The sequence below is a fragment of the Mesoplodon mirus genome, assembly GCF_964341445.2.
Source record: "Mesoplodon mirus genome assembly, chromosome: 4".
Lineage (NCBI taxonomy): Eukaryota > Metazoa > Chordata > Mammalia > Artiodactyla > Ziphiidae > Mesoplodon > Mesoplodon mirus.
In genome coordinates this window covers 77682978-77754122 of record NC_138979.1, presented here as the reverse complement: position 1 = coordinate 77754122, position 71145 = coordinate 77682978, and the positions used below count along the sequence as shown (strand labels likewise).

General features: G+C 47.2%; 1 protein-coding gene and 1 long non-coding RNA gene across 5 annotated transcripts in view; both read left to right on the top strand.

The window, feature by feature from the left end:
* Positions 1-6971, top strand: part of NR2F2 (nuclear receptor subfamily 2 group F member 2) — a 12672-nt gene extending 5701 nt beyond the window's left edge. The window contains exons 1-3 of one of the 4 annotated variants that reach the window (XM_082617895.1): positions 1-661; positions 2240-2767; positions 5504-6971. The exon at positions 1-661 is cut by the window's left edge and continues 479 nt beyond it. In XM_082617895.1, the coding sequence (XP_082474021.1) occupies positions 220-661; positions 2240-2767; positions 5504-5778 (1245 nt within the window). In that variant the 5' untranslated portion in view covers positions 1-219 and the 3' untranslated portion in view covers positions 5779-6971. Of the gene's footprint in view, positions 736-1945; positions 2080-2239; positions 2768-5503 lie in introns of those variants that run through there. The other 3 variants (XM_082617897.1, XM_082617898.1, XM_082617896.1) reach the window with 3 other exon arrangements.
* A 15612-nt stretch (positions 6972-22583) lies between these two features.
* On the top strand, positions 22584-62353 carry LOC309803560. Its single transcript, XR_014293967.1, has 3 exons — positions 22584-22757; positions 58638-58784; positions 62187-62353. It is a non-coding gene; the product is annotated as an uncharacterized lncRNA (long non-coding RNA).
* Positions 62354-71145: the final 8792 nt, after the last annotated feature.

Here is a 71145-nt window from a genome sequence, read left to right as displayed (position 1 = left end):
AACAAACACACCGGGCCAGACAAGCAATCGACAAAACTTTGCAAAGCAGAAACAAAAAAGGAAAAACTAACCAACCTCAACCAACCAGACCCCGAGCCACCCGGGGCGCCCTCTCGCACCCTTGCACACACAAAAGGCGGCGCGCCGGAGCCCGAGACCCGGGAGCCGCCGCCGCCAGCAGCCAGGGGAGCAGGAAGTCCGGACGCGGCCCCCATAGATATGGCAATGGTAGTCAGCACGTGGCGCGACCCCCAGGACGAGGTGCCCGGCTCTCAGGGCAGCCAGGCCTCGCAGGCGCCGCCCGTGCCCGGCCCGCCGCCCGGCGCCCCGCACACGCCACAGACGCCTGGCCAAGGGGGCCCGGCCAGCACGCCGGCCCAGACGGCGGCCGGCGGCCAGGGCGGCCCTGGCGGTCCGGCCGGCGACAAGCAGCAGCAGCAGCAGCACATCGAGTGCGTGGTGTGCGGGGACAAGTCGAGCGGCAAGCACTACGGCCAGTTCACGTGCGAGGGCTGCAAGAGCTTCTTCAAGCGCAGCGTGCGGAGGAACCTGAGCTACACGTGCCGCGCCAACCGGAACTGTCCCATCGACCAGCACCACCGCAACCAGTGCCAGTACTGCCGCCTCAAAAAGTGCCTCAAAGTGGGCATGAGACGGGAAGGTATCGGCCTCTCATTTCTACCCCCCTCGCCTGGGGTCCCGGGGCCCTGGGTGCGTTTGGCTAGCCTGCTCTGGGTAAGGACACGGAAGCCCCAAGCTCTTCTCTTCGTATTGCAGCTGAAAGGGGTTTTATACTAGAAGCAAGTTCTGCATTGGAACCCAGATCCCCAAATCCGCATGCTTTGGCCGACTGATTTCCTCTTCTACTCTCTCTTCGGGCTCTTTTAATTTTCTTTGCACTGACTGCCAGTTCATTCGAGTTCGCCTTTCTGCAAGTGATGGGGTGTTGTTTGTTGTTGTTGTTGTTTTAAAGCCTGGTTTACTTCTCTCTCTTCCCTCTCAGTTTTTTTCTCTCTCCTAGTTTTTCCTGCATGTTCAACACATGTCCCTCCTCCCCACCCCTCTCCCCAGCCCCCACCCACTCAAAAAAAAAAAACAAAGAAAAAGAACCCCCAACAACCTGAGATTGTACTTTTGTACAGGAGGTTCAAATTACAAATGGCAATTTTACGCACTTCGCCGTATTAACGCTGCCGCCCGGGCAGCACTCATGTGACCCTCCGTGGATTAACATTCGGCTGGAAAAAAAAAAAAAAAAACCCTTGTTTTCTTTTTTCCTTTCACTTTTGAAAGGAGGAGAGCGCGATAGGGAGTAGGGGAAGGGTGGGCGAGGGGCCCTGGGCGGCTGCTTTCGCTCTGCGCGAGTTGGGTCTTTGTGATATGAAATTCGCCGAGCGCCGCAAGCCATGCTCGGCCAATGGCGCGCTCGGCGCCGGGCGCGGGCTCCGGGTTGGGGCGAGCGAACGCTGCGGCTTCTTTGTGTTTCTGCGAGAGCGACTCTCCCCGTCCGGCGTCAGATAACAGCTCGTGCCCGAGCCTGGCCGGCTTTCCCCGGCCCTCCCCGGGCTGCGCCGGCCGCCCGCTCCCCGCCTCTCCCCGGCTTCCTCTCGCCTCGGCCGGCCTGTCTCTCCGCCCTCTCCCTCCGTCTCTCTTCCTCCGAGCACACCGATTAGGCTGCCGCCAGACCTCGGCTCTCAGCTTGTCTGTCACCGGGGGTGGCCCGCGGAACTGGGGTTGCGGCGTTGGGGGAAAGCGGTTCCGGGGTGGCCACAGGCCGTCCGGGGTGCAGCTTGGTGTCTTTTGCAAAAGCGTCTCACCCTCCCCCCAGCCTCGCCCCTCCCGCTCCCTCTCCTCCAATCAATAAAAAATATCAGCCGTTTAGCAGTAAGGAAGAAAGATACCCCCAGAATGCTCCATCCCTCCCATCGTGCCGGGGAGCGCGAGGCAAAGCGGCCAATTCTGGGTCCTCGGCCGCCCAGCCCGGAGTGGGCCTCCGAGGCCAGTGTGCCGCCCTGGCCGCCAGAGCTTGCCTGGGTGGTGATTTGAGAGGAGTGCAGCCGGGCTCCCGGCGACTCCCAGGTCTGTGGCCCTAGCGCGCTGGTGAGAGGGGCAGGCCTGCCTGTTCCTGCGCCCCGCGGGGTCTGGGTCAGGTGGGGGTCGGGCTGGGGCAGACCCTGCCGGGGGAGCAGGGGAACGAAGCTGGTCATTAACTGCGGAGTGTCTCCTTTCCTCCCTGCAGCGGTGCAGAGGGGCAGGATGCCGCCCACCCAGCCGACCCACGGGCAGTTTGCGCTGACCAACGGGGACCCCCTCAACTGCCACTCGTACCTGTCCGGATATATTTCTCTGCTGCTGCGCGCCGAACCCTACCCAACGTCGCGCTTCGGCAGCCAGTGCATGCAGCCCAACAACATCATGGGCATCGAGAACATTTGCGAACTGGCCGCGCGGATGCTCTTCAGCGCCGTCGAGTGGGCCCGGAACATCCCCTTCTTCCCTGACCTGCAGATCACCGACCAGGTGGCCCTGCTTCGCCTCACCTGGAGCGAGCTGTTCGTGCTGAACGCGGCACAGTGCTCCATGCCCCTCCACGTCGCCCCGCTACTGGCCGCCGCCGGCCTACACGCCTCGCCCATGTCCGCCGACCGGGTGGTCGCCTTTATGGACCACATACGGATCTTCCAAGAGCAAGTGGAGAAGCTCAAAGCGCTGCACGTCGACTCCGCTGAGTACAGCTGCCTCAAGGCCATAGTCCTGTTCACCTCAGGTAGGAAGGAGCCCTGCCCTCTCATGCCCAAGCGCTCCTAGCTCAGAGTTAGGGTCTAAACTCTTCGGAGCCCCCAGAACTAGCCCAGCCTCCCCCTTAAAAAGCCAAACTGTCTGTGCAACTTGGAATGGGAACTTTGCATAGCTGTTGGGGCCCCACCAGGCTTGTCCTGGGGAGAGGGGAGAGGAGAGGAAGGCTGGGTTGCAAGAAGCATGCTTCAGACACAGACTCTCAAAATAGGCCATGGGGAAGCCTCTCAGGCCTGTTCCCCTCCCACCAGACTAGGATGCATGCTTCTGTTCCTTCTCTTAGCTCAGGCCCTCTGGGCCAGCTGAGCCTGTGGAATCTCTTCTACCCCATGGCTTTCTCTGTCACCCTGGCTGAGCCTCTAGAAGATGCCTCTAGGCACTGGAGCAGTCCTGGTATCATCCCTGCAGGGGAAAGTTTGCCCCTGCAGGGGAAAAGTTTGCCTGCTAATTCAGTAGGAGTTGGAGCTCCAGGCACATCCAACCTGAGGGCAGCAATTTTCAAAATCATATTTTTATTAAAACAATGCAGACTGCCAGGAGAGGGGAAAGAGCTGTCAGAAAGGGGCAAGAGGAAGAAAGGGGCCATCATAACTCTTCAGAATGCCTGTAGGGGGTTGAAGACTCTGGCCTCTCGCTTCCCCTGCCCAGACAAACAGTTAAGGCAATTTTCAAACAACCCAAAGTGTATGCCAACTTGGGCTGGGTATGAGTATTGCTGGAGATATAAAACCATCATTGACTGCATTATGAAATCTAATTAGTTTGCAGGTAGTTTAACCTGTGTGAGTAATAGACCTAATATTAATTAACTCTTGAGGCCAAATGATTGTTGAAGGTGTCTGGCTTACCACTTTGGGCTACACCTGAGCCTTTTGGCTGCCTCCAGGCTGAGTTCAGCAGAGCCCAGGTGGGTGGAAATCACCCCTTCCACATTCCTGTTCTAAGTTGTCAGCTGATCCCTTTGTCACGGCTGAGAGGGGAAGGGGTTCCCAGTTCAGGATAACAAACATCTGGACTTGGGTAGGGCTTGGAACCTAGTCACCCACTGCAGGTTTTGCAGGTTGTAATCAGGACACGAGGAGAGCTGTGGAATTCCTGTGCAGACAAAAAGATCCACAGTCTCTTCCTTACTGTTCCAAGGAATTCTGGGGGCCCAAGTCATTAGCTGAATCTATTGCAGGTTCTGAATCCTTAACCTACTGTCTTTTACATATTGCTGCTCTTCACATAAAATCCACCGCCTCCACTGCCACCCCAAATTCTGCCTTTGAAAGTCCTTAGGTAATCAATTAAAGGACAGTGTCTGGGCAAGGAAGAGCTGTATGCAGAGGCTTGGATCTGGATTATTTTTCTCGGGGGACCTGTCATAACTAGAACATTCGCCTGATGCAGAGGTATAGGCAGGATCTTCCCCTAGCCTATAGCCACCTTCACCCCTTCCCAAAATCCTAACCCAGCCCAAGTTCCCAGACCATCTGGGTGGTGGTTCATTTCTTGATATCCTTGTTAGCTCTTCGACTTACCCTTGGTCTTCCAAGGAAAGAAATGCCTGATACTGTCGTAACAGTTTAATTTATTACTATTTGCAAAATGTAGAGGCCTGTGTGGAGAATGCAAATCACCTCACAAAGAGATAAAGGTTCCTGTTATCTGATTCTGAGGCAGTCCTCTGTAAGAAGGAGTCCTATGCAAACAGATCTTTTAATTCCTGATCACAGACACCAATGCATTCTGTATACATGCAAAGTCCTAGATCCACACATGAGGAGATTGTGTGTTCTGCTTCTTGGGGTGGACGTGGTGGCAGCTCTTTTTGAATATCTGCTTTAAGAATTCACAGTATGCGTGTGTTAGCCCTCGTCTTGCCTGGGGAGCCCCCAAAGGTCAGGTCACAACCTGCACCGCCTTCACTGAGAAGCCTCTCATTTCAAAGGCACTTATTGTATTTTCACGTATCCGAAAAAGAAAAGTGTTTTCCTGAAGATAACGGGGAGGGGTCTCTTCTTGGAGGGACCTGGGTTTAAAAAAAAAAAATAAGGGGGGTGGTGGTAGGAGAAAAAGGGAGAGAGAAGAAAAGGAGGGAAAAGAAACAGCTCAAATGAACAGAGAGATCACAGTTTGCATGGCTGCCCTTCAATAGGCTAAACTGACAAGATCAGTTTTAAAGGGCCACTTAAATCAGTTTCAAAGACTGGAGAAAAATGAGTCGCCCTCTTTGGGGAGAATCTGAGGCTGGGTCGTGGGCGCCATTACCCGGGGTTGGGCCAGGTTGTCGCCCCCCCCCCCGCAACTATATAATTATAAGCCAAACTATTCTTTACAGAGGAGGAGGGGGCGGAGCATTGGCAGTTTTGGTTTCATCTGTTTGTCTGTCTGTTTACAGACCTGGGCCAGATTTACCCAATGCACTTTGCTTAGGCCTCCCAGTGACCAAGCCTGAGGACTCGGACAGGGAAAGCCTGCAACGCATTGAGCTGTGTTTTATTTTTAAGCAAATACCCCAGGACCATCTCTTGCGGTCCCCGCCCCCCCAAACCCCCCACCCCACCCCAGTTTTCAGTATGTAGGCATTTGCTCCAACTCCGGTTGGGGCAGTTTGACAGAGCACTGTACACACACCTCATGTGACCCATTTCAGACCTCTTAATCTGATGACTGAATTCTTCGTCTTCTTCTTTTTTTTTTTTTTTTTTAAACTTTCTTCCAGATGCCTGTGGTCTCTCTGATGTAGCCCATGTGGAAAGCTTGCAGGAAAAGTCCCAGTGTGCTTTGGAAGAATACGTTAGGAGCCAGTACCCCAACCAACCAACGCGATTCGGAAAGCTTTTGCTTCGCCTCCCTTCCCTCCGCACGGTCTCCTCCTCAGTCATAGAGCAATTGTTTTTCGTCCGTTTGGTAGGTAAAACCCCCATCGAAACCCTCATCCGGGATATGTTACTGTCCGGCAGCAGTTTTAACTGGCCGTATATGGCAATTCAATAAATAAATAAATCAAGATAAGAAGGGGGAGTGAAACAGAGAGAAAGAAAAGGCAAAAGACTGGTTTGTTTGCTTAAATTCCTTCTATTAAGAAAGGATATAAAAGGATGTTACAAGTTTGCTAAAAGAAGAGAGGGGAAGAATTTAATGGACTGTGAATTTCCAAAAAAAAAAGACTGTCAAATGAACTTTTACAGAATGCATTAAAAAAAACTCCTGTGTTGGTCAGAACAACTTGCTACTTATCATTTTTGTATAAAAAGGAAATTAGTCTTTTTCTTTTTTTGGTAAATTTTGGAAAAATATTGCTAAAAGTGCATTTAAGGAGATTGGGAGAAAATTAGCAGAATGGAGAAAGTAAGTCTTTTTTTTTCCAAATTATTAATTGTCCTGTGTCTATGTACCTCTAGCTGTTCTTTTTTGTACTTTTCTGGTTCCAAACCAGTTTATTCTGTGGTTCTATAATAAGTTTTGATATAATCTTGGCTTCTTAAAAACTGTGTATCCTTAAAATATATGTTCTGCAAGAATTAAAACTCAGTCCATGAAAATATCATAGGAAGACATAAAACTTTAAAAGGCAACTCAAAGATGATGGAAACGCACTTACAAGTGGTGACCAAAAATTTTAGGTGAAGTTGAGCGCTCTAATTTGAGAACTGGAGGAACCACATACAACACTTAACTTCCCCTACCCTGCCCACCCCCCCCAAAAAAAGATACCATGACAAACCTAGCTTTTTAAAAATATTTTAAGAAAGAGAATGAACTGTGGAATTTATTGGCAGCCAAGGAATGTGTCCAAGACACATGCTGAGGTTTTGAATAAAAAGTGAACTTTTGTAATTTGAATTGGGTCCCGCTTACTTCTTGAATTGTTATGAAAATCCTATATCTGTTTGTATATTTGCAAACCCTTTGTATTATAATTGTTGATATTTTCCCTTTTTAAAAAATACCATTGAAATCAGCATGACAAAATAACACTGTTGGCACTTATAGGTAACGTGATTGATTCAGTATCTTAGAGTTTACAGTTTGTGTTTTAAAAAAACTGAAGGTTTTTTTTTTAAGTGCAACATTTCTGTATACTGTAAAAGTTATAATAACTGAACTGTTTGGTCGAGTCTTTGTGTGTTATATTCCAAGGAAAATTGAAAGTATTCAGAAATTAAAATATTATTTGATATCTGAAACCTGTTTGGCTGTCCCCACTCACTGTCTTTCCTTCGAGAAGCCCCTGTGAGCTCTCACTGAGCTGGGCCGGGGGCTCTATTTGTTTACTCCCCTCAGCCAGTTTGTTCAAAGGTAGACTAGTGTATTTGCCTGTTTAATTTGGGTGTGTGTGTGGGGGGGAGCTGAAGTTAATGGTTTATCTATGGTTTAGGAAGTGCCATACTGATATAGTAAACCACCCCCATTCACCTAATCCTTCTTTTAATTAAAAATGGATTTTCCAGGAAAAAAAAAAGGCCCTTATATTTGTCACACTTAAGTGCCTGCTTAGGGAAGGTATTGTGAGAAGTATTAGAAATCTTGAGATCAGTATCTATTTTATGATCAGGAAAAAATACTGTTTTGTACATTTCTGACAGTTACGCAGAAGACGGTTCAAGCAAGCTATCACAGCCTTGTAAATAGAAGGCAGTTGTTTGCAATGAGTTTTTCCTTAAGTAGGTGTGATTTTTAAAAATATTCTGTGGTTCTCATCTAGTGTGGTTGTTGAGAGGATTTCAAATTCAGTGATATAGCTTAGAGCGGCTGAAGGGTTTATTTTTAATGTATATATGATAACTTGCAGTTGGCCTTCCTCCCCCCTCCCCCCGTACCGTTCATTCTGTGAGAGCATGACCACAGGTCAAGGGAATCTTTTCCATTGGAGTTCTGTACATAAAAACACGTCGACATTTTGACATTTCAGATTGTGTAGATGCAGTCTGTACTGCTCTTGGGATCCTTTGTCCTTAAAAGCTAAATTAAGAAAAGGAAGAGAAAGAAAGAAAAAGAGAAAGAAGGAAACTTTACAGGGTGTGCGGATTTGGAAGTATCTTGTTTTGGAGTCTTTTCCTCTTTCTCTTTTCCTGGTTCGGAGGAAGCTCGGTGTGTGGGAGCTTTTGCAATTTTTGTTCCTATTGAGGCTTTGCAGCAGCCCCACCACTATCCCGTGCCGTGGTTTGATTTTAAAAGGGGGTGGTGGGTAAGGGGATGTGAAAGAAAAGGGATCATTTTGTAAAGTGTATTAAACTTTGATACTCAGTTCCAGTCAATACATGTAGACCAGAAAAATCTGTCTGATTTGTGCATTTGAGCGGAGCTCTCCATCTGACCCTCAGCTTCTTTCTGTAGATATATACATACATAAATATAAGTATGTTCTTATGGCAGAACATCGCTGACCTCTAGATCGAGGTTTTGTAGGTTGTTTTTTTTTCTCCTCTTGCAAGTGCTATCCATGTGAGTGTGTGAAGTTTCTCTAATAAGTAAAACACAGGCCCTTTTCCTTGTTTGTTTTGTGTTAGTTTATTGTAAACAGCCATTTGTTGTAAATTATTATTGGCATTAAATTATAATTTATGATTTTCAAAGCAAAAGACAGTCCCTGTTTTATTATGCTTTAAGCATGTGTTCTAGACGTTGGAAATCTCTCTCTCACTCTCTCTAAGTTTCAGCAGTGAGCTTGGGGTCTGCGAGGCAGAAAAACAGGACCCAAAATTTTTCAAACGGTTAAAACAAAACCCCTTGTATATGTTTAGAGTGGCCGGAGGAGGATCTGTTTAGAGTCTTGAGTTTGGTTTAAGTTTATTGCATTTAAAGAAAGTTTTTCTTTTCACGCTGAGTTAGAACAAAAGATCTTTGCTGCGACTGAATTGGACAAAAGACGAGGGCTGGGACCCAGCGAGTGCGTTCTGTGTGAAATTGACGAGATCTTTAAAAAAAGCTGCTAAACATGGCGACTCTTTCCCTTTAAGTGTCTCTTTTTCCTTGCTGTTTTTTTTTTTTTTTTCTCCATCTGATCTGAGCTCGCTTTATTTCTTTTCCCAACCCCTCTCCCCCTCCTCCCGTTGGTGCTCGGGGGAGTGAGAGAACCCAGTTAGAGGCGAGATGCAACAATAGTCTGAGGAGAGAGAGAGAGAGAGAGAGGGAGAGGGTCGGTCCCTGCTTCTCGACACTTTCAAACAAACCTGGGGGAAGACTAAGCTGGGGTGGGGGGACGGTGAATTCTAGCCTGTTCGCTCGGCTCGCGGTCGTCCTGCCTCGGCCTTTCACCAAGAGTTCTCTCTGGGCCGCCAGGGACTGGGGCTCAAAGTTAGCGGGCGACGTCCGGGGCTGGTTCCGCGGAGACCGCTGGGTTAGCATCCGGCCGGCTGCGGGGACGGGAGCCTGGAGTTGGCAGCAGCTGCTGAGAAGTGCCTGCCCCCCCAGCCCCCGCCCCCCACTTACGTGCGGCGGAATTCCGCCCGCGCCCCCGGAAAGTCCGGGGTGCCGGACGCGCAGAGCTGCACTCCTGGGATGTGCATTAAGCGGCGACGGGCGGGGGGCGGTCAGGGGGAGCTCGAGCGTGTGAAACTCTGCCTCGAAGCTCGCTTTTGACTTGGTCCTATGAGCTGAGCCAACATGGCGTCTCCCATTGCACCGCGAGCGCCGGGCTGCCAGGCACGGCAGGGCCGGGTAATAGAAAACACATTGGTTACCAAAAAGAAAAAAAAAGGGGGGGGGCGGCTAAAGGCCATTCCATCTGCAGGCAGAAAACCCTCTTTTAAACTCTCTGGCGAGTGAGTGCGGTCCTCGATTATTCTGTAATTAAAGCAGCAGAATTACTAGGGAACATATTGGTGACACAGTATCCCCTTCTCTCTTCGCCCCCTCCCCCTTATAATCCGGAGAGTTTATTTCAGGCCTCCCCTCCCAACAAGAGCCAAATGAGAAAAAGTCTGTATCCTCAACCGTGATCTTAAATGTTTGAATGGTATAGGGGGAGGGGGAGAGGCCAGTATTAATAGACCTCGGTCAGTTCTCGCGCTCATTAATGCAGGGGCAGCGCCGGGGGGTTGTGCCGGGGCCTCCTCCGAGCTGGGGGGTGGGGACCGGGCTGCGATCCCCGCCGGACGTGGGCACAACTTGCTGTTTGCATGGCAAACTTAGAGGAAAGCTGGCTTTCTGGGCGGAGGGCTGACTTGGGGGTGCTCAGGGGCCGAGGGCGGGTTCCGGGCGGGCGGTCGCAGGCGCTAGAAATGTGTGAGCCGGCGTGGACGGCGCCCCTGACAGGAGCACTTCACAGCGGGGGATCCCCTTTATCTAATAGGTTTGAGAGGAGGCGAGGTCGGCCGTGGGACAGACCTGGCCGCCCAGAGAGGGTCTTCTGAGAGCCTCTGGAGAGGCAGTGGCTTGGCCCGGGCTGAGCCTTCAGCCGACGGGGGAATCGCCCCTTACGTCTAACTACAACTCCAGCCCAGGCCTGGAGACCCTTACCCTCAGCCGCCTGGGAGGGGAGTGAGGTACTCTGAATTCTGGGCCGCGTCAAGATTTATTGAAGTTAGGTTTAAAAAACGTGCTTCAGATGATTTTTCCCATTTTCTCAGATTTCAAAGGCTCCCTGCAGTGCGGCTGCCTAATTAATGGTGAAATTCAACTAAATCTAATTATGCAGTAATTTTAAAGCAGTTAGTGCTGGGCGTTGGTTTGTAATAGGACCCCAGTTTTTTAAAGTTTGCTTACTCTGTTGGTTTAGGGGAAAGCTATCTTTTGTAAGGCAAAGAAAGACGTGGAAATAGTTTTACTGCGTGAACTGCAGGGCTGAGAACTGCCCCCACCCCCTCCATTTCCATCCCCACTTCTATCTCCTTTCCCTTCTCTCTCTCTCTCCTTTTTTTTTCCTCTCTCAAACTCACGCTCAAAAACTGAGCGAGGTGCTAACCCAGCCAGGGGACCCAGTTTCATAGCCAAAGGGGAAAGAGAATTTTTCATAAGGAGACACAAAGGGACTTGGTATCTGCCCTCTTGGACGCATCTGTAAATGCCCGAAAACAGGGAAGGGACTCTCATCTCTTCTAATAGAGAACAGATTTCCTCTCCTTAACATCCATTGTCATTAAGGAGAAAAGCTGACTCTTGGAGTTATAAATCTTATCGTTCTTCTGATAACACACTTGTAATAAGTTAGCGTCTTATTCAAAGTGAATTGTAAAACTGCCTCATTTAATATGGCATCTGTGTCTTAAAACTTTTCATCCCCCCCCCCCTTGCGTCTTGAAGGCTTGGCATTTGAGCAAGCGCCTAGGTGCCTAGTGGGCCTCTGGGGTAGGACCAAGGGAGAGAGGTGTAAGAGATGGGCTACGCGGATTTAGCCTGTGGATCTTAGTCTGGGGTGAGAGACCCCTGAGGCAGAGAGGACCTGGCGAGGGGGGTGCTCTGTCCCCCTTTCCCATCCCCCGGAGCAGCCCCCTCTAAATGACGTTCCTTGAAAGAAACATGCTTGTGATTAGCTAAGCAAACACATCTGCTTTCGGAGTTGGGCCTTCGTTAATTAGCTGAACAAAAGGCCGTTTTGCTTTTTACCTTTTGCTGGGGGAGAGGGTGTTATTTCAGGAGTGTCGCGGGCCCTCCTCTTTTCAATTGCAGCCACGACGTTAATTTTATTGGGATTACTGATGGGAAATGAGGTGGCGCAGGCTTCCGAGAGGAAAAGCTTGATCATTACCCCCTTTGGAACTATATTTTTCCACCCAACCTCCTGCTCGCGAGGAGGGGGTGGGGGGCGAACTACGCAGCAAGTTCGGAGCAATTGGAATCAGGTTCGCCGTCCGCTGATATCGGGTGACAGAGCGTGTGTTGAAGCTGAACTCTATAATTTGCGCCTCTGTTTCTTTATTAGGCCTGGACAACGAACTAATGAGCTTTGGCCCAGCACAGTGTCACTTGTATTTATTTTCTTATGGCAACTTTGAGATAGCGGAAGTGTTCCTTACCAGGAGCCAGAGAGGGCCCGGAGTCCTGACTCAGGCTGTCCCCGGCCGGGGTTGGTGGCTGCGTCCCTGGGGAGCGAGGGTGCAGCGAGGGCCTGCGCAGAACTGACGGAGCCCGGGGACTGGGCCTTTAGGTGAGGCCCTGGGGCGCTCAGGAAGGGGTTAGGCCCTTTGTAGGCCCAGACATTCCCTCAGGCCCAGCTCCCTGAGGTTGAGGTCGAGGGGCGCGGGGCTAGCCTAGGGCAGGTCCCCAGGCAGGATGATGGTCGGAGGTGCAAAGGTGGCTTGGCTCCCTCCTGGCGCCGGGCGGAGGAGGGATCCACAAGCAGAGCGTGTCGGGCCAAAGAACCCTTGGAGCGAGCGGGACTATCCCACCCCGAGGCCAAAGCGTCTGTCTGCTTTGTGTTGAGGGAGGCCTGGCTCAGCTCTCTGGTTAACTGGCTTGGGGGGGTGGGTGGGGGAGAGGATGCTTTAAAGGAGCTCGCGGGGTCCTGAAGCGCGGGGGCTTCCCTTCCCTCTCTCCCTAGTTTGCTCCAAAGAGTCTCAGTTGGAAAGGCCTGAAATAAAGTAAAGGAGGAGCTGGGGGGTGGGGACCGAAAAGGGTCAGCGGAGGCAGCACGAATATCCCTTGTGCTGTGGCAGAGAATACGAGCCCCCCACGCGGAAGGGGGGGTGGGGTGCAGGGAAAGGGGAAGCCCAGGGAACTGCGAGGCGAGCCAGGACTTCTCCGCAGCAGTCGGAGACTTCCCGCGGCTCCCGCCTTGCTCCCCGCCAGGCAGCCCTGGCTAATAACGCCCGGGCTCTGTGCCCCCGCCTGCCCCATCTCTCCTAGCTCCATCCCTCTGCCTTACTAGCCCCCTCCCCACCTCTTCCTTCCTTCCTGCAAATGGGTGTTAACGTAGGTCTTTATGTTCTGTCTATAACTAGGATGTAATCACGCGCCCCATGCCTCTCTCTAAAAGCATTTAATAAATGTCTATTAAAGCGCTACAAATGTAAGATGAATTTAGTGGCGCGGCTGCCTCCCTGAATCCGAACGGTAATGATGGATTTATCAACGGGGATTTGCCTTCAGCCCAGCAAGGGAGGGTTTACTCAGCAAATATGTCGTTGAGCACCCACCCAAATACAACCATTTGACCCCCTGCAGGCGTTACCCACCTCACCCCTTCCGACCCCTGCCTGGTGGGCCAGGGTTGCCCGGGGCCAGAGATGGCCCGAGGACCAGAGGGGCACCGCCCCTCTCCTGGCCTCTCGCCCCCTCCTCTGCCTCCTCTCAGCCTTCGGGTCTCATCTTTTGGCGAGCGGGGGACCTGGCTTGCAGGTTTGGACATGGGCAGTGGGTGATAGCAATATTAGAGCACACGACAAAGCGTGGGCTGTCTTGGTGTGGCCGACTCACATCAGTGGGCGCCTTCGTGCTCCTCTTGGTTTTTAGGGGGTAGCAATTGTTCCTGAGAGTGGGCTCTTGAGCACTCAGGCTTTGACCAAATCTTAGGTCGTGGGATCCTCACTGGGCCCCCAGCCCATCCCTGGGCAGCATTCTAGGCGAGACGGCTCGAGGACAGAGGCCTCGGCCCCCAGGCCCTCCGAGGGCCCCAAGTGTGTCCAGAGTGGGTGCCTCTAGTGCCCACATTCTCCAGGCTCCCCGGACCCGGCCAAACCAAACTAGAGGCGGCTATTTTCCAAGGTTAGGATGTAGCCCCCAAGGCAGAGGACAAAACTTCCAAGTCTCTTCCCCTAAACAGATCTGGCCTCTCTCCCACCTGCCCTGGCAGGGCCCACCGGCCATTTTAAAGTTTCTGTGGCAGTGGATTTTATAGAATTTGGTTTGGACTGTGATTATTAATGCACACAAACCCCAGTGGCCACCACCTCTTTCTTTTTGTCTTTTATCTTTCTTTGCGAGGGGGAGGAAAGTGCTGGCCTGTTCCATCAAGCCCAGTTCGCATTTGCTTTGGCCTCTGATTTCTTTCTTCTTTGGAAATTTCATTGAGATGTCTCTGTACTTCGCTTGTCAGTTATCTTTGTTCCTTTTAAATAAAGGGCTTTTAAATGGACTTATTGCTCCCAGCGTGGGTTCCTCTCTCTAAATGTTAGAAAATTGTGCCATCTACCCGCTATGCTGAGTACTGTCACACTCGGAGACCTCGGGGACCTCCGGGCCGGCTTCAATGCAGCGGTGTCAGGGGCCGCGGGCGGCAGGAGGAGGGGTGGCTCACGTGGATTTTTTACAGATCTCCGCCTGCAGTCGGCCCGCGTGGCCACGGCAGGGCACGGCCAGCAACGCGCGCAGCCGCCGGCTTGATGGCGGCCGCGAACTTGGCGGCTGCGGCTGATCCCGCACCGCATCACAGGCGTGGCTGGGACGCTTCCTTTCTCAGAGATGCCCCGGGCCGCGAAGCGGAGCGCCGGGGCTGCTTTTAGACCCGAACAGCCGCTGGGGGTCGGGGATAACAGTGGACAATGGGGGCGGGGAGGCTACCAGGGAGGGACCGAGGGGGGGACTTGGCCACGCCGCTTTGGAGCGCTCCTACCCGCCTCCAGCCCCGCTGTCTCCCTCGGGGAAGCCGGGCCGAGGCCTGCGGAGAGTCACAGCCGCCAACTGGCTTCCCAGCCTGGGTGAGCGAGAGGAGGGCTCGGGCCAGGCAGTTCGGTTGCAACTTTCAGCTCCGTCTTCTGGAAGGCCACAACTTGCTTTGCTTTAGGGGAGTGTAGTTTAGTTGGACCAAGTTGGAACAAATCAGAGGTCTGACGTGGGGTCTCCTCACCCCGACCCCTTCCCTGCAAAACATCCCACCCGCAACCGCAGGTTCTTTTTGAATGAGTTAGAATGGATTAACAGTTACGATTTTATTATGTGGCTACCCCTCTCAGATGCCTTTTTTTTTAAAAAAAAAAAAACCATTAAAAGTATTAGCTAAGATCTTCAACTGTCATTTGGGTATTTATGCTTGTGTGTGTGTGTGGGGGGGAATCTCCGATACGGTTTATGACTTTTATTACATGTTTCACACTGTTCGAGAAATGGAGTTTTAAACAACATACAATTAAATCTATATTGCTCTTTGGAGAAGGGCCAAGGAACTCGACAGTCAATTAGTTTAGATCTTTTGATACTTGTTGCTAAAATCAAAGTGTGAAACTACAACCCCAACGTAGAGCTGCTTCCCCATTTTTCCTAAGGTCGTGGAGCTACCACATAAGAAATGGCAGTGGCTTTTTTCCACCCTGGGTTGTTTTTCCTGATAATTCTGCACAGATTAGTCTTTTAAAAAATCAGACTATTTTCTATGTTTTTCCCCCATTTCTCTCTCTTACTGCATTTTCTCATCTCATGCCTTTATCAGCCCGATTTAGTTTTTAAAAATACATTTACTTTTAATTTGTATTATTTGAAAATGAATTTTCCATTCACCCTCTCTCTCATCCCTCCTCTCCTTGCCTGACAGTAAGAAGGGAAGCCAGGTTGTTTAATAACCACAGTAATACAGTGGTTTCCAGACAAAGGCAAAATTAAATTCTTTATAACCACAACAGGACGAGAATCAGGGATTCATTCTCCACCCCCACCCCACCCCAGCTTTCTCTCATCTCTGTCTCTTTCAATAAGCAGTTTAGGAAATAATCTGCATTGAACAGAAACTGCTTCCTCCTTGGAAATGTCACCGTTCCCACCTCCCTGACTCTCTCTGGGCCAATCCCCTTGACTGCCTGGTGGCAGTCTGCCTGTCCTTGGCCCGAGCAGGGGCTGGTGGGGGTGGGGGCGCCTATGGAGACAGAGCGTCACGAGAAAGCGGTGGGGTCCAGCTTGCCTGTACCGGGCCACTGAGGCAGGGCTGCTAGCAAGTTCCAAAGAGGGGCCTGCTAATTTCTTAGAGAATTCTTACTTTCCCTCAGCATCTTCTCCCTATAGACAACAGGTTTTCAAAATGAGGGGGAGGGGTCTGAGGTCTCATATCTGTCCCCCCATTTTCTTCTCCATTTTCCAGGCTGGGTTGCCCTTTCACCAGCTTCATCACTGATTTTAATACCCTGTGGCTTTGGGACTGAACAGGCCAGTCATTGAACTGTCATCTTCACCAGGTTAGAACATCCAGAACCTCCTCTTCTCCAAAAGAAAGGCTCTGAACCGAGTGAAGTGATTGGGCGGAATGTCATTAGCCTCTCTCCAGAAGCCTTCCTTTTCTTCCCAGGGAATGAGGACTCCCGGGTAGGGAGGAACTTTGCCTCCACCAGTGCTGTGGCCTTGCAGGGTCTGGGCCTCGAGTTTCCGCCCCGTCTTGTGCCCATCCCTATGCTGTGGCCCTAATTGTAAGGAAGGTCTGGGAAACATTTTCTCTGCTAATTTTATATTTCCCCTTTCCCCCTTGCAACATTAAACATAATTTTGCGCTGTCACTGTCACTAAGATTGTGGTTTGTTGATGTCTCTACTTGGAAACATGACCCCTTTGCCTCCAACAGGGAGTCCTCCCTGTGCAGCTTCTGGGAGGCCCCTTCTCCATCCGGGACTTCAGGGTTTCTGGAAAACCCTGAGAGAGAGAGAGAGAGAGAGAGAGAGAGAGAGAGAACTGCAACAAAGGCCAGAAGGGTCCCTACCAGAACCCCACAATTATTTCAAATCACCTTACCCTATGACAGCAGGGGCCAATGTGTTTTTGATGTGCGTTTGGTTGTTGGCTTGTTTGTTTAATAAAATCTGTGTGTGTGTGTGTGTGTGTGTGTGTGTTTTAATGTCTCAGTGTCTGTGATGTGTAACCATAGCCACTCCACTTTAAAAATGTCCCTTCAAATTTCTTTTTTGCTTGTTTGTTTTTGTGTCTGTCCTCTTCAACCTCTCTCTGTTCTTTATCCGCCCCCACCCCCGGCCACCACATATATTTTCTTTGCCTAAGCAATAATCCCCTGGCCCAGTGACCACGTTCCTGGAGATAAAATCCATTTATCCCTTGTGTTGCCTCACCAACGCCCAGTTATCCGGGGCATTTGGTGACAGACTGGAGCAAGAGAGATGAAGATATTTTTTTTATTTTGCAGGCCCTGCTCCTTTCTTTAATGTGCCAGCCTGGAGGGGCTTGGGAGTTAAGCAAATGCACTCAGCGTCTATGGGTTTGCTCTCTGTGCCTGGTTGTGGTTCTGGTTGCTTCTCATCTGTTTTCCTTTTCTTTGGAAGAGCTGCTAGCTACTCTGCACTCTCCACAACAGTGTTTCAGAGCACCAAGGCTGGTGAGTTTCAGGGCGATTATCTCATTTCGCTGGTGCAGAGTGAAGCGGCTTGCAGCCCCTGGGTCAGGCATTCAGCGGAGGGCCCATGTCACAGACCCAACCCGAAGGTTAATTTTTCCTCATTAGCATGTCCATAGTTTGCTTCTAGCCCAGGATCTCTGTTCCTTGCTGTGTCACCTCCCTGCTCCCCTCTCAAAGTCTCTGGTATATTCTGGTATATTCTCTCTCCTGGACCCTTCTTCACAACCTTACATTCTGCCAGGTTCCTACTGGGTTTATAGACTTTAATCACTGAAAACCCATTTCATCAATTTTCAGTTTGTCTATTTTTATTCTAGAGCCTGTTTCCTCCATCCACCTCTCTCTCTCTCTCTCTCTCTCTCCCCTCCATGCACTTCATTTACAAAATATTCTGCTTTATTTGAATTAGTTCACTTCTCCTATTTTACGTTCTCTCCCCCCCCCCTTATCCTTTCATTCACTGCTAGTAAAAGCAAAAGATACAAAATGGCAAAGTTCAGCTGCATGTGCGTTGGGGGAGCCAACCATCCCAGCCACCTAAAGTGAAGCTGGAGGTTTGTAATGACAGAAGAAACAACAAAGAAAAGAGAATTGCATTTGCAGCTTAAGTGGGGCGAGTGTGTTTGTGTGTCTATATCTGTGTGTGTTTTTAAGATTTTTTTAAACTGCTTTTGTGCTGACTTGACAGAGGCGTTTTCCGAAGCTAGTCACAGTATAGGAACTTTGAGTTAACCTCTTACTTATATCAAATGAATCTTTTCATTTAGAGACCAATAAATCTCAATCTCTAGCCACGTTGTGTAGACCCAGCCTGAGCTCAATGATACAAGACTGAGGCTTATAATAAAGACCAGATAAAGTTTGCCAAAGTTATTTTTCCCCTCCATCCTTTTTTAACTAATCTAAAAAATTCCCCCATCTAACAAATAAAAGTTCGAGGAAGTAGCAGCTTTTCCTCAGTTTGCAGGAGCTTGGGGATTTCTTTACCTTTTCACAGCAAGCCTGTTGACTGAAGTGGTTTTCCAAGCTCAGATGCTGAAATGATTTATAGTTTTTCAACGTCATTATTTTGGTGTGTTGTTTAGGTGGGGCTGAGACAATCTAATAATCAGTGTAAGGCTGGGGGGAGGGGATTGTCTGTGACCAAGACGAGAGTTAACACCAGAAACATGAAAGCCAGTCTGGTCTCCAGGGATGGAATTTGGGAAAGAGCCTGCACACGTCTGCTCCTGGGCTATAAAGAAATACATTGTTAACAACAACAAAACAGACAATGCCCTGAGCTCTGCCTTGATTCAGAGCTGAGCTACTTTCAAGATTTTTTAGCAACACTGTTCATTTTGATGGGGTTTCCGGGCCATTTGAAATTCAACCTTTAGCCAGCCTGCTCATGGGGTATGGTTACAGAATTCATTTTCTGATTTACTACCCCTCCTCCTATATTTTCTTTATTTCCTGATGGCCTCCCATGAGGCTAATTTTTTTCCTTTCTTTTATATTTTCCAGTTTTGTTCTCCCCACAAACGACTCAGTGTTTTTCCTGTTTCTACTGATCACTCATTTGCTTCCTTTCTTTCCTTCCTCAAGAGACAGAGGAAAATAAAAAGCATGGGAGGGGGATTTCCAAATCGTTCCTCTCTAAGTGTTATTAATTACTGTTACAAGGCAGGCGATTCTTAACTAATAACAAAGTTGTAAATTACCCCTGACTTTCAAATATTTCTCATTTGTCAGCTCTGATTGATTTGATTAATATTCCGTTCTTTGAAATAATTTTAGCGGCACTTACAATCAGCTCTACTCATGAAGCACTGAGCAGATCATCACCCCTGCACAGGACCCTGTCCCTCTGGTTTTACTTTTCAAGTGAAGTGTTGATTTTCATCCTGAGGTCCATGATTCTGCCTGCAAAGCAGTGCTGGAAAGGCTCACGGGTAGTTAAACTGCAGAAATTGAGTGGATGGGGTACCTGCGTATGTTCAGTGATTTATATGTAATTTTGAAAACATTTTTGGGGAAATTAATTGTATTGAAAGAACCAAAAAACTTCATTTCCAAGGTCTCCTAAACATTTTTTTCCCTCCAGATTCAAGACTGAAGGAATGGATTTTTAAAGGATGCCTAAACCCGGGACATTCACCCAAGCTAAGACCTATTTCCCCTTATTCTCCTCCATACCATTTCTAAGAAAGAGGCGGTCTACTCCTAGCTCACCTAATCAGAGATGGGAATTACTGATGGGGAAAAAAGGTGTATGTTGGGAGTGGGGGGCAGAAAAGGTCAAAAGGGCTCCCGAGACAGGAGCACCCTGAAAACCCCACCTTTGGGGAAGGGGGTTTATATTTTCCAAAGGTCTTTTTCCCTTCCACCATCATATCCAGAATGCAATTTTTGAAGCTATCAATACCTGCTGCCTCCAATACCTCTGGAGTTTTAATCTTAATTATATTATTAAGTGAAGTACTGTGCTGTCAAGGAATTGAACATGATTTATGACGTCTGCCTATTAAAGGATCGATTGTGAATATCGCTACTATCATCTGTCAATATTCTTAGGCCGGGGGTATTTCTTGCTCCACGGTTGTTATTTGTAATACCGAAATGATAGACTGCAGGATAAGGCTATTTCTTCTTCGCAGGACTAGCTTTCCAGGTGCGGCGGGGAGTCAGCGTGCGGAGACAGGAAACTCCGCGCGGCCCACCACTTCTCTCACCCAGGGAGAGTTTTAAGTTTTTTTTTTTTTTTTCTTAATGTGAAAACCAGTGAATTCTCCTTCGGGCACGTAGTAGAAGAAGGAAAGCCAGAGTCGTTTTTAGGGAAAGAAATAACCTCTGCAGGTCGATATCAGGAGCGAGCATTTCCGAGCTGCCAGGTGATTTGCAATGAGACCAGAAGCAAAAAAAACAGCGACGAGGGAGCCCCTTTATAGGAGGATGGCTGGATGGGGGCTGGCGGGGCGGGCTAGGGCAGATACCCGGGTCGTGGCTATGCCCTTGGACTCGGAGGTGTTCAATTTCTGGGATCAATCAAGGCTCTCTACTACGAGCCACCCCTACCACGACACTTCCACCTGCTCCCGTATGCTCTGCATAGGTGGAGGCGGGTGCGAAACGCACAGCGGCTGAGCCCGGAGGAGCCTGAGCGCGGAGGCCTTTTGTCTCCAGACAGAGAGCAGCGCCTGCTTTTTTCCACCCTCGCGGGGCACGGCACGGGGTCATCGGCGAGTCTCAGCCCCTGTTTTAGGGGGATGGGAGGGAGAGGCCATGCATGGCGCCAAAGTCCGGTTCCCGGAGAGGCCTCGGAGCGGAGGCTGGAGCACCCCTGCGGGGTGGGGCGTGGAGAGCAGCCCGAGCGCGGCCAGGGGGCGGCACGGCCAGCGCCCCGCTCCTGCCCTGGGGCCCGCACCGGGCCGCGAGGGCTGCGGAGGCCCCGGAGCCGGTGCAGTGTCCCCGGCCCCGCGAAGGAGGCGCACCTCGCCTGGAGCAGCGCCGCCGCGCCCTGGGCCTGGGCGGGAGGAGGAGGCGCGGAACACGGGGCCTCGGGCTTGTCTGTGGGCCTGGTCTCGGCGCGCTCTGCACTCGCCCAGACCCTCGCCTGGCCTTCGCAGTCCTCACGGCCCAGTCGACTTGCCTCCAGAGTTCCAGCGGGAAGAAATGAGCACATCACTGAAACTGTTGGTCTTCCTTTTCCCCGGCCAGAGATTTGGGGCCCACACTGTGCGTGGCCACGCGGGGCAGGCCGGATGTGGGAAGAAGACCACAGACAGGGAAGGAGGATGCCATGACCCGGCTCCTGGCTGCCCGCAGCGCCCCCTCCTCACCGGGCAGAAAACGCATTGCGGGGCAGAAACCTCTATCCTCAGCCATGGGATCCCACCTACCTGGCTACCTGCCTGCTCCCTCCCGGCTTCCCTGCTCTGAGGCCTACCCTTGGCCACGATGGTGTATCCTCGGCCAAGGGTAGGCCTCCCTGGGGGGATGGACACGATGTCTGGTACATAGTAAGCACTCAATAAATGTTAGCTGTGTTTCTTATTATTATGAGGCTCGTCCGGTTTCCTCCCTGAGCATCTCCTCTCTCCTACACGTTGATCCCAGATCAACCACAGCATAGCTGCGGTCTCCAAGCTCCCAACTCGTGCCTAGGTGTCCACCAGCCGCTTCTGCCCCCTCTAAGCCCCAAAGGCACAGCCCTCCACCCCTAACATACGGGGAGAAAACCCGAGGCCCCTGCCCTTCCTCCCACAGCGTGTTTGTTCAGGCCTGGACCACCGTGAATGGAAGACACTGAGGCCTGAAGCAAGTGTCAGCAGGTTTCTAATGCGCCCTGCCCCGGTCAGCGCCAAGGGAAGGGAATTTCTGTTAAATAAGAACTTCCTGGGAAAGGGGGGGGGGTTGTTTTTTAAAAGCAAACAAGAAAAAATAAAAGACACTTCAGTGTGGGGTTTGGGAGGAGCAGGGGCAGGCCGAGACAGGGGGAGCAATAGTAGCTGGGTCAGAAGCATCGGAATGACACCTTTTTCTTCCAGAAACAAGTTCTTGGGTAAGCCTTTAATCGGCCTAGGCCGAGGGGAATAAGTTGTCAGAGACAGGCCACTAAATATACACAGGACGCCTTGAGGCCGGATTTTATCTTACGACCTCAAATAAATATCACCCCGCCTTCCAGATTCTTCTTATTATCAGTAATACTCCTAATATTGTCATTATTGTTTTGCAAACGACGTTTCGGTCCCAGACAGCCCCTGAAGCCTCAGCAGGAGCCACGCCCAGGACGGCGATCACCTGCAGCGCTGGGGCTGGGACTTTGGCCCCATCATCGTCCCTTTCCTCCTCCCCACTCCCCTTAGGCTGATAGATATTCTTGGATGTGGACCCCTTTGAAAAGGACAAATGTCTTGCCAATACAGACCATCCATCCCCTCTTGCTTTCTAATTGTGTTTCGGAGCGAGGAGGGACCCAGGCGCAGGCCCAGCGGCGCGTGTTACGCGGCCTGCGTTGTACTGTAATCACCAAAACCTTGGCCTAATTTACAGCTAATAGATCTCGAGCGAGGGAGTCGGGAAGAAATCAGGGGCCCAAGGAGCTGATTTAAGCTTTGGAAGGATCGGAAATTAAGGGACTGGAAGGAGGATGTGATTCATATTATTCTCTCCCCCCTCCCCCTCCCACACAGGACCAGGCGTCTCCCGGCTCGGCTTTTGGGGATGCAGCCCTTAGCTCTCAGCGGCCTGTGTCCCTGTCGCTCGCTTCCCTCGATCGGGACCACTGTGTGTCTGGGGCGCCCTTCGGTGCGCTCAGACCCCGCGCCCTCCGCCTGGCTTCTCCCAGCCCCCGAGAGGAGGCGCTGGCGCCCGGGTGGGCCTCTGATCCCTCCCAGCCGGCGTCCCGGAGCCCCCATTCACAAAGCCCCGCTTGGAGGAGGCGACACACACACACACGCGCACACAGCGAAGAGGGGAGCTTGATCTTGTCTCATTGGTGTCTCGGGCCTGAAAGGGAAATCGTTTGGGTAAACAGCCAAGCTTCCAGGCTTAACGCCCGGCTCCCGCCCCCGCCCCGTCCCCCCCTCCGCCTCCCCCACTCCCCTTCCACCCCACCCGCCACCCACACTCCGCGCCGCAGCCGGGCCCCGAGCGAGCTCCGCGCGGCGGGCCGGGAGCCCAAGGCTCCCGGGTTCAAAGTGCCGCGGCCCTGAGGGGATGCCCTTCTCGCTGTGCCCCGGGGGCAGAAGCGGACTGCAGGGCGGTGGGACCGGCCCGGGCCACGGTAGGAACCGCGAAACCTCCCGCTTCCCTAAGTAGAGCTGGTCCCGCGGGAGGGCGCCGGGGAGTTCGGAGCCCGGAGGGACCTTTTCGCCAAGACCGAGCGGAGGCCGAGCCCCGGGCCCAGGCTGGGCCTGGGCGGCCCCGGCTGGTACCCTGAGCCCCAGCAGGCTTTCCCAGGCAGGTGTGCAAGTGTGTGCACGACCGCGGGCGGGGGCGGTGACCCTCTGCAGGCCGCGTGGCGCTCCGCACACCCCGGGGTGATTACCGGGTCCCCACCTCCCTCCAAGCGGGGCGGCTCCTGGAAAAGCCTTTAATCTGATATGAAGCGTTTTCCGAAGTTAGATTCTTTCCAAAAGGAGAGTTCTTCACTTAACTGACTGTAAACATAATGAATAGATATTAACATGCAAAAAAAAAAAAGCAACCTTTGTGGTGTTTAAGAGGATACTGCTTTCTCTCTAGCTCATACTCTCAAGCGTGGAAAGAACCTTGAAATCTGAAAATATTCTGATTAGATTATTAGACTTGATTATACGGTGCCCCCCCTTCTTCTAATGAAATTCCTCTCTCTTCTCCTCTCTCTCTCTCTCTCTCTCTCTCTCTCTCTCTCTCTCTCTCTCTCTCGTTCTCTCTCTCTCTCTCTCTTTCTCCTTCTCCCAGTCTCAATCTTGCTCTAATCCAGGAGTCATTAGCAACACCCTCTGGCTACATGTTTTGCATCAGTGAAACATTGTGACATAGTTGTAATACAAACTCTGTCGCCTTGCACTGCATCTTGCGGTAGGAAGTGTAATAGCAATAAAAATCATTTTTCATCTCCAGGCATTATTCGGTGGAAAAAACAAACCCCAGAAAATCTTAATGTGAGACGCGGAGGGGGTGGAGGAGAGAGAAATGAAGGGAGGGAAGAGAAGGAGGGAGGGAGAAAGAGAGAGAGAGAAGAAAAATCTTTCCAATTTAGGCTGCTCAAAACTAGAGGCACATCGATTCAAGCATATTATTTTCTCTGCTTTCCTCTTCTCTGGTTTTGTCCCTGGTCCCCATGGCTGTCCCTCAGTGGACCCCTGGACCCTCTCAGGAATTGCCTCTTAGTTCCCAGGATGTCTCAGCAACTCCCTTCGCCCCCAGCACAGCATCCCTTTGGGCGAGAAAGCCCCAGGACTCCCAGGGGCTGGGCCACCCCTTCTCAACTGTCTAGGGTGAGGAATCGTTATTCAAATCCTGCTAAGAAATTGGGGCCTCTTTCCTGTACGGTATCTCAGGAATGTTTCCTAGCCTGATGGAGGAGGGACAAACCACCCAGCAAGCCAACCTGGCTGTTTTCCTGGCGCAGCCCTATAATTTCTGAGCAAGGGCTCTCTGAGAGCCTCCTAACCTTCAGTGAGGAGTACTGCGTCCTTTGCCTGCTGGCCCTTTGGGAACTCACCCTGCCAACTCAGGGAGGGCAGAGTTTCAGAGAAATGGTCTCTATGTTGGGTTTGCTCAGGCAGGGAAATGCAGGGGCTTACACACCACCACGTGCACCCCCCCCCATAGTTCCCAGTTCAGCCATCATTCCATATGGGATCCACCGAGTTTCTTTCAACAAAAACAAACTTGCAGTCAAAACTAAATTAGAAAAAGTTTCTGTACCTGCCCGAAAACAAAGAAAACACACAAATCTTATCAACATAAGGTATACACTCTATTTTTAACAGGAAAAATCTTTTTTGTTTGTGGAAATATTTCACTTATAACCCGATCTCTGGGGCAGTGCACTTTGAAAACAAATTGAACAAATTCACATATGAGTTAAAATTTCTGTATATTTTTAGTCTTGTGGGCTTAAGAGTAGGGCAAAACTCCTAAGTTACCAACTGGATAAACTAGGGTCAAACTTGCACCTTAGAGAGAAATGCTGTGTGATTTGTAACTCTTGCCGTTCCTGTTTTCACTGGCCCACAGGTGTACAAGTTAGGGGCTGCATTTTGTGGTTATTTTGTCAGCAGAGCCAAGGGCTGCAGGGAACAAGTCCCAGTAGGCTGGCGACTGGCATGGCGCAGCCCCTCTGATGTCCGTCTGATCAGAATGAGTGGATTTCGGTGGAACTCGTAATTGGGAAGGGATGACTTCATAAGCACCCGCCTCATGGGAGATATCTGCATTGGCCACAGCTGAGTGGCCCGAAACACACGGCGGCCCGAACCCGTGGCAACCCGTGGCCTCCGAGAGGACATCGCTCATTTATTTTATCTTTTTTATGAAAGCAGCATCACAATTTAGACTTGGAGATATTGTACCTATATATTTGTTCCTCTTTCTCCTGTTATTTGCCCTTTATCCCAGTGCAGACATTTCGGGATATGTCGGTCACAGATCACGGGTTTTAATTGGTGGGAAGAAGGCCTGCGCGTTTCGGCTTCTCTTAAGGTTTAGATGAAGGAAAAACTCCGGTGACGGTCAAGTTAGGCAGGAGGCTGGGCGGCATGGCCGCGTAATTCCAGTTTCCGCAGCGAGGTGGCGCTCCAGGGTACGGCAGCGCGCCGGGCTGTCCGGCGCCGAGCGCCGCGGCCGCGTTCCCGCAGTGAGGCGGCGGCCACCGAGCATCGTTCAGGCCGGCTTCCTTTCGCCTCGGCGTCAAAAGTCGGGGAGCGCTCAGACCCGCTAGGCCGACCTGTCCTCGGGGTGGGCGAAGGCCCGAGGCCACGACGGGGAAGCTGGCGGCGGCAGGGAACGCGGCGGGACCCAGGCCGGGGCACATTCCGGACGCCTTGGCTCCGGGGAATCTCTGAAGTCCGTATTCGCGGTGGGACCCGGGCGGGGCCGGTGCGAGGGTGCGGGGCCCGCAAGGCCCGGGGACCGCGCGCGGGGTCAGCCTCGGTCCAGTCGTGGAAGGCCGAATCCAAACATACCGAGGGAGTCGCCCAGCTCCTTCTCCCCGGGCTCGGGAGACTTCGCTTCTTCTTTTTCTCCTTTTTTTTTTTTTTTAATTAAGATAAAATAAAGGAAAGAAAATCTAATGCGTTCGTTATTGGTTTGTCCCCAAACTAGGTAATTTTCCAGTTTGATAGGTTTTTCTTTTTCCTTTCCTTTCCTTCCCGTTCTTTACATTTTTCCCTTTCGTCCCCCTCCCCTCCCGGTTTTCTTTATTTTCTTTCTTTCTTCTTTTTTTAACCTACTTCTGAGAGCTGGTTCCTTGTGGGTGGGTGGGTGAGAGAGAGGAAGAGAGAGAGAGAGATTAACACCAGCCCTGGAAGATCCAGCATTGGGCAAATGGCAGCGAAATTGAAGAAGAAACTATTTCGATTTATTGAACTATACTTCCATACATGCGATTTCGTTTTCACAATTGCCTTCCGTGGGTATCTCACAAGCTCTAAGTCAAAGACTACCGGGAGGAAATGCCTTTCACCCTGCCACTCTCAACTTGCGGTTGTTGGGCCCGTTACGACCAGTTTGGAAACAATGCTAGAAATAATAATACTAATAAATAGCCACGATGAACAGCATTTCCATCCTGCATGAACTTCCTCATACGTAGCTCTGCGCCCGGATCCCTGGGACCCGGGCAACACGCGCAGCCATTTAGGCTGGGCCCTCTTTTCAACAGTTCGATCCACTGGAGGGCCCTGCCCCTAGAGCTGCTCCCTTACCCGGCGGCTTTGGGTGCCCGGCCTGGGCCCTGGCCGCCACCGGGAAGCTTTCCCAAGGCTGCACCCGGTCGCTGACTTGTCACCAGCTGCACTTCTTTTAGTCCGTACTTTTGGCCACCTCACCGTCCTTGAAGTTTCCTGGTATAAACGCAGGAAATTTCAGCATTAGGAGTCTGCAGAAACTCAGAGGGTCAGGTCATGAGGAATGTTAACGTGGCGACCAAGGATTATAAACATGATCTAAAAGTCTCTTCCAATTCATTTCTTCAAGTATTTATTTGAGTTAAGCGATGAAAAGTGACAGTTGTGAAATAGACAGCTTTTAAAAGTAATGAAGTCAGATGAGGCTTTAACCTGTCGATTGCTATAAATCAACTTTGAAAAAGACGAATGAAGAATATTGGGTGCCTAACCACCAGCATTCGCTCTGAGGGCTGCAGACCCTGAAATCTGCCTGTGATTGCCCTGGGAGCGGCGGCCCCGCAAGGCTCTGAGATCGGAGCTTGGCCCTTGGGTGACTGAGAGGTCCTGGGACTTGCGCTGCCTGAAGGTGACATGTTGGCAGGGGTGGGTCTCCACTTCCGCTTGGACTTGGGCAGATTTGGGCCACCGCAGTGTGTCTTGGGGAGGTGACCCCAGCCCTCAGCACAACTGGAATTTCAGAGGGGCCACCACCCACAGTAAATGCCATGATATAGATGGGCGCTTAGCCCAGCTCCCCGCCCAGCTGAGGGTGCCAACTTCCTCCAGCCGAGCGGAGAAAGACCGGGGCCTGCCTGACCCCCGACCCCCGGCCTGCCTTAACTAACCCTTTGGGAATGGCGGCAGAGACAGGGAGGAAGGTGAGGAAGAAGAGCAGGAAACTAAATTTCCCAGGGGCCCAGGGATCCTGGGGGTGGGGTAGGGAGGGAGGGGAGGGAGGTGCTTTGGGTTCTCAGTGACATCAAATGGCCTTATCTACAAGGGAACCCGGAAAAGAAAGGGACCGGGACAGGCATCCAGAGGTCTTTTGATAGGGAGAACGATCTTAGTTCTCCACCTGCCCCAGTCCAGGGGTTCAGATATGGCTTCTAAGGAAGGTGAACTGGTGGGGTGTTTTAAAATAAACTTGACACAATTTCTTGGAGATCTTAAATTCTCCACAACTGCAACTTTAGTCAAAGCCAGGCTTGGGGGGACAGTCCCCTTCCCAGTGACTTCACCCCCAGGTCCCCATCCCACCCCAAGTCTGAAGGAGCATGCCCGGAGCTTCTGGCCCTCTGGGTCGGCTAGGATCTCTTTCCTCCAACACTTCTCCCAGGCGAGGAGGGCACAGAGCTTTCCCCCCTTTTCCTTTGCCCCTCTCCGACGTCGCTTCTTGGAGAAGTCGGGCATCCGATATCCTCCCGGGAGAGGCGCCGCTCTGCTGGAGCACCAGCAACAGGTCCTATGCACTTTATCCCGTGAGCCCTCCACCCCTTTCCCTCTCCATCCTCACTTCTTGGGTCAACTGAGAAGAGAGGAAGTACCTCTCTTTTCCTCTGTCTTGGGACCACCGAGCGCAACCCAAGGAAAGTGAGGACACAGCGCCCGAGTTTGGGGGCAAGTGCCAGGCCGCTTGGCTCTTAGAGACGTTCTGTTGCCCCCGCCTTAGCCCTGCTCGAAATTCTGACTTTAGGCTGGAGGCTGTGACTCAGAGGACTGAGGATGAGACCCAGGAGAAAGTGATGGGGAGAGAGAGTGAAGAGGACCACACCCCCCCCGGGGACAGTCACTAGCGACGTGGGGGCAAGTTGGGCTGGTGGCTCCGCTCGGCCCACCGTGGCCTGCGACGCCACCTCGCGGCCTGGGGACCTGCTGCCGACCTCGTGCAGCGTCCTCTCCCCCTTCGGGTCGATTTCCCTTCTCTACAGACCGCGACGCGGGGAAGGAGGCGCCCCACCCGGGCGCACAGGGCTCCCGCACTTCCCGCGCCCAGCCCGCCCTCCGGGTCAGCCGGGCTGGAACCCGGCGGCTGGGACTCCGCCGTCGACTGCGCGGCCACCACCCTCCGCCCGCCCCGCTGGCGCCAGGGTTCCCAGTGTCCCAGGCTGGGGCATGAGGGGCGCAGGGCGCGTCCGGACCCGCCGGGGTGGAGGGTGGAGAGCGGGGACGACAACTTCCAGTTTCCGGCCGGGCGGAGGGAAACTCGTCGGAGGGGGCAGGTGGAGACTCCTCCTCCACTCCGCCCCGAGGCAGCCGGACGCGGCGAGCAGCGCGTCTCCGCCCGCCCGAGCGTTTCCATAAATCAGGCTGCTGGCAGGCTGCTAATTAGCTCAGGCCGAAAAGAATAGGAAGAGGGAGAGTCCAGTAGCGCTCGGTGGGGTGGGGTGGGAGCTCAGTAGGTGGGAGATCAGAATTTCCCGCGGACCAACAGGAGAGTCCTTGGGGCACGTCAGCAGCCCCCGCGGAGGCCACCGCAGGTCACTCCCTCCGCCCCCCACCCCCAGCCAAGGCCTCCAAGCTGGGCCTCCAGATCACCGGCCCCCAGCACTGAGCGCACCCCGATGTTCGACCCGGCCCGCCCACCCACGCCGACTCCCCCTCTCCCTTTCGCTGAGCCAGCCCCGCGTTAATTAACTCTCCCCTCACCCCCTTCAATATCACAGGATTTTCACAACTCATCCCCGAATGTTTCCTCCTTAAGCCTGAAGCCTCCGGCTTGGAACTGCCGCCAGGAAAAGAGGGAGCTGGGTCTGGAAGGAGGGTCAGTCACCTCAAGGCTTTTGGAATAACGGGATTCTCCCAGGGTTGGAGGATGGTGTGGGATAGGATGTTGTAAACCTGTTCCTTCTCGCCCAATGAAAAGGCTAGACGGGTCATTCAAGATTAGAAATAACAGTAAAGTTGGATTATTGATTTCTATGTAAATCCAGAGCAGAGGACGCGGCGAGTGAGAGCAATTACTGTTTATTTTCTCTCTTTTCCTCCCCTACCCTTCTCCCAGTCCGCCTGACTCTGGTCCCCCCTCCCCCCCCAGTCCTCCCCGCCCTCCGCCCGGAAGGGACTCTGCGATGACATCACCGCGGAGACCCGCGGCCTCCCCGCCCCCGGCCCCGGGACCCCAGAGCGGAGATTGACAGGTGTCGCTCGCAAGGACAATGCCTTCCAGGTGTCACCATCACAGTCTCAGCCCTCTCAACCTGCCCTCTCTGCCCCCTTCACTTCCAACTCTGCTGCCCCTCTATTTCTCCTCAGAGAGAAGCCCTCTCATCCACCCCCACCCCCAGCTACTCGCATCTGGGCAACGGGGCCCGGGTCTGGAGATGCGGGCAGGGGTGGCGGGGTCTCTGCCTGCTGCCTGCCGCGGGGCGGCTGGGAGATGCCAAGACCATCAGTAAGGGGCCGGGCGGCGATAGCCCGAGTGGGCAAAGAGGGAACGTGCGTGTATTTTAAAGGAACCAGAGCGGTCTCTGGACTTCCCTGCCTTCGCTCTCCATCCTCTCCCCCAACCCGACACACACACACATAATATAACAGACGCGAAGATAATCCTGCCATCTGGCAAATCCCAAATTTGGCGACCAAGCTCTGAAAGCCACGGCGAAGTGTCATCCCGGGAGTAGATGCCTAGTCCTGCCAGGCTCTCCGGAGCTGGGACGAGGGCGCTGAGGTCTGCGCCTGCACCTGCCCGTACCTCGGCTGGATCCTCCATCCCTGCCCTGACCCCACAGATTTTGTGAAGTTTTCCCTCCACAGTGGACAGAGGCTCTGGGGGTCGGGAACGGGGACGCAGGAATTTTGCCCCCCCCCAGTTCTCACCAATACTGCTTCAATGAGCTAAAACCCAAATTCAGCTTCATTATGTAACACCAAATGTAATTTATAGCTGGGCGGCCAGTCGGCGGCGATTTAGATCATTTGGTGATAAGGATCACACTTATTAGATTTCTTCAAAGCCGATGGGGGTTTTCTATCTTTTTTTTTTTAAAGGAGGGCATTTGTGCTAAATTGCCCAGTGCTGGTGTGATAACTGTCAAAAGTTTGACATCAAAAGAGCTAATATTATTCAGTTACTAGAGAAGCTGTCTGTCTAAATAAGAATATCTTAATTACTGCATGACAAAGGTATGAAGGGGTCCGATCTGAAAAGGGGAGAGGCATTCAGCCACTCCTTTTGATGCTCTATCTATATTAGACCGATGTGCCGCTCTTAATCAGGCCTAGTCCGGTTTCCTCTCCTCTCCCCGTCGGTCCTCTGAACTTTATAACTATATGTAAACACGTTGTCAGTGGGGACATAATCTCAGGTTCTTATTAGAAGAAATTTCCATCCTTTCCCGTTCTAGATTAGCAGTGGAGTCCCTCCATCAATGAAGGGACTAAGGTTTCGTGGACAATAATGTGGCAATTGTTGATGGTTTGTGACCCATAAAATGTGGAGGTGACTGTTCTGGCTTTGGTATGTAATTATGCAAAACACTTACCATAAAGACGTGCCATTCGATCTAATGGCAGTCCCTGCGGTCTATTTCAAAAAGGGAGGGTCTATGTACAGAGAGAGAAAAGTAACATTTGTTTTAACACAGGTTTTATGGGGGGGATGGATAAATACAAACACATCGCAACGCCGCCCAAAGTATTTTTTCGAGTCAAATTAAAATAATTACGAGGGGGTTTAATAAGTTAATCATAGCAACACGGCCCATCCAAACACAGAGGGAGGGTCGTTCAGGCTTCAGCACACCACCTCCCCGACCTGGGACTGGGCTTGTGGGTGGCGATTCACCTCCCGCTCATGCAGGGTGGTGTGCGTCTCTGTCTCATCTCAGTCCACCTGGGCGACTGGCTGGGATCTAAAGCTCAGTCTGGGGCTGAGATTGGGGGAGAGGTGGGCAAAGTCCCCACCCCCAAATCTTTTCCGCAGAATTAGTTGACAGAAGGCATTTTAATAAACCAGTCCTCTCCCAAGAAGCCCTCCCCCACATTCCCTTTGCCTCTAGTGCCCTCAAGCCCCCAGGATTTAGGGGCCCACCGAAAGGCTGGTGGGAGGGGATGCCGGGGCAGGAAGGGGTGCCCGGATGATTTGGGTAAGATGTCTAAACGCAGCGTCCAAGCTCAGAGACGTCAGCTCGGGGGCCGACTTCCAGCAGCTAAAGCAGCACCTTTCCAAGTCACCTGAGGGTTTTTCTTTCTTTTCTTTTCTTTTCTTTTTTTTTTAATAATAGAAGGAATTAAAAAGGGCTTGAAGGAGGAGAGGTGGAATGAGATGGGAGGGTGGTCACGGGTCCCGACCCAGCCCTGGCCACCGGCTAAAAAGCAAGCGTTTCTCTGTAACACCACGGGCCCCCACCCTGCCTGGAGAGGAACACCCCGCATTCGGATCGGCTCTGCGTCCAGCTCGGCGGCCTCGCTGCCCGCCGCGCAGTGACATTGCAGTGTGAGCCCTGCAGAGGCAGGCAACAGGGGATTTTTTCAAGGGGGAAATGATGATTAAAAGAGAGAATCATCTAAATATCAAAGTGACATATGGGGAGACCTGGACAAAATATTTAAGCTATTGAAAAGCAAATAAAGAAGCAGGCACTTAGGCTGGGAAATTAAATGTTATGTTTAAGATGGTGCTTTTGTGCAGGCTTGAAGATTTCCGATTCATGTACACATAATAAACACTCAGGTTTGTCATCTGGAGGTGCAAATCTGAAAGATATTCCAACAAATGAAGTGCTGGCAGAGAGAGGAATAAAGAGATCGGCGCCTGTCAGGGGTCAGGCAGCCTGAGATTGCTTCTAGAGATCTTTTGAAAATTTCACACGATTGAAGGCTTAGGGGCTTCACTGTGCTTGCATTTCAAACTCAGATCAGTGGGATCACAATCAAAAATAGAGGTCTGGAAAATTTTGATGCAAAGATGGCCATGGGCTGCAGCGTTTCGCTCACTAGCTCACTCTCTCTCTCCTTTTTTTTTTTTTCTTTCCAAGACAGACACCCTGACATGGCTGTGATCCTTTGGATGACAGAGTTGTCAGAAAAGAAAGAGAAAATTGCATCTTGTCTCGTAACTTCCTTTCAGTCAAAGGAATTTAGGATCTTATTTCCAATAAGAGAGAAAAATGATTATTTTCTGGCAAGCATAGGACTCTAGCTCAGAAGAGTTTTGAATTTCATGATTAGTTATTTACTCCTAGACATTTAGGTCTGGGGTCTCCTCTTCATTTATCCAGAGTATTAAGATGATTTCTCATTCAGCTTGTGTTCCTACATTACATTAAAATTTCTTACCACTGTCAATGTTATGCAAGTTCGGGTGGATAAACAAAAGTATATACTTACACATACATATGTGTATGTACACACAACTTTAATCGTTAAACCTGGAGATTGGCCTGGCTGCTTCATATTTTGTGGGATTTCGTGCTCACTCATATTTCGTCCACCCCTCAAGATATCAGCACTTTCTGATTCAAACAGGACACAGGAAAATCAGTTGTCTCTGTGATTGATCCATGGTGGGCAGGGGGAGAAAATAAAGTAACTGGGGAGGGTGGGTTCTATGAGAACAGTTCTAAGCAACTCTGAAATGGGACCAGGCTGAGTAGATGCAAAGAAGCTGGTTTGACAGGGCTGTAGAAGACTTTGCGAACAAGCATAAATAATGCCAATTATGCTAAAATTGGAGTCATCTAAAATCAATTTCTATTAGTTTGGCAGACTTTAGGAAGAGAAAAAAAAACAAGGACCAATTAATCATCAATTTGCCAATTTTAATTTTTACCTAGCTATGTTAGACAAACGACAATGTACTTTTGGGAAATAATCTAAACTATAGATGGGTTTCATTAAGTCTGAGACCAGGATGAGCAGAAATTAGATTCCTGAGAACTTCTCTGAAGTGCATGTATTAAGAGCAGTGATCCCACAGTGGAGGAAGAGACCGGAATAAAGAATGTCTCCTCATCCCTGAATTATGGAGTCAAACCACTTAAGAATGTGTGTTCTTTAACAGGTAGGCAGACAGGGAAAACTGTAAGAGTTGCTCTAACTGGTTTTACAAGTTCAAATCCTTGATTCCTCTAGTTTCTGTCAATTGGAGCAGGCGCTGGCAGCACCTTGGAGTTGGGGAGCAGCGGCAGGACCCGGGAGGCCATTGGGCCGGTGGGAAAGGCCTCAGCTGCGGAAGCTTTCTCTCCAATGCCAGGCCGAGGGGGAGAACTTGGCTTCTAGCACCCTGGATTTAGTGATTACAGAAGGAAGGCGGGGAAAAGTAGACTGCCCCTCAAACCTCACATTTAGAGCCTTCCCAGACACCCAAGTTGCCAGGGCTGAATGTCCCGCCCTGGAGGTTTAAGGAGGGAGCGGCCCCATGTCTACAGGGCGGCTGCTACCCTCAGATCAGCTTCTCCAATATATATATATTTCCAGACCCACAGTAAAGGAATAGACAGCAGGTCCTAAGTATAACTTTTAAAAACTTGAGCAGAGATGCAAACGAAGGGGAGCCTTCTCTTTGCAAGAGGGCCACCCACTGGGCTCTCAATCTCGCTCTTTCTCTGTCTTCTACGAGGGACCAAGGCCCCCAGCTGGGCTTTAAAAGCGGGGTTTTGCGCAGTGAATACGGTGGGGCCTGTCCTGGCTTCCAGGAAAATCGCTTAGAGTGAAAAAGGGCAGGCGGGATAACGGGCAGATAGCAGGGGAGGCAGGAGGGGATCCTTGGCCAAATGGAAACTGTGCCGTCTCCGAGCCGGAGCCGCGCGCAGGCCCCAGCGGGGAGGAGGCACAGCGGGGCGAGGGTTCGGCGTAGATCAACGCTACCGTGGGCGCGCCGAGTGCCCGCGATAACCCCTGCACCAGGCTGGAGAGGGTTCGAAACTCCTCCGGTGGGACGTGGGAGTTCTTGGGGTAACCTTCCCTGCAGAATGCAGAACTGGCAGGAGACTCCATAAAAAAACATCATGAAGATGCGGTCTTGAGGGCCGCCTGCTTTGCCCACAACAGAGGGGTTTTCTCGGGCCTGAAGGGGAGGTGAAACTCATGCATCTCGGATCCCGCCTGGGACCCGAGAGAAATGCCCCTTCTGCAACCTATTAACCAGGAACTCCGTGGCGGGGGGTGGAAGAGGGCGACAACTCCAAGTGACAGGCTGCGGGTGACCTCCCGGTCCTCACGTTCTACCATCTCCAGTCCTGGGAGCTGAGGACACGAGTAACCTTCCTCTCGCCGTCCTATTCTCGCCTTGAAAAAAAAAAAAAAAAGTGAGGGCACAGGGGAGAATGGCAAAGTGGAGGTCAGAGGCTTCAGGGAGCTTGAAAGGAACCCGCGCCTCTAGGTTTTAAAGCATACTAAGCCGAAAACAGCCCAAGCGCCTCTGGCAGCCCATGGGCCAGAGCTCGGTATGTCTAGGGCAGCGCGGGTGCCGAGCACTCTGCTCCCGGAGCGTCCCGGGCCAACCCCTGGGCTGGGTCCCGCACGCCTCTGCCTGTCCGGCCTCGAGTCAGGAGACCCTGAGTGCACCCCTCTTCGCAGCTGCTGGATTCCTCCGGACAGGGTGGCTGTGGGGGGCGCTGCCCAGGGCAGGGAGGGCGCGGGGCTCAGGTGGAGAGCTCCGTGGCGCTGGAGGTTGGGCGCCCACGGCCGGGGCCCCATTCCAACCCCTAAGCCGCGCGCTCTGCCCTCTCCAGGAGTGAGACATGCAAACATTCCCGGGCCTAGCCGAGTGCTGGAGAGGGGAAAAGCGGAGCGACCAGAGACATCTTCCGGCTGTGTTACCACTGGCGCGGAAAACTGAGCGTTTCCAACGTTGGAAACCTCCCGTGGATGCTGGGAGAGGCCGGCCTCGTGGGGCGGCGAGAAAGCACTCGAATTCCCTCATTGCCATCTTGGCCTTTTCTAAAATGATTTTTTTTTAAATTATGAAACTAAAAACTCCAGGCGAGGCAACTCCTTTCTTCCCGTTTTGATACGACATCCACTGAATAAAATCCGCTTTTAAGCCGTTTATACTCTAACTTCAGAGGAACACGTGTTAATTTTACCTTTATTTAAATGATTGCCAGGCTGATTTGTGAGGGGTTCTTCCCCTCCTCCAGCCCTCCCTCTAGATTTTAACATATGGAGTACTGTAATGATTCAGCACCACTCTGGAAAGTAGGCAGCTTTTTTGTTGATATCATTAATTAATATCACTTTTGTTGATATTGTTAATTTCATGGACCGCTCTTTAAAGTTTAGCCTGAAATGCACGTGCCAGGACACAAATGGCGAGTGTGTCGGTTATCTCCAATGACCTCTAAGTGGCGACACACCAGGAACAGACCCGACGTCTCCTTGGGTCTCCATGGTCTTCTCCTGCAGACCATGCCATGTGGGATTTCGTGGGCACGATCTCCTGGTGCCCATGGCTCCTTGATCTAAGCCCAGGCATGAATATTTTTACGCTAAGCACGCCCAGGTGACCACACTCCCAGGTGGTTTGCCACTTGGGACTAAAACTCTGTTCCTTGAAGGCAAGGGCTGTAGACGTGGAGGGAAACGCGGGGAACTTCAGGCGATCTTTATGACACTACGTCCAGTTTTGAGGATCTCGTGCCAATTTCTCAGTGTGCTTCTGTCCAGATAGACTAAGCTCTTTGGAGTTAATTAACCTGTGGTCCAGCTACGATTAATACAGAGCGAAGAAAAGATGGAAAGAGGGGGAATTAGAAAGAAGAGAGGGAAATAAATAGCGTGCCTTTAGCGGCATTCCTTTATACCGGTCGGCCACAGTTAGTTACCGACTTTCCAGCCGCGAGGCCGCTATGCGCCATTTACTGTAATTGAATTGCTGTTATAACACCTTTCAGAGGGACAGCAATGCGTTTCAAAAAAGTTGCGCGCGCGGCCTGCGGCTGCCTGTCCTCCTCCTGCCGTCGCCGGCCGCCCGCCAGGCAGAGCTGCCCTTCGGGGATTGGGGACACAGGGCTCGATGTGCCCCCGGGCGGAGCTGGAGGAACCCGGCCCCTGGTGAATCCAGCCCAGGGCGTCCGTAGCCCGGCGGATACTCTGGGACTCTGGGGATGCCGGAGACTCCGAGAGGGCCGAAACCCGAAGCCTAAACTGAATAAGGGATGAGGATAGGACCTGGAATTGCAGAAACTGGGGAAATCAGTATGTGTCAGGGGTAATCTCCGAGGCACCAAGGCCTCTGCCCTCACTCTTCCATTGGATTTGGATTCTCCGGCGCTGCCCGGGGTGCCTAGGTGGCACTACCTTCCCCTCCCCCCTCCCCCAGACTTGGCCTGGCCTCTCTGGGGACCTGCTTGCCCTGAGGAAACCGGAAACTTTCCTGCCCAGGGCTAGGAACCAGAGGTTGGGGGCCGGGTGCTGAGATGCCCTGTCGTGTGTTCCCCCCACCCCCACTCCGACTCTGATAGACCTCCCCAGCCTCGGATTTTGGCCATGCGGGCCCGGGCAAAGCCTCGAAGGCAGCAGGATTCATCACACTGGTCTCTCGGCAACAGTCTCTGGCTTCCTTCCTCGTCTCCCCTAACCCTCAGCAGTGTCCTCGCTGAGACCTCAGGGCCAGCCAACTCTTTTCTCTGGTACCCCTCACTCCCTGCTGGCCCGCTCTTGGGCTCCACACAGCTTTCTAGGCGCAGAGAACGAACTTTATTCATATGTGTATCCCTCCCGCCACACCCCAGCCCCAGGACAGCCAAGGTCTCCCAGCCTTCAGCGCAGCCTTTGGCTTGGTCTCCAGGAAAGTAGCAGGTTGAGAGAAGTGTATGTGAGTGTGTGTGTGTAAGGGGAGTGCAAGGGGATGTCCCCACCCTGCCACCCCGAGTAAGATCTCTATGGCTAGTTTAAAGAGGCTAGGAAAAGAGAAAGGTGAAAACTAGAGGCTAGACTGTGCTTCACAGGCCCTGGGAGGTGAGCAGAGTACTTCTGGGACCAGAGCATTCGGCGGCGAGAATAACCCGCGGATCTGAGCATCCTCAGACTCATCTACGCAGGTCAGCCAGGGAAGCTGAGGCAACGGTGGTCACGCTGGGCTCCCCCAACAGCCCAGCGCTGTGCGGGGCGAGGATCAGTGAGGCTCGAAAGAACTGTCCAAGGGGGATTGCGACGGAAACCAGAGGGCAGAACAGGGGAGAAGGAGCAACCGCTCGAGGGGAGAAGGAACGCCCTGGGGTTTGGCCATCAGCGACAGAGTGGGGAAGCCTTATGTCCTTAGTTTGGGGTACACTTAACAGGTGTGTGTGTGTGTGTGTGTGTGTGTGTGTGTGTGTGTGTCCCTGCATACGCGAGGTGGTGGTGGTGAGAGGGAGACATTGAGGGGGCAGGGGGAAGGGGTGGCTTGGCATGCACGCACATCAATGTGACTCCAGTTGACCTTGTCTTTTCCTGGGGAATCTCCAGCTTCCTCCGGGGCTTGCTAGACATAAAGTTTTCTTCGGAACCAAAAAGTCTATTGCTCTCAGAGGCATCCAGCAATGAGAGCAAGCATGTGCTCTGCGGCCCTGAGAGCTGGGGTGCATTCACCCCTTCCCCCACCCACGCACAACACCTCCGCCGCCCACGTCTGCTTTTCTGCAAAACCAAGTTCTTTGCCTTTCCGATGTGGCCAGGAAATGGGATGGGGAGGATACCTTGCCCTTGGTCTCCCGTGGCCTCCTGAACAATTAGGGGTGGAGTTGGGGAGGGCGATAAAATCTGCAAGAACTCGGGAAAGTGACTTTAATGGTGAGGCCTCGGGAATGTTGGGGGTAAATTGCCTCAAGGTTCAGTTGAGAACAGGAGAAAAAAGCAGGTCCCATCCCCCGGTATCTGGACCCAGTTTTCTTTGCCGGGAACCGCGGGATCTTCGGTTTGCGCTTCGGAGTCTTGGAGACGGAACAGGTCCGCGCCTGCCTCGCTCCGCTTCTTGGCGAGGGCGAGGAGGTCGCCCCAGGGAGACAGGACTACAGAGAGCGTTAAGGAGTCAAGGGCAAAACCTCATTCCGCTCACCCAGGGTTAGTAGCAAGGCTTGGAGTGTGGTGGTCTGGCTGGTATGAGACTCCCCTATCACTTGGCACTGCAGCCAAGGCTGGGCTTGTGAGCGACTCGGCTCCCGGCTCCCGTTCCATTGCTGGGCTCCATGTACTCCCGCAGCCCTGACAAAATCCATATCCTCGCAGTTTTGACGTTCCCCTCTCTAGACCTTGCTCAGGAGTGATTTTCACCGGGTATTAACCTTTGCGCAACAAAGTTGATTGCCAACAGCTAGAAAGATTCTTTAGGAAAAGACGTGGACAAAAATAGACATAAGAGGACTGAAGTGAGCCATGAGCCCTGCACGAGGCTAAGAACCTTACTGCGTTATCTCTTTACATCCTCACAACGCTGCCCCCCCTCCCCCCACCGCCAGACATAGGTGCTACCCTTTTCTCCTTTTTGCTGCTGAAGTCGCTGAGCTTCAAGGAAGTTAAGAACCCTTACTAAGTTTAGCCAGCTAACAACAGGCCAGGCCTGGATGGAACCAGGCCAACTTTTCTGGAAGCCTGCTTCCATCCCAGACTGGACTCAGGAGAGAAACCTGCTCACTTGGAGGGCTAAATGGAACTTCTCTCTGGGACAAAGTGGTGCTTTTCCCTGGAGATCTGTCCCAGCCCGTAGGGAGCCAGGAAAGGGTTTTCTAGCAGGTGCCAGCCAGTGGACCACTCAGCTGAGAAGTAGCAAGTGAATGTGCCAGCAGTTCCCCTCCACGGCACAGCCTGCTGCTTCCAGGGCTGGGAGTCAGTATGACCCTGCACTTTCTGTATTTCAGAAATGAACCAGAGGTGAGGGCTTCCCTGGTGGCGCAGTGGTTGGGAGTCTGCCTGCCAATGCAGGGGACATGGGTTCAAGACCTGGTCTGGGAAGATCCCACATGCTGCAGAGCAACTAAGCCCGTGCGCCACAACTACTGAGCCTGTGCTCTAGAGTCTGCAAGCCACAACTACTGAGCCCACGTGCCACATCTACTGAAGCTGGTGCGGTCTAGAGCCTGTGCTCCGCAACAGAAGCCACTGCAATTAGAAGCCCACGCACTGCAACGAAGAGTAACCCCTGCTCGCTGCATCTAGAGAAAGCCCACACACAGCAACAAAGACCCAACAGCCAAAAATAATAAATAAATAAATTTATCAAAAAAAAAGAAATGAACAGAGATGCTTGCTGTGTCATGTGTCCCCCACAAAAGAAGCATGGGATAATTATTCCTTTTTAAGAGCCCATTAAAAGAACACTTCGATTTGTAAGGGGGGTGGGGGAGAGGGAGAAAGGAAAGAAAGCACCTGTGACACTGGGGCATATTTATCCTGGAAGATGAGCACAGACTGGCGGCGGCAAACAGTGAGATTTGCCACAACAGAATAAATAGTTCCATTTCAAACATTCTGACATGCTCCCTGTTCTGATGGGGAGAGGTGCTGATGCAAACACAGTCAAGAGAACTTCCCTTCTACTAAGAAGTCCCATTCCCCACAGGACCCTAGGAAAATGTTCTCAGGGTAGAACAGAGAGTCATCCATTTACATCACCAGAAGTACCTGTTTGCAGGTGCTAAGGGATGCAAGGAGGGCATCTCCCCACTTTCTCCTTTTAATCTATTTCCATGGTCTTTTCATGGAGTTCATGAGGAATCAAATCTTAGCACTGCTTTTTTTTTCAACTAGGAAAGTAGATTATGCCTTAAGCATAACCACAGCAGACTTATGTCATAGTGATGATAGAGAATCATTAATTTTCCTACCAAATTGGTGTGGGTAGAATTTGACCTAACCTTTTCTCTTTTTCAATTTTCTCATGAGGGTGAAGTGAATTTAAGAAAATACTCTCCTTAGAATCTCTCTTTCTCTCTCTCTCTTTCTCTCTTTCAATATACATATACAAGTTACATCTCCATGAGTCTCAGCATCTAATAGTTTTAAGGCTGATGTGGGAAAAAAAAATCAGTGTACCTAGTTAGCCATTCTTTAAAACTTCAAAACAGCAGAATGACAGATAGTATGCAAGTCTTCAACTCATAGGAAGGAACCACCTGTGTGTGTTACTCATTTGGAAGGAGGTGGTCTGTTTGGGTCAGCCAGTCCTAGGGGAATATTATAAGTCAAGATCAGCTGCGCCTACCTGGTGACACCCCAAGCCTATTCTGCATTTAGAGCTTCCTAGCTTGGGAGGTGGGTCATGCATGTTGGGAAGAGATGGAAGCGTGGGTGAGGCTGTGGGTATAGCATGGAGAATACAGGAATCTAGTAGGAGGGGGAAGAGTGATTATTTTCCTGCTCTCCATGGAAACTTTCTCACTTATGCATTTATTTAACACCCACTTATTGAGTAGGTAGGATGTTCCCAGCATGGTACAAGGCACTTGTGGACACAAAGATTAGTAAGTCATGGGCCCTGGCCTCTAAGAGTTTTTAAGTTTGTGGGAGAGAGGCAAGCAAGCATGACATAATACTCTCTGATAACGGTTACAAGGAGCTTTGGAAGCTTGCAAGAGGGTGGTTCTTTCTGCCTCGGAGAACTGCTTGGGAAAGATGTCAGAGTGAAGGTGATTTGATCTGGGACTCAGAAGGTGTGGGAGGTGGGGCAGAGTAAGGTGGGGAGGAGAGAGAAATGGCAACTCCAGCTGGAGTGGGGCACAGAGTAAAGGTAGGGAAGGTCAGACCAGGTTCTTATTCCTCTGGGGGGACAATCAAGTTCATTGTTTCCTGGATTACTGGGGCTTGTGTAAAGAAGCCGGAAGTTACTCACATGGTTCTTAATTAGAGTGTGTCTACTGCCTCCCTGTCGTTTTCATGGGGGTGGGGGGTGGGGGGAAGAGTAGATTTGAAATGATTTCCAAGAGGATGGAGCTTCTTTTTAGTCTAACTGATGAGCCACATTTGGATTTCCTTCTAGAGTGAATAAATTGAGCTCCTTGTGTCTTGGGTGTTTACCTGAAGGTTTAAAACAGAGAGAAGAACACATAAAAGTGGACAAGGTCATGGAAATATCAGAGGATATTAGTATAAGGAGCACTGTGGCCAAAAAAAAAAAATCCTGCAGAATGTATTCTTTTTTTTTTTTTTTTTTTTTTTTGCTGTACGCAGGCCTCTCACTGTTGTGGCCTCTCCCGTTGCAGAGCACAGGCTCCGGACGCGCAGGCTCAGCGGCCATGGCTCACAGGCCTAGCCGCTCCACAGCATGTAGGATCTTCCCGGACCGGGGCACGAACCTGTGTCCCCTGCATCGGCAGGCAGACTCTCAACCTCTGCGCCATCAGGGAAGCCCCAGAATGTATTCTTAAATTTGCACGAGTGCCAGAAGTATGGGTACCATCGACTTCCTCTTCAGTGCTTATGCTTCTCTCAGAACAGATGAAACCTGCTGTTTTGGTTAGTGCTATGCGTCTCTCTCTCTCCCTTGGGGCTGGAAGCCCTCGGAGGCTGGGAGTAGAACTGTATCATGTATGTTCCCAGTTCCTGGCACAGTGCCAGGCACATAAGAGCTCAGTCCATTCTCAATGAATGAGTGCTGCAAATGTAAGAATGTTGGCTTTTAGTTTGTGTTCATGATTGTTAGAGAATATCTTTTTATGTTTATCATTTTGGATTTTTAATTGTGATTGCATAGAGTAAGCACAGTTACAACTAGTTCTGATAAAAACTAGTTCTTATTCATGGTGCAACTAGCCTGTTTAAGTGAAAGGCATGAGCACAATAGTTTTTAAACTGTATCCACTGCCTTGACCTTGGGCAGTCACCTCCAAGACACTCAAGAGCCACAAGTTTGAAAACCGTTGTACTAGAGGCTTCAAATCAATGTTGTCCAATTCGCTGCTCTAGTTTTCTCAGCAAGATTGTTAGGATGAACTGTGCTTCCTGTCGTAGTTTTCCTACCATTCAGAACCATAGTAAAATTTCATACAAACAAAACTCACTTTTTGCACATGTTTTGCTGTTGTTGTTGTCATTTTATGTATAATTTAGACCTTGGCCAAGATACTTTCTTAGTTGGACTAAAGTGAGGTTAAGAAGATACCTTCTTCTATCTAAGACTTCTATATAACTTTTGGGTGACCTAAGGAATGGCAATAATCTGGGTTCTTAAAAGTCAACATCTTGGGCTTCCCTGGTGGCGCAGTGGTTGAGAGTCCACCTGCCGATGCAGGGGACACGGGTTTGTGCCCCGGTCCGGGAAGATCCCACATGCTGCGGAGTGACTGGGTCCGTGAGCCATGGCCGCTGGGCCTGTGCGTCCGGAGCCTGTGCTCTGCAACGGAAGAGGCCACAACAGTGAGAGGTCCACATACCGCAAAAAAAAAAAAAAAAAAAAAAAAAAAAGTCAATATCTTATGGCCACTTAACCAGGGAGAGGACAAGATCTATGTCGGAAGAGGGATTAATCTAAGATGTTTTGATGCCCTTCTTTTGCACCGCTGCCCTGTGTTAACATTTTCCAACATAGGCACCAATGAGATCTTGGAAACAAGCATGAAGAAAAGCATAAAATGAGATCAAAACATGATCAGCTCCCTCTGAATTCTACCTTATGTTTTAGCAAGTCTATTGGCTCCTTTGCTTGGAGTAATTTCAAATTCCCACTGGCTTAGTGGCAAGATATCTTCTCATTCTTTTCTAAAAACACTATTCCTTAAAAAACAATTCCTGCCCACCACCTTCTCTCTCTAGTGAATTCTCTTTTTAGAATTCAAATTGCAAAGAAATTCACAAGTGCAATAGAATACATTTTTGAGCTCTGTGTTCATTGTTGTTCCTAGCTCTAGGGAGCAGTAGAATTTTTCAGTAAAGATGTTTATAGTTTTTGTTTGCTTTGTGTTGAGGAGGCCATGTTAACCTTGATAATCATCTCAGAGGTGCCGTGTCTTGGTATCCAGACAGCTGAGGTACTGTACAAGTATCATCCAGCCATGAGTACAAGACTCAAAAAAAGGCAAAACTTTGAGGGCTGTGGGCCTCTCGAGGCAAGGACAGAGTCAAACTCTTCTATAGCAATATCAAAATATGATTCCAGAGAGCCCATGATGAGAGATTTAAATGGAATTGGATGATACAAATGCAAAAGATGGGGAATCCAGCTTTAGGTCAGTTGCCAGTCCTACTGCACTCTAGTGGCTCTGTGAAAACTATAAAAAGTAGAGACTTCACTTTTGGGATTCTGATAGGAAACCAATATAGTAACCTCTCCCATCTTGGAGAATTGTACTCATGCCCACACGCCTACACCTAGTGATCTTGAAGCTGGGTTTCAGTTCCCGGCCAGTGATTGAGGTCAGGTCCCAGTGGTGAGAGCACCGAATCCTAGCCACTAGACCAGTGGTCAGTGACAAGGCTCTGGCCCTACGACTTTGCAGAAAAAGAATTCCCACAAAGACAAAATGTAGTGAAACAAGTAACGTATTTATTAAGAGAAAAAAAGAGTACAGTATGTGTGGATAGACACATGGGCGGGCTCAGAGAGAGAGTTGCGCCCTTGTGGCAGTTTAAATCACTTATATGGTGTATTTCTTCTGAGTTTCCTTTAGCCAATCATTTTAATTTGCCTGGTTCAAAGTCCATACTTGGTATATCTTGGGAACTTCCCATGTGTGCATGCGCATCTCTTAACCAAGATGGATCCTACTGAAGAGGCCTATGAGTAGACTTAGCCACTTAGCATCACTCCCCTTTTGACTTCCAAGGAGCCTTTGTGCGCATGTGTAGTTGGGGGTGTCTCCTGACTTCGAGAATGAGGGATATGTGGTCTTTTATCTTCTATCTGGGCAGGGCCCAACCTCCTCTCTCAATTGTCCTGTTATTCTGGTCTTGGAGTATTGGTCCATAGTGAATGAACTCCAACTGTTTGCCCCAGGGGTCCATCTATCTCCTGCTTCACTAGGAATCTAAATATTATTACAACTAATGTATCAATTTATTATTCTCAATGCATATATTTCTAAGAAATATTAAGAAAGGAAATTATAAATTTATAGATTAAAAAGATAAAAATTATTTGAATTTAAAACTTGGAATGCTAGTACATTTCCTTTTGTTTAAAGTACGGCTGCCTCAAATGAACCTATATCTATGAAACAGACATAGGCTCACAGACGTAGAGAGCAGACTTGTGGTTGCCAAGGGGAGAGTCGGGGGAAGAGGGACTGGGGGGTTGGGATTAGTAGATGAAAACTATTACATATAGAATGGTCCTACTGTGTAGCACAGGAAACTATATTCAATATCCTGGGATAAACCATAATGGAAAAGAATATAAAAAAGAAAAAATATATGTGTATAACTGAGTCACTTTGCTGTATAGCAGAAATTAATGCAACATTGTAAATCAACTATACTTCAATAAAATAAATTTAAAAAAAAAACAAAGCATGGCTGCCTGTGCCATCTTTACTCACTCATACGGCCTGTAATAATCTTCCACGGTAGCCAATGAAAAAATTCTTCCTATGTTGCCAATTTAGTGAGCATAAATTACTGGGAACTTTATATGGAATAAATTATGTTCTTAAGCCTTCTCAGATGTGCAGCCAATAGAGATTTTAAAGCAGCAAACAAAACGCAAAATTTAACTTGAAGGGGTATTTATTGTGTTTGGAACCCTCTCTGGAGTTATTTCCTCTCTACCTCTGTGAGGGGATTACAGAGGGTGCCTTCCAACCTGAGGCTTTCTTAGCCACACGAGGCTCTTCAGAAACCTCCATGTGGTTTGCTTCTTAGATTTAAATAAAGTGACAAGGAATATTACAATGTTGATGTGGCCGTGGGCCCGAGGAAAAAAATGAAGAACTCCGTTTGAGTCACAGACAGGACAAACAGGGAAGGTGTCACTGACCCCAAATGTGCCATTACCCGACTTGCATGCTTTTGTTGAGAACCCTGTGCTACCATCTTTTTTTTGGTACAACCATTGTAAGTGCAACTCATGGGTACTCATAAATGCAAGGTAAGTTTAATTGATTTGCGACTTTCCACATTGCTGATGATGAAGTGGTGCTTTGGCTGTTGAAAGGTAAGGGGAACTTGATTTCAACGTGGAGACGAGATGCTGCATTCTCTAAACTGACAGATGGAAATTCTGCTTCAGAATTCATTATTTGATGTGAAAGACAATAGTGAAAATTTGAATCTTCAAAAGAGTGCAATGGGTCAAAATACAATCAGACCATTAAAAGTTAAATGAATTGCAACATGGAAAATCATTGGGAAATGCATTTGGGTGGCAGCTTCTGGGTTCCCTGATAATGTTTTTTGATAGCCTTTTCCATGTCATCTTAAGTTTTCCTCATTCTCTTTGAGCTACTAAGGTGCCTAACTAGAACTCTGGGTCTACATAATACCTGACACATGAATGGAAAATGACATTCCTCATCTAAAGACACAAAATATTGTGATGAGGGGTTGATGCTTTCTGGGTCTCCTATGGGAAGGTCAAAACTACATGGCTATATCTAGTTTAGTAACAGAAAATTAAGTTACAAAATGGCACATGTTAATTGTAATAAGCCAAGCAATTAAAGTATATGAAAATTTTTTTTAACAGTTTCCTTTCTAATCAACTCTCCTTCATGGTTTTCAGATTGTATACATGGATTCTCTGATGCTCCTCTCTTTAAAGGATGGAGTCTAACTCCCAGAAATGACATAGAACTACTTTGGAGACTAGGTAATTAAAAGCGATTGTGGCTTCTGATTTAGGTGCAGGCTCTCTTTTTCTCTCTCTTGGACCTCTGGCTCTGGGAAGCCTTACAGAAAGGTCCACATGGCAAGAAACTGAAGTCTTTGCCAAGAACCAGTGAGGAATGGAGGTCTGTCAACAAGTAGGAGAGTGAACTTGGAACCAGATTCTGCAGCCCAGTCAGTCTTAAGATGACCTCAGCTCCATCCAATAGCTTGACTGCAACCTCACGAGAGATCCAGAGGCAAAAGCACTTACTAAGCTGTTCTGATTCCTGAGCCTCAGAAACTGTGAGATCACAAGTGTTTGTTGTTTTAACTTGCCAAGTTTAGGGTTAATTTTATACAACAATAGATAACTTGTACATCACTAAGAAGTAACTTGCACAGTGTCTGGCATTGGCTAGAAACCTAATAAATATTTGTTGAGTGAATGAATTAAAATGAAAAGTTTAATTTATGTCCTTCCATATCATTCCATATTTTTTATAACCTTTTAAAAACTAGTTTCACAGAAGAGTGTTTCTGGAAGAGGATCTCTTTAATTATTATTATTATTTTTTTTGCGGTACGCGGGCCTCTCACTGTTGTGGCCTCTCCTGTTGCAGAGCACAGGCTCCGGACGCGCAGGCTCAGCGGCCATGGCTCACGGGCCCAGCCGCTCCACGGCATGTGGGATCTTCCCAGACCGGAGCACGAACCCGCATCCCCTGCATCGGCAGGCGGACTCTCAACGACTGCGCCACCAGGGAAGCCTTCTCTTTAATTATTAAAAGTTCTGTCATGCAACAAATATTTATTGCTGTTATTTTTGTCAATGAACCACTCTTCCACTGTGAAATACTTGTGAACCCATTTGAGCATCTGCCAAGCTTTCATAAAGAAGTAGTTATGGAAGTTCTCTCTGTTTAAAGAAGTTAAAAACCATATTTGGGGTTAGGTAGACACAACTGACCAAGAAAAGTGAAGGATTAGTGGAAGGACAGAAGTTATCTCTACACTGACATACTCAAGGTATTCATAGGTGAAAATGAGACCAATCACTGAACTGAGGGATATAAATAGTGCAAAACATTCAACAGTGAATGTGAACAGTGTGGGGGAATGTGGCTCTCTCATTCTCTCTGTGGTGTGACATGTGGCTGGAGCTGGCTTTTGGGTCAGATAATCTGGCTCAGAATCCCCCCTCTTTCACTTACGAACTGTGAGAACTTAAGGAACTCATTTAATCCTTTGAAGCCTCTTTTTCTTCATCTACACATTAAGCAAGCAAATAGTATGATACAGGATTTTTAAACAGATAAGGCGTGTAAAAAGTTTAGGCTACTCCCTGGCTAAATTTTTGAAGTAAAGCACTTCAAAAATTGTTAGTTCCTTTTCTTAAGATGAGTTGTCATGTTTTCTACATGATTAGACCACGTTCCTGCTCACATGAACCTCCCTGTCAGTACCCATGTGCAATATGTTGAGATTGTCTGAAAATCTGGAGTCAAGGAGAATAATTAGAACATGGTTGGACTTCTCTGCTACCCTAGGAGGAGCCTGGTAAGAAGAAATAAAGGTAGCATGGACACATTTACAGTCTTTAAGGCTGGACTCTGGAGAAGATGCTGAACACTCATGCTTCTGTTCTTTCTATTCCATGTGGCTTTCTGTAGGTGTGGTTCTAACTTTTGACTGGTCTTTCAAAGAGACCAAATGCATTTAGAGGCTCCTCTTGCACCATTAAGGTAGCCTTGATGGTTGGTCCTGCCTGCATACCTCTAAGCTGCAATTCTGAGGTTGGAGCTACCTGGCCATTGCAGAAGTAGTTCAGCCAGAAGATTTCAAGGCTGTTTAGTGACAGACAAGTCAAGAAGTGGTTCTCTCACTCATCACTTGGCTGCTTCACCTTGACTTGGCCATACTTGAAATTGTATATCCCTTCATATTCTCTTCTCTTTTCTTTTTATCTTGTTCACCCTTCTCACGTGGCCAGTTTCTTTTTCTACTCTCACCAATCCCCAAAATCTCCCTCATTTTTCTCCTCTCTCTTTCCCCTCTATCCACCTCCCACTCACAGTGAGGTAGGAGAGAAGAAAACCAGGAGTGAGACTGGAGTCATTCTGGTTCCTTCCTTTCCTCTCTTCTCCTATTCATGCTGTGTGCTTCTGCTGCAGAGGCACTTTGGAATTTGTCAAGCAAGTGAGTTTCTAGGTAGATCCCAGTTATATTTTAAATAGAAATCTAGGGCTATGTGAGAGTCAATTAAACATATTTAAGACTTTTAGGACAGTGGGCAAAATGATCTTTCTCATTTGGCTTACTCCTTGGCTAGAAACACACCATTATTCCTATTCTCAACTTTTTAGTATTTTCCTTGAATGGGTCTTCTGACCTTCTGGCCAAAAAAACAAAACAAAACAAAACATGAATACATAGAATTTACCATTTCATCAACCAGTTTGAACATATTCCTTTATTATGAGAGTAAAAACATAATGAGCAGAGCCAGGAATATGAAGTTATTTATTAGATTTATTAAAATATCTCATTATTCAAGCCCTTTAGGACACATCTACAAATAAATATGACCAACAATTAAATGTAACATTAATTATATTAAACCTACATTTCTAGTCTGTTCACTTTTACATTAACATGTGTCTTTCATGTTTGACTTCCATTCTTTTTTGATATTTACTAAGATAAAACACATCTTTTAATTTTTTTTTAAAAGTCCTGGTGGGAGGAAATGGAAGATATAGTCAAGACAATTCTGTAGCATGCCCCCTCCTGGGGGTAGAGAAACTCCATCGAGCCTCTCCTTATCTCTATCTCTCCTTACAACTTATAAAGAAAAAATATCCTAGAAGATCTGGGGGGTTCATAGCTTCTTTTTGCTGTAAATCCATTATTTCAACATAGAAAACAAACATATATGCATGGCAGTTGTAGCAGTGAGAGTTGAGAGAAAATGTGGAAATTATTTTATTAGTCAGGATAAGCTAGGTTCTGCAGCTGTAACAAATTAGCACTAAAGTATTAGTGGTTTAACTGAACAAAGGCTTATTTAAGTTGCAGGTTGGCAAGGGGATTCTATGCCATGTACCTACTCAGAGGCCCAAGGTGATGGAGGCTCTGCCATCTATAATCTTGAATTAATGGCATCCTCTGTGGCCATAGCAGGGGAAGAGAGTACTGGAAGTTCTCATGACCAGAAGTAATGTGTAATCTTTCTTCTCATATCCTGTTGACCAGAGCTAGTCACCTGGCAAAGCAGAACTACAAGGAATGTGGGAAATATAGTCTTCTATCTGTTTGGAAAGGAGAGGAAAGCCAGATAGCGGTGAGTGCCAGGGATGTCTACCACATTACATAATTCAATCCCTTCAAGAAAACCAAGGACTAGAAGGGGCTTTGTCCTAGGTCACAAAATAAGCTAGTGGCAGAGTCAATACTAGAACTCAGCTCTTTTGATATCAAGTATTATTTCTGCTGTTATTTTGACAGTAGTTAACTCTTTCCTCTATGGGAATTAATGGCACAAGAATATTGCAGAGCTACAGAATATGTAGAATAAATCATCAAGTGTGAATGAAGAATGATGTCCTTGCTGTGATTTTAAATTATCTTTTTCCATCCTACCTCAGGCAAAGTTTATTTTCTGGTTGTGGCTTAGAGGATTTCCAGGCCATATCTTCTAGTACCATGATGAAGGGAGTTTTCCCCCTCTTACTCAAGCAAATGCAAATTTTTTACACTAGAAGTAGTAATGATATCCTGCATGTATTGATACTTAGACACAAACTTCTCAAATCATTTCCAAGTATCTTTTCTCATGTGCTTTACACATAATGTACCAGAAATAAGGAGGTTGGGTGTCACTGACTTAATTTTACATATACCCAGGGCAATGACATGATATGTCCAAGCTCACATAGCCTGTTAATGGTGACCTTGGGACTAAAATTCAAAGCTTTGATTTTCAAAACCAGTACTAGAGCACAAGCTAGTTTGCTTCCATTTTTTCCTGGCATTGTGGATTTCCTGGTGTGAAAGAAATAATTACGTTACTTTCTCCAAGCTTCAACAGCTTTTTAGTGGCAGAATGAGGAGCCTAATTTGACTCTTAACCTAGGATGCTTTTGCTAGATTCTTATGTTGAGAAAAATACAACACACATTGACATCTGGAAGGTGTTACATTGAGCCTCAACTTATATCTCCAGTGCTCTTTTGAAATACAAAAAAAATTTTTGGTCCTTTTGGTTTCCTTAGTTGGGAATAATAATTATAACTAAGACATGGGTTTAAAAGAGTGCCTCTTATATTGCATGTGCTATATGCATGTTTGCTCTTACTATTACTCAATATTCTTGAATAATCAAGAACAGAGGAGGAAAATGAAACAAAAGGAGTAAATCCAGCTCTACAAATTCTCTTTCTATATCTATTTTCTATTCCTGAGAAGCCATCAGAGTACTGATAGACAATATATGTAATACACAGAAACTTTGCACAACTGATACATCTCCTTGGGTTAGTGAGGTTGCTTTCAGTTGCAACTAATAGAACCTGAGTAGAAGCTGGCTTGATCAAAAAAAGAATGTATTACTTCAGGCAGTGGAAAAGAACAGGGAAGAGCTAAGTGTGTAAATAAGCCCCTAGGAAATTATCTTTTTATCTTTTGGCTCTGCTTTTCTTTGTGTTGGCTTCATTCTCAAGTAGATTTTCTTCAAGTGGCAGCAAAGATGGCTACTAGTACCACAAAGATTATAGCTTCATAGTTTAGGTTTTTTTCTCAGTAGTTGCATCAAACATTTCAGGGTTAACATCCATAGGTCCTGATTGGGTCACATGCCCAGCCTTGGAAACATCACCATCATTTTGATTGGTCAGGCCTCAGTTACCTGCCAACTGGGTGGAGTCAGCTCTATTTAAACCAAGGACTGAGAATACAGAAAGGGGGTGGTATCTTCACAGAAAATCAAGCTTTTATTACATAAAGAGGGAATGGATGCTGGGCAGAGAAAAATTACAGATATCTATTATAGTACTCAACTATATCCTTGAGTACTCAACAAATGCAGGAGAGAAAATAAATTATTATAGGCAAGGGTGTTATTGTATGTTGAAAACAAAGAGAGTTATGATGTTAAGGACAGGTGGAAAAATCTGATCGATGAAATTGGATCTCAGGTTACTTTCCTCTCTTTAACATTACATTTTCCCAGAGCTTTGCACACGTAATAGAGATAGATAACATCTTTTACATTTTCATTTCTTATAGAAAAATGTACTGGGGGGAAGGTGTATACGCTATAAAACAAGATTTTAAAACCTTGTAAGTGATCAGTTTTCTCCAAATAAATAAACATGGAGATGCTGGTCTATTCTTTAGATAAGATCACTTTTCAATCCCCAGCAAATCCCTGTTATTCAAATGGATTTACCTTTGCTTAATTTGTAAGCAGTGCTGGTCCAAAGCACAACTGCATTCAGAAGAGGAACCTTGTTTTTGATATTCTAATCTTCTACAGATGCCAATTACTGTTTCCTGAAGCCTGGAGTGCAGTTTGGGACAGCCACTTCCTTCTTCAAATCACATCCATTTATCTGTGTGGGCGAAGTCCATCATTTTCATCCATTTATCATATCTGGTCCATCATTTTCATCCATTCATCATACCCATTTACCATATCAACCATCATATATAAAATATTCCCTAAGTACCAATTAAATTCATGCAGATGCATCAACAGATTATGCTTGTAAATAAACCCTGCCAACTGATATTTGTATAGCACGTTCCTGCTTCCTAAGTTCCTGCATGTAAACCATCTCACCTGATCGTCATGGGAACTTTGGAAGTCAGGCAGGGCAGATAAGAATATTATTATTCTCCTATCAAAAATGATGAAGCAGAGATGGAGTGATCTACTCAAACTGATAACTAATGTGAGTTTTGGGGGTCCAGACCTCAGGTGTTTCCAACTACACATCCTGTTATCTGAGTTTGGGTGAGGGCTGTAGTGTAGGCTAGAAAGTAAGAGGAAAAACTCAGGAATGAAAGAACAAGCGTTTGAATACTGACTGCTGATTGTTAGTTGTATGACCTTGGGCAAATGTCCTAATCATTTAACCTCAAATTACTCAACTGTTTTTTTTTTTTTTTTTTTTTTTTTTTGTGGTACGCGGGCCTCTCACTGTTGTGGCCTCTCCCGTTGCAGAGCACGGGCTCCGGACGCGCAGGCTCAGCGGCCATGGCTCACGGGCCCAGCCGCTCCGCGGCATGTGGGATCCTCCCGGACCGGAGCACGAACCCGTGTGCCCTGCATCGGCAGGCGGACTCTCAACCACTGCGTCACCAGGGAAGCCCTCAACTGTATTGTTTTAATCATTCCGTACCTCATAGGAATCTTGTGATGATTAAATGAAATAATTCATGGGCCATGCTTAGTAAAAACTCTGTATGTAGACCGTGCTTCAATAGTCTAGATATTGTTGTTATCATATATCTCTAAATGCATATTTAACCTGCATTCACAAAGAGAAATAAAGAACTGAATCATTCGTCTGGATCGTTCCATGCTTCTGCCTCTATAAACTGCATTTTTCAGGTATGAGTAAAATTTGAGAGTGAATTGCCTGAATCAGTCTTTTACCTCACAATGCTTGTGTCTAATTGCGTTATTTATTTATTTATTTATTTATTTTTTGCGGTACGTGGGCCTCTCAATGTTATGCCCTCTCCTGCTGCGGAGCACAGGCTCCGGACGCGCAGGCTCAGTAGCCATGGCTCACGGACCCAGCCGCTACGCGGCATGTGGGATCCTCCCGGACCGGAGCACGAACCCGTGTGCCCTGCATCGGCAGGCGGACTCTCAACCACTGCGTCACCAGGGAAGCCCCTCCTATTGGTCTTGAGGGTTTCTTTCATTTCAGTGTGTCAGAATTGATTGCTCTGCGATAGGGAGCAGTGGCCCATGGGCAGATCCAAATCCCTGCCAAGAGGAGCTTGCGGTCTAATGGTAGAGACAGAGAGCCGGAAATGAAAGATGGTGACTGAAGGATGGAGGCTGTGAGCACGTGTACAGGGAGCACCTAGCACAGATTTGGTGGGGGGGGTTTCTCAGAAATGATGACATCCAGGGAGAGGGCTGGTGGATGATTGTGAATTAGCCATGCAGGTTTTGGTGTGGGGAGAGAGGAGGCAACTATTCCAGGCCAAGGGAAGAGCAGATGCAAGGTCTGTGAGGAGTGAGCAAACTTAGCTGGATTGTGGAGCACAGAATTTGAGGAGAAACCTGGCAGGAGAGAAGGCAGAAGAAAGGGTAGGGACGAGAATGGGGAGAGAGAGTAACAGTGGAAACTTCTCCCATTCCTACACCAAACTCCACGAAAGAGGAAATGACGTCTGCAGTCCCATTCTGTCCTAGGGGAAAGATGATTTCCTTTAAAACCCAGACTTTCTGGGTATTGAAGGAAAATAACAACACCTGAGCACTACTATATACCAGGCACAGTTTTATTTACTTTATATTGATTTAAACAATCCTGTGGTATAGGTACTCTTGTTCTACCCATTTTATAGATGAGGATATTGAGGCAAGGAGAGTGAAATGATCTGACCAATGAACTCAGCTGGTGCCTTCCCTGGACTGAAACCCAGGGAGCTTGGCTCCAGGGAATATCCCTTCCACAAGGAGTGCTTGTAGCAGTGAGGTGTCCCACGAGCTGATTCAGGAATGCCTGTAGAGCTTCCAACAGTGTCATAGCAACTACAGAAAATTCTCCTGAAATTAGTATATTAATATAAGACATTTACTCTTTCGTTTTTAAAATTTTGGGGCAAGACAATGTTTTAATAAAATGTGCTTATGAAAATAAAGATGTCCTTAAGCTCAACTTATAACTACTATTGCAAGTTATGGAGGTTTACCATGAAAGAACTTCCAGACACCTTTTATCTTTACCTTTGCTTTTTCTTTAACATGAGTAATGAAACTAGACAGGTCATTGTCCGTTAAAGTCAATAACACTTCCTGGTTTCCAGGAGGTGACAATGATGACTTTTCTTTGCCTTTTCAGCGCTGCTACACTTTGTTGAACTTCAAGGACTAGGTTTTATTATGACTTATTCACGATTTTATTTTACTTTGTAATTTTTTAAAGCAAAATTTCTCTTTTTTGTAGGTGGTGTGACATTCTTTTGTCCCCAAATGAAAATGCAGGCTCCAACCATCCCTGAAATGCCTTTTTGAGTTTCTCTTTCAGAAGCTCATACATTAGGATATCGAAGGTGCAATATGGCTTTTGATGCACGTGTGGTAGCATAAAGTGAAATTCTAGAGAATACACTACATTTTCAAGAAAAAAAAGTTAAAGAGGTGGGGCAGATTAAATAAAAAGAAGCTTATTTTAAACTGTGATGTCTTTATCCAGGGAGTTTGTTACTGACCTTCTACATGACAACCTCCGAATTAACATCGCCTTGTTAACATTTCCAGTGCATGCATAACTTCTGACTAAACTCTACTTTCCATTGGGAAAAAGTCATGCTTGTTAACTGTTTTCAAGCTTGGCAGATTTACTCTGAGAATACTGGTCAAAATCAGATTCAAAAACAAAAACATCATGTAATATTTATATTATCAGAAAAAATGTTTTTATGAAAAATATTTTAGGAACATCTATAATTAGGTCCTGAAATAGTTTTTTTTTTGTATTGTTTAATTTTTTGTCCCTGTCAACAAATGTTTGTCATATTAGATCAGATCATTTGATCTTTACATCCTATTTCCACTTTCCTTCCAGGACATATGAGCACAGGCAAACACTTTTTAGTTATCCTGATCAAGGGTGGGGAACATATTTTTGCTGACCCCATTTGTAATCAACTGTGATCTTCTAGAAGCAGGTGAATTGATTGCTTTTATCTTTCCCAACTAGTCAGAGGAGTGGGTCATACATTATTCTGTCCTTTTGAAAAATGCAACTCAGTGATTGATTTTATGACTGCCTGTAGCAGCAAATTCCTCAGAATGAATTCTACCAGGTGGAGAAGTATTTCCTATAACTTGCTTTAAATTTCTTTAACATTAACTTCTCCAAGTGGCTCAGTCTCTTATGGGACAATGTAATAAAGATCTATCAGTTTCACTGCCCAGTACCTATCTTTAATGCCTAAGTAAATCTCTTATTTTCCAGCCCTGACTTAGTAATTTTAACTTTTGAAATCTCTTGTCATGAGTGAATCTACACTACTCGATTTCTTGCGCTGCTCTGGAGCTCTGCCATCCCTGAACTACATTCTTTAAGGTGAGAAAGTGAAAAATGGAGACAATAATGCAGATGAACATGGATTATTTTCCTCTATAATGCTATGGTACTATGCTCATTCTTATTTTTTTATCTTCTTGATTTCTCTGAACAAAAAAAAGGAAAATTCATGGAAGACAATGGAAAGTTGCTTTGAAAAATTTTTATCTAGTTCATATTCACATACAGTGCAATGTTCCCTTTTACAGCAGTATACAGTTGGGGATTCTTTATCCTTTAGAAAATGACCTAAAGGCGCTTTGACATTAATTGTTCTAATTTCAACATCCCCTGGGGGTGGGGTGAAGCCTTCTTTTTATTTAATAGAATAGATATCTATTTCATTAAATAAATGGAGATCTCAAATATTAGTTACTAATGAAATCAAATTATATATAAAATGTCCAACTATACAAACACCACATTTTTCTCTAGATTTTTGCCAAGATATACCTCATCTCCATCTGCACCCCCAAATAATATTATTTCTAGTGTCTTTCTTAATTATGTAATGTCACTGTCAATTTGGACTTATTTGGTGACAAGAAAACTTGTGTAACTTTTTCAAACCTTAAGTGAAAACATTATATTTTAACAAAACATATTTTGTGATTTATTTATTGAGATATATGTGAGAGAGATATGATGCTTTGTGCTTGTTTAGTAAATTGGCTTTGAAATTGTATATTTAAATTGTGGAGGCAGGACCCAGAAGGACCAAAAAAAAAAGAAAAGACACATCAAATTGCGGTACACACTGAGGCAAGGAAGATTTTAATTTTGTTTAATTATGGTGTTTCCATGAAGAGGAGATGATAGAGGAAGGAGAGAAAAAGAGGAGGGGAGAGGCCACATGGTGGGGGGGTATGACAAATTAGGAATGCCTCTGCAGTGATGCTGTTTTTGCCCTTTCTCTCATGTTCTTCCCTCCCTCCCTCCCTCCTTCCCTTCCTTCCTCTCTCACTTTCTCCATATCTTCTCTCTCTTTTACTTCCATCAAAGATTATTGAGCACCTACCATATGCAAAGATTGTGCTTCCATCAAAGATTATCAAGCACCTACCATGTGTAAAGACAGAAATAGTCTCTGAACTCAAAGCAAGAAACATGCAATCAAAAAGCAATTGCATGAAGTGCCTTAGAAGTCATTGTATAGGAACCAGTGGAGCGTGGGTAAAGAGCCCACGTCTTAGTTGAGGGGGCTCAACTAAGCTTCAACTAAGTTGAAGATTTCCTGTGGGAAGCTGTAATCAAACTGATGCATGAGGGATGGGTGGAAGTCAGCCAGGAGAAGAAGGAGTTAGGAAGAAAAAAATTCACCCATAAAGCAAACAGAGTGTGTGGCAGACAAGCTGAAGGATGTCCAGGAGGGCAGGAGGGTTGGAGGGCTGGAGGGCAGGGGAGGGGTGGAGGGTTGAAGGGTAGGGTTCTAAGGAAGAGTTCACTAGTGAGGACATCAGGGCTTGGAGTGCCGGTTATTTGATGTTCTTTTCCCTAAATCTAGTAAAGATTAGATAGAGTTGAAATCATTACAATAAAATACTTTGAAGTCACTTTAGAACTTCAAAAAAGAGGACCATTAGAAATTCAAGAATACACCAAACATCCATATCCCTGGATCCTCCTCCCTATATGGGGACCAGAATATGGGATATGGGCAGCCCTGGGGGACTAGCTGGGTATAATGGTGGTTACTGTATCTGTAAACTGGCAGAGGCTCAGCATCAGGCACATACAACTTAGAGATACCATAGAAAACTCCTTTCCAGATATGTAGTACTATTTTTTTAAGGATTTTTTTTTGATGTGGATCATTATTAAAGTGTTTATTGAATTTGTTGCAATATTGCTTCTGTTTTATGTTTTGGGTTTATTTTGGCCACAAGGCCTGTGGGACCTTAGCTCCCTGATCAGAGATTGAACCTACCCACCCTGCAATGGAAGGCGAAGTCTTAACCAGTGGACTGCCAGGGAAGTCCCAGATATGTAGTACTTTTAATACTAGCTCTCAAAACTTTTTTCTTTTAGTCAAAACCATGAAAGTCATAAAAATTAAACAACGTTTTAGCTTTCCCGTGCAGGGGGAGGATCACTCTGTTGACAATGAGTGGAAATTAAAGGTCAGAGTCAAGATCCCCCTGCTCATCTTCCCACTGGTACAGAAAAATAATTGCAGGGCTCAGACTGCACCTGAAGACAAAAGCCCTAGGGCCCCTCCATTCATCTATCCATGTCTCCATGACTGACAGGAGAGCAAGGGACATTCAGCTTCAAGTTGAGAACAAAATTTGGTAGAATAGGGCTCCTTGGAGCCCAGCATATTTCTGCCTCAGGAAGTCATGATTTACTGGACATCAAGAAGGCAATTTGAGCCCGCATCCTTCTTCTAAATATTCTTGATGAATGAGTTTAACATCTCAGTTTACTAGTCTATCTGCTTATATATCTTATTTGATCCCCTAATTTTATTTTTGTTTGGCCTAATGAAGGCAAGTGGTCAGGAGAGATATCTAAGATATAGGTGCTCTTTTACAAATGCAAGAAAGTATTCTGAAGCTTGGTTGAGGAGTCAGTGTAAGGTCCTAGACCATCATTCAGTTTCTGGCCTTAATATTCTTTTATACCAGAAAAAATTAAAGTTGAAGCAGAAGTTATTTGCCAAATCATTACAGAGCCATGACTCACCCACGTTCTCACAGAGGTAGGGAAATGCTTTGGGTGCAGAGACAAACAGCATGGGACCAGTGTCTTTATGCTTTAGGTTGATATGTTGCTTAAACATTTGAAACCGTGTTCTCCTCAAGAGATATATAGGACAAAACTCTTTTGCTTAGACATATTTTAATATAGTTTGCATTAATAATTAAATTTTTAACTTAGAAGAGATTCTAAACTGAAATTGTTTTATTAAAATACTATCTATCTATCTATCATCTATATTTGGGGGAGAAGGAGAATAGGGGTTAGGATAATGTGTGTGCTAATTCAGATTCAAAGAGGCCAATCTGATATTTTGAGAGGCTATCTCCAACTTCACGTGACACCACTAACTGAGTAGCCACATTTGTGGAATCCCCTTGTGCAGGCAAAGTGCTTGTCAGGCAGGGATATCACCATGTCCCCTGGATCCTGGAACACTCCCCAGAACCCTTTCCTGAGTTTTCTACAAAGAAGGGACTCAAAACACACTTGCTGAACTGAATTAAATAACGGAGCAGCACAGCTGGTGGCATCTAAGGATGCTGAAACACTCAACCCCAGCGTCCATGCCTGAACCCTGATACTACTAATTTCTTTCCTGCCTATTTCCTGTTCCAGAGAGAAGAATACCCATAACTGGGGTAGCCAACTCAAAATAGCAATGATGACAACAGTAGTCAGTGACGACCTAGACTGAGCACTTACTGTGCATCAGAGACTGTGTCAAGCACTGATTTTCTGTGATCCTTACGGCAGCTGGACGAGGTATGTTGCTTTTATTATTTCTGTTTTACAGCCAAGGGAGCTCAGGCTTAGAGAGGAACTGCTCAATTTCATAGGACTATAAAGGGTGGAGCCAGAAATCCGAGTTGGTTACTATTGTCTGATTCTTGATACCGTGCTGTTAATCATTGTCCAAACTCAGCAGGCTGGACCTTAAAGCCCAGAAGGTTTTAGAAAACCTAGATAGATTTCCCTGGGCCCTAGCACATCTAAAGCAAATTTAGAGTGGGACACCTCCCCTTGGGACCGATTCTTTCCTTCTTTCCTTTGTCCTTCCTTTCTTTTTCTCACAACTCTATTAAGCTGTGCCAGGAACTGCAAGACACTTGTGTCGGTGTGGGAGAGCAGAACGAGAAAGACCCTGCTCATTCTGATCCTCTGCCCTCTTCCTGTTCTTCTCACAGGACTGATGGGCTAAACAGTCTTAATACCTGGCTGTCACCATCCCTTTGGGAGACTCCAGCAGACCCACATGTCCTACAGTTCAAGTTTTCAAACCTACCTCTTTGTAATTCCTAAGTAGAATTCTGTGCTCTGTTGTCATATTTCAGTTTTACAGTTACTCCAAAATATTTTGATCCAAATGTGCCCTTAATGTCGTGCTTTATTAATGCAATATGACTCATATTAGTGACTGCTTGCTTTTGAGCCATATGCCCTGAATAAGTTATCGGGTTTCATTGTTTACCCTTAGTTTAAAAAAAATTCCATACGCTCTGACCTCATGACACCTAAACCCCACTCATGCAGTTAAAACAGGAAAACTATAGTTATCTGATATCATGAAGGTAAATCAGCTGGTAGAAACACTCAAATGTTTCCTTTTGCATTGGTGTGAGGGCATTGTGGGAGTCATAGATTATTAGTCAGGAAAGCATAGGAGAGAATTTTTGTTTGTTTGTTGGTTAATTTCCAGAGTAAACCCAATACAAACATAATACAAACATACAGCTACAGCACACTTATTTTTCATTGTTAACACATATAATTATGTCATCCTAGAAGAATTGCCCAAAGAAATAGAAAAAAAATTACCATATGGATTGCTTAATGGCCCTCATCCTGCCTGCCTGTGGAACTGTGTGAGAAAGGAAAATACATGAGCATTAGTCAGGCCCTCGGGGTGTGGAGGCTTCTCACTGTCAGCAGTGCCAGGTTAGCCGGGGTGTCTTTGGAGCAGGCTTTGGCAGGCTACCAGAGAGAGGGCATTTCATAATCCAGGACTTACCCTGGAGGATTCTGAGCCAAAAAGACACTGTTGAGAGTCAAGGGCTAGAGTAGAGTGAGAGAATTTATTCTGTGGACCAAAAGCTCCGCACTTAAAGACATTTCCTTTCTAGTTTAGGTTTCCTTTTATTTTAGCTGCTGCACTTTTTTTTCTCACCAGATTTCACAACGTACGAAATCATTCTGTATCTGAGTGAATTGTTACACAAATTCATCACTAAAGAATATACTGGCTATACGTGTGTGGGGGGGTGGTGGTGGAAGAGATGCTGGTGTTTGTAATAAGATATAATAATAATGAACTTTTACTGAGCACTTTTACTAAGTGATGTGCTAAGACATGCATGAGATATCTCAGGTAATCCTCAGAGCCTTAGAGTCTGGGTACTATTACCAAGTTAATTTCAGTTGAGGAAATAGAAGCATGGAAAGGTTAAGTAAGTTGCCTGAGGTCACAGAGCAAGTAAGTCACGAAGGCAAGGCATGAACCTCTGTAGCTTGATCAACTTCATGTTCTTAAGAGCGACTCTTTGTTCCTCCAAATGGCCCCAGCTCTTGCCTTGGTGTCCCCCAGGATTTGTTCTGGTTCTCCATATTTGCTAGGGACTTATTGTGCTAACTAAAATGTACTTTAAAACTCCAAGAAACACATTGGATTAAAAGACAGTTAGGCAATTTCTTACAAAACTAAACACACCCCTCCCATATGATCTAGCAATCACACATTCCTTGATATGTATTCATATGAGATGAAGATTTATGTACACACAAAACTTTGTACATGGGTGTATATAGCAGCCTTATTCATAACTGGCAAAACTTAGTACTTGTCAAGATGTCCTTCAGTAGGTGAATGGATAAAACAAACCTTGGTACAACCAGACTGTGGAATATTATGTGAAAATAAAAAGAAGTGAGTCATGAACAGACATGGAGGAAACGTACATACACTGCATATAATTCCAACTATATGACATTATGGAAAAGGCAAAACTATAGAGTCAGTAAAAAGATAAGCTGTTGCCAGAGGTTTCATAGGGAGAGAGGGATGAATAGGTAGAACACAGGGGACTTTTAGGACAGTGAAACTATTCCATATGATACCCTAGTGGTGGATACATATCATTATATATCTGCGAAAACCCACAGAACATACAACAACAAATGAGCCCTAATGTAAACTATGAACTTTAGCTAATAATAATGTATCAGTATTGGATTATCAATTGTAACAAATGTACCACACCAATGCAAGATGGTGTTAGGTGGGCAAGGTGGGGAGGGGTGTGAGGGGATATACAGAAACTCAAATTTCCTATAAATCTAAAATTCCTCCAAAAAAAAGTCTATTGATTTAAAGAAAGGGTGTTGGTGAGTTTGGATGGGAGGGGCTGGGAGATAGGACTGGAGGAAGAGGTTTTACCCTTTCCTACCTTTTACATGTCGATTTAAAATAAATTAAAATTTAAAAACCAGTAAAGGAAAGAATTCTCAACTGTGGGCATGATCCTGAGGCTATGGCTTCAAGTTTTGTTCTTTTTTTTTTTTTTTTTTTTTTTTAGTGTGAACCAATTCTTTTTTTTTTTCTTAACCACTGTTTTATTTTTTAATTTATTTTTTTGGCTGTGCTGTGTGGCTTGCAGGATCTCAGTTCCCAAATGAGGGATTGGACCTGGGCCACTGCAGTGAAAGCCTGGAATCCTAACCACTAGGCCACCAGGGAATTCCCAAGTTTGGTCCATTTTAAATGATGGAGTCTTGGCCTCCTGTGTTCTTTTTTTTTTTTTTTTTTTTTTTTTTGCGGTACGTGGGTCTGTCACTGTTGTGGCCTCTCCCGTTGCGGAGCACAGGCTCTGGACGCACAGGCTCAGCGGCCATGGCTCACGGGCCTAGCTGCTCCGCAGCATGTGGGATCTTCCTGGACCGGGGCACGAACCCGTGACCCCTGCATCAGCAGGCGGACTCTCAACCACCGCACCACCAGGGAGGCCCGGTCTCCTGTGTTCTTGATGCAATAGAGGAGCCATGCTCAGGAACAACCTGTTTGGTCGGAAGGTGGCTGGGTGGAGTCAAAGGGTGTTAGGTTGGGAGTTGCTCTAGGTCTTCATGCTGCGTGCTCTGACCCTGCTCAAATCTGCACATTCATCTCTTCCTCAGAGATTCTTCAGAGAGCCCATTCTGGTGGACCAGTTTGCACCCTAAGCTTGCTGAGATGAGACAATGAGACAACTTCTTTCTTGGGAGAAAGAAGAGAAAAGAAGAAGGCAAGGGCGAAAAAAAGAACAAAGAAAGAGACAAAGGAAGGAAGGAAGAGAAGGAGGGAGGGAGGGAGGGAGGGAGGGAGGGAGAATAATTTCGGTGGGCCAATCTGAAGGCTGATATAGCTTCCCAGTAAAGGTTTGGTCTTGGCAAGTGATGCTGGAGAAAGAAGGAAAGGTGTTTTCAGATCTTCTAGCAAAGATGGCTGGAATTTTTCCTAATCGCTCTCAACTCCAAACCTTGGAAAGAGCATTAAACCAAAAAGGGGACTAGCTCATGTCTGTAGCCATTTCCTGCATATTCACCACCAGGCCTGGTTGATGCCATTAATCATACAATGTGTCCATCTGTGTGCCTGTCACTTGAGCTACTCCCTATGGTCAGAAAAGCAGATGACAGGCAAATGCCAAACTCTTGGTTGTGTGGGTCTTCAGTGGTGACTCTGTGTAGAGAAGTTACTTCTCTCTGCTTACATTTTAATTTTCATTATTCATTACATTTTCTCATTTACTCTGCAAAATGAGGCAGTTATGTTTAGAGAGAATGGAATGAACCCAACTCCATTTGGCTTCCTTGCTGAACTGAGGACATGAGAGGTTTTACATATCTCTGGGCAGTTGATATAGTAGAAACACACACACACCAAACCTCATACAATGAATCAAGAATAAGGGTTATCTAAACAAACTAGTTTTCTATATAATCATTCAAGGAATGTTTAGTTTTATATACAGAATCATCTAGGACAAGCATTTTATTTAGTTGTGTTATACATAAATGACTTAAGACTGGAAATTTCCAGTTCTTACCGACTCCCCATCTTCCAGGGAGGTTATACCCATGAACTCTAATATGTAAGGGAATCGCCCAAGTTATGGAATATTATTTTCAACAGGAAATTTGATTTCAATATATGGACCCCCAAAAGCCCCAATAAAGTTGAATTATTGTCTCAATGTGATGTTCCCAGAAAACCAGGACTTACAGCTCCTTCCCAGGCAGTTTTCTGAGAACTGCCTGACTGTTTCTGCAGCTGCTGTAGGCTGGCTTCAGGGTTCCTTTGGGTTCTTTCAGGATGAATCTTTAAATGGCACCTCGGTCTGTCCTTAAAAGCAAACTCCAGAAAGGTTTGATTCTATTTCTAGAAGTGAATTAATAACATCAGGAAGGAAACCATACATTCCAACTCTCTACAATCTCCTTCAGATTTCGAGACTCATTTTGGATAGTGAAGCACCTTCCCTGAGTTTTATTTCATCCATTTTCTTCATCAGAAGTGGTGGACTTGGGCTGTCTACCCCTACCCAATCTTGCTGGGGTTTCTCACCCCCACCCAGTGGGAGAAAATCATGAGAGCAATGGGCATGAGTTATGTTCACAAGACAAAGGAAACTAACTGGGCATCATTCTCAGTGTTGGCTTTGTTCATGCCATCCTCTACCAACGTAGCCTCTAGATCCAGACAAAGGAACTCTTGAACAATGGATTTTTTTCCAAAAGTGAATATTTCACAAATTTCCAAAGCTTTCAAGCAACAGTAAACCACCGCCCAGTTACTGAAGGCCTGCTCTGATTCAGCCACCATGCCAAATGCTCTACAAACTTTGTCTACAATCTTACTGGTACTATTATTTCTGTTCCACAGATGAAGATTCTAACACTTAGAGGTGTTATATCATCATCATCATCATAAATAGCAATAACGGTGATTTACACTGATGAACTCTTTTTCAGAAACATGGAGAGCCATGTTATTTCCTGAATCCTCAAACAAGTTTGTAAATTAAGGACTGTTAATACTCCCATATCACAGATGTAGAAACTGAGGCTCAGGAAATTAACTGCTGTGCCCAAGGTCATAGAATGCATCACATAGAAGTGTAAGAGTTAGCTTCACTCCAAAGCTTTTGACTTTCATTGCTACAATTTCTGGCTATGCAGTGGAGTAAAAATGAACTAAAAATTAATTACAGAAATATTTCATTAAGAAGAAAAGGGAAAAGTTAGGACAAAAGAGAAGAAGTAAAAAATTTTGCAACTGGAAACTTAAATTTTAAAGTTTGGAACAATTAAGCATTCTTACTAATAAACATTATACCACATTAAATGCAAATCTCTTCAGTGTCGACAACAGTGACTGCTTTAGTCTCATAGTCAGAGGTCTTTTATCTTTTTTTTCTTAAAAAAAAATCTTTTTCCAAAACTTAAAACAACTTTAATATTTGTGAAAGTAAATGTTAAACAATAAAAGGACATCAGAGTTTTGGAGTATTACAATGACTTTTTTTTCTTAAGAATATGACTCATGTACTGCTTTATAATAACACTCAGGAAGTAAAAATCATTTGCATGAACAATAACTTGCGGTTGTAGGGATTGTGTGTAAAGTGAAAGGAGAGATAAATACTTTTAGAGGTGTGATGGTCTTCTCTTAGGTATAATACAATAAAATATAATAGTATCCACTAAGGAGAAGAGCAATACTTCCTACTTTGGACCAGGTATTACCAGGTATGATCTTTGCAGTTTCTATTACCTCACATTCAGAACTAAACACATGCAATTCATCTGACCTATAGAGGAGGGGATGAAAAACAAAAAAAGATCCATTTTATTGAGAAAAGAAAGATATATGAAAATAATGCTTATTTAACAAAGTGTAAAAAAACTCTTGGTTCATTTTATTTGTTGAGACTGATAAGTCTAAGAGTCTTTCATGGATTTTTATTTGTGCATTTATAGCACAATGCGGTAAAGCGCAAGAAAAAGCTGCAGGAGAGATGCAGTTGCACACCGCGCCACTCAGAACCAAAGGACTTCAGCCTGCTTACGTTTCATGGACTTGAATCAATCTTTCTTCCTCCAGCATCTCCATTTTGCCCCCTCCCTATGCACACGTGTGCACAGGCATTGCTGGAGGGAGGGAAGTTTATTCTCCACAAACAATTCGCTCTTTGGCCACTCTATGAGCGTGTCAACCAGGTTGCCAATTCTGATGTAGACACCTGTCCATTTGGAACAGGAATGAAAACAGCCACTCATTTCCTAGAAACCATCAAACACCCTGTCAGGGAACAACAGCTCTCCATTAACTGCAATCTGGGCAAGACATGAACGGGTCACATCGATAGCCAATTACCAATCCTCTGAGCCATTCGGCTTCCTTCAGATTGATGAAAGTTCCTGATTCTTTCATTACAATACAGTTTGAGGAGGGTTATCTTTTAATCATGGTGATAATAACCTGCTAAAACTTTAATTTTTGTTGAGCAATAGGGTTTTTAAAACAATGCTAAGCAGAACTTGCAAATAAGGGTATAAGGCCAAGCCATATGTTAAGGTGACTCCCTGAATGATATCTTCATTGTTCAAACAACAACAAAAATGATTTTAACCACATGGCTATTGGATTCTGGAAATTTTGCATAATTTCAAATAGAAGCATGTACATTTTCCTGTGTGTGTGTGTGTGTATGTGTTGGAGGGCTCTTAGCTCTTTATCTTGTTCTTTGTCCTTTGTCTTGCAAGACACTGGCTTGGTGTTTCTAAGTATGACATCCTCATGAATCCTGGGTGCAAAATATTTTAGGTTAGTGCTGCCTACGACTTTCAGATGAAATGTCACCATTGAAGTGAAATTTTTGAGAAAGCTGGGTCCCAAGTTTACGAGCTCCTCCCTGGCAGAGGCTGGAGACTAATGTGGGTTTAATGTTGTTATGAGCCAGGCGGCTGAGCGGGATAACAATATGAGTCTGTTGGACATGTCTTCTGGGTTGTCACGTTCAATTTGCACATGACCTCTTGGCCAAAAAATGGGAAAGAAGTGGTAGAATGTGGAACTGAAAGCTCATATTATTGCTTTGACAGCTTCACTCATCTAGAAGTAATGCAAAATGCAATTTATATTTATACACTCTGACCTCCTGGGCAGAGAAGGAAAGTATCTAATGATGGGTCGAGGTAGTGGAGGAAGAAACAGATCTGAATACAGCTGGAATTTGTCTACATTTTTGCTTTTCAACCGTTCAATTACAGTCAAAAGATAAATGAAACACGAACAGTGCACTGGTGAGGTAGTGACTCAATTATTTTATAGTGACTGGGTTCTGGCTTTGAGTCTTGGCAAAGGTGGCCTCGCAACACGCCTTATTTCACTGGAGACAGATAATCTGTCTGCTCTCACTGGACAAAGGCCCTCTGCTTGTAGGTGCGTCATTATGCCCATCAGAGAGGAAAAAAGACACCAGCGAGTCAGTGACACTCCGGATTGCATTTGGAAATTCTTGAGAGGGGCTGACACGTTAATCCTATTAACCAAGATAAATCAAGTCAGGCCTGGTGGTAACTGGGGCATTATTCACTTTCGAGTGGAAATAGGCAGTGGGCAGAAAGCACCATTTTCTTTTGTGCATCAGGAAATTTACTGGCTTTTACATGCTCCCAAATAGCTTCCTTCTGAATAGAGTCTATGAGCTAAGTGGGGAGAATGGGACTATAATTGTCTGGATCCTCAAATATGTCCTGAGGATTTCAGAACAGGGGTTTAAATGAATACCGTTTCTAGGATCTACAGCCTCATAGTCTCTATAAAACTAGGACACACGGGGAAAAGGATTCTGGCTTTGTCCAGAGATTAAAAGGGACAATAATCTTCACCTTCATAAAGGCAGCAGCTCCTGAATGGCTGATGGCCAACTATCACTTGAAGATGCCCACATCAAAGGTTATACTACACACTCACAGATCAACCTTGGGAAATAAAGAGAAATGGGAGATTGCGATAAACAATGCAGTAGAGTATTCCTAAAATGATTGCTCAAACAAGCATTTTTGTCTATATTCTTGCTAATTTTTTCTTAATTTTTATTCTTTGGGTGACAAAGAGTCTCCACTGCTTAAGTTTTCCTAGATGTATTAAACTTCTTCCACTATGTCCCACCAGTGCTTTCTGATGCAGAAGACAGAAATACATTTTCTTCCTTAACTGAACAGAATGGACTTTTATGTGGAGGAATATCAGATAACCCAGACTCTCAAATCAAATCTTCCTACTTTCCCTCTCTTATCACAGTTTATAACAGAAACTCTCTACCGCTCCCCCCCACCAAAAAAAAAAAAAAAAAGGGAAATCACTTGCAGATTTCAGCTGGTCAATTTCTGCAGGTTTCTTTTAAGGAACAAAATGTCGTTTGGGTTTTAAAAATATTGTTTCTAAGGTTTCACTAACTTCCCAGTGTAGAAAGAAATTAGCAGAGAGTGTGTGAATTGGAGAGGGAAGGGTGCAGGAAGTCTGGAACCTCAGTCACACAGGCCAGAGTCAGGGCACCTGTCTCTTGGGGATGCTCTGAGGAGGTAGGATAGCATGCCTAGGGGTAAGTTAAGAATAGGATGTTTCTGCCTTACAGCTGGATGAGAATAATCTCACAGCCACTCTTCCTTTGTGGGTGTTTGAAGAGGAGTTCTGGGATTGGACATGGGGCCCTAGAGGCCAGGGAGGAGACCATCTCCATGAGGACACCGGACAGCATTTTCTTGAGGGAACTCCCTACTTCCTTGTTTAAACAAGTAAACCCAGGACAAAATAATGCGCCAGGGAGACAGCTGCGGAGTTTTTGGTTCCCCTTTCCCAGTTACATCTCCCCCCCTTATCTTCTTCCCTAAGCCCTCTTTCCCATTGGGTGACATCGCAGACATTGATTCTCCTCTGTCACAAATGGTGGAAGACAAATTGAAAAATGGCTGGAGACACCCTGACTCCCCTCAGCCACCTTGGGGTATTCCAAGGTGACTTCTCTGGGGGTAGTCAGGTAAGAAGAGATGGTGCAGCTCTTTCTAAACACATAATGGTGGCAAAGAGGGGTGTTCCAGGGATCTGGGGATCAGGGACCCCTCAGAAGGATGTGAAGCCGGAGGTCATGTTCAGGGGCACTCACTCTTGCTAGGAAGACCTCGTACCTGGCCACCTGGGTGGCCTGCGGGACACGGGACACGCCAACTCCCTGCTTTTTGCAGGGGTGGGATGCTGACCCTTGTCCTGTTGCTCTCCCTCATTCCTGGTGAGATGGAATGGCAGTTCGTGTGAACCCTTAACGTTCACATGCCGGGTAGGAAATCTCGAATAAATCTTCCTATTTTGATTTCAGGCTTATGAAAACAATTATGGTACTAATTAAAGATGGTTTGAACCAGTTAAATAACCAGCCTAGTGAAAAGCTCATGGGATGCTGGCGGGAGTGACCTGGGTACCGTTCTTCTATCTGTCCCCATCCTGTTCTGTTCCTCTTGGCCAAGCCCCCCACCCATTAAAAAATTAACCAAAAAGTACAAAGAGGCGCTCCTCATTTTGAGGAACACACCTTAGCAGCACGTGTGCGCGCAGCCTCCAGACCCAGAACCTTCTCCCAGAGCCGCGGGGCCGAGCCCGGGAGCTGGGGAGGCGGATCCCCCGACCGGAGACTTCGGAGCCCGAGGCCAGAGGAGGTCGCGCGGGGCCGGCCCCGCAGGAGTTAAACCCGGAGGCAGGCAAAAGGGAGGCGCCGCGTCTCCTTTTCTCGGCTATCACTTGGAAATAGAGCGGCTGCCCTCTGGACTTTAACTCCCGCCAGAAAGGGCATTTTATTACAGGTTATGACAAGTTGCCGAGAGACACGGAGAACTCAAGAAAGAGCTGCGAGCGGAATAAAAAATGCTCGAGATGTTTGGGAGACAGAGCGAAGACGGCTTCAAATGATAGGTGTTAGCAGGACTCAGGATGGACTGTGCGGGCTCGGCTGGGTGGGAGCGGCCGCGTGGGGATGGACACGCCCAGGCCCCCAGGCCCCCGCCCCCCCGCGCCGCCCGCGCCCGCTTCCGACCTTCCCTCCATCTCCAAGAGTCAAGCCACTGCTGCGAGCGATCGTCCCAGAAGATTTGCGCCAGCCCCCTCCGCCCAAATTTGCTACTTTGCGTTCTTTGATTATCTGTAGGAAATCTGCACCTTCCCCTCCTCCCCGGGTTCTGTTTCTTTCTGAACCTCTGTGAGAATAGGGATGTTCCTCCTATAATCTGAGTTGTGCCCCATACACACTTCCACTTTCCGTTTTTCTGAGTTTACATCTTCTCACCTAGTTAAAACCGAAAAGAATAAAAGGAAATCAATCAGAGAGTTCTATTTTCCACCAGGTGGGAGATGCGCCTTTTGGGGTTTCTGCTAAGTCAGCCCCGCAGTCTTAACAGCTGCTCAGGGTCCCGCTGACGAGCTAATTTTGCAGAGTGGGGAACACATCCCCCTTCTCCCTGGCAGCCTTTCAGATGCTTTTCATCACCCATCGCCCGTGGAAAATAGTTATGTCTCCGTGAGTGCTCAGACCTGCAGAGCCTTGCCCTGCTCTGAACTCGCAGTGGGATGGAGGACACCCAAGAGAACACAAAACCAGCGCCCCAAATGGAAGTGGAGCTTGGTCTGAGGATGCCAGTCGAGTTCCAGGGGGGCAGTTATCTGGAGAAATGCAGGAGGAAAAGAGTGGGGGGCAATGGATTCCCAAAAGGGAGAGATGTTTGTCCAAATTCCATTCCTATCGTTCAGATCTAGAGAAGACATTGTTAGTAGTTTCAGAAGTAAGCCTCCCTACAAAGTTCATCAATTTGCAGGTTTTGAGCTCAATCAAAGCCAGAAACAAGAAACTTTCTAACAGTAATACTTTGCACACTATGGCGAATACTTAAAACAATCAAACAAACAAACAAACCTACAGATCTTTCTCTTCCCTCTTCCTCCTCCTGGTTTAAAAAAAAAATCTATGAAAGTAAAAAGTGAACAACTCTCTGGACCGCTATTACTGAGGAGGTAGAGAGAGCAGATAAACCGCCGATATATAGCTGGTGTTTGTCACTCAATATTTCCATCCTTTGAAGGAGGGCTGGGTCCTGCCAGGTGTATGAAAAATTGCTTAAGTGCTTGCCTGATGGTTGAATCCGATAAATGTAACAACTCCCCAAAGTCGTAGAAAGGCAGTTTCTTGGAGTGATGGTCTTGAACATATATGACCCCTTCCCCTCCACCGCCACCCCGTGCCACAGACTAGTGCAAACCCAATTTTGTTTTCCCAACCTCAATCCAATCTCTTAACTAGAAGTTTCTTGCAGAACTATGTATCCCCTCATGTCAAAGTGTGCCTGATTTTTATAAACTTTAATTGCTCTCCCTCTGGAACTCTCAGTTAACCCTCCCTTCCCCCCAACAACTTGTTTCAGATGTATAAACAGACTTTTACTGCAAATTTGTGACAGAAGTTGGAGAAAGTTCATAGAAAAACAACTGAGCCTGAAAAGCAAGTCCTGAGTGCTCACGGTGTGCAGAGCAACTCCTGCAAAACTTACATCAAATGTAAAGAGCCGTGAAAATGAGTGGGATTGGCCCCTAGAAAATAGAATATTTGTGTTGAATAAAGTTACAAGATGAATAGAATGAGAGATGTTATTTATTTTTCTGTCATGATGGGCCGTTTGTCATAATAGTACCTTGAAGATAAAACCATATTTCCCCAGAGATCCATTTAGTTGTGTTATTTTTGTTTTAAACTGCTTCAGAACTTTAAAAAAGCAAAATTATTGTTCTTCAAATGCCTGTCCATTGGCAAGGCATCAGCTAGAAGTTTTGTGGAATTATAGGACTCTTTTCATAAAATATTAACATATAAAAAACTTTTAGCCTTCAGGATGGAAAACCTTCCTCTAATGTTTCGTTTTTGAAAAAAAATTGGGAGAGAGAAATTGTAAACGAAATCACCCCCCTGGCTTGGTCTGTGTAAACTGGGAATCCTTACAACTCTGCTGGGGCGGTAGGAAAACGCAAACTGAACTGAGCTCAATGCCCATT